The 72,089-nt window shown below is 31.9% G+C and overlaps 1 protein-coding gene and 1 long non-coding RNA gene across 2 annotated transcripts; both read left to right on the top strand.

Annotated features, from left to right (window-relative positions):
• Positions 1-24,886: 24,886 nt before the first annotated feature.
• On the top strand, positions 24,887-42,586 carry LOC106127572 (uncharacterized). Its single transcript, XR_001228412.1, has 3 exons — positions 24,887-25,112; positions 41,870-41,926; positions 42,520-42,586. It is a non-coding gene; the product is annotated as an uncharacterized LOC106127572 (long non-coding RNA).
• A 104-nt stretch (positions 42,587-42,690) lies between these two features.
• LOC106127439 (neuroligin-1) lies at positions 42,691-53,121 on the top strand. The gene is made up of 13 exons (XM_013325517.1): positions 42,691-42,881; positions 43,525-43,742; positions 44,943-45,101; positions 45,755-45,943; positions 46,884-46,969; positions 47,391-47,558; positions 47,812-47,932; positions 48,318-48,514; positions 49,096-49,218; positions 49,398-49,540; positions 50,034-50,161; positions 50,263-50,415; positions 50,491-53,121. The coding sequence occupies exons 1-13, from the start codon at positions 42,691-42,693 to the stop codon at positions 51,396-51,398; spliced, it is 2,784 nt and encodes a 927-aa protein (XP_013180971.1). The 3' UTR covers positions 51,399-53,121.
• The last annotated feature ends 18,968 nt before the right edge of the window (positions 53,122-72,089 follow it).

Here is a 72,089-nt window from a genome sequence, read left to right as displayed (position 1 = left end):
CAATCATTATAGTTATTATTTAAATACATAATATTGTTAACATTTGACGTTGTGTACACTGAATTGATTGCTACCAATAATGCGTAATGTAGCCAAATGTCCTCAATATTTACTCACTTATTGTATATGTAAATATTGGTAGCTTATCATTTCAAACACGCGTTATATTAGTATGACCTATGAACGTAACTCGACGAAACAAATTAACATTTTTATTTTAGAGAAAAAATAAGAAACTTTATTCGATAAATCTTATATATAAAATTCTCGTGTCTCAATTTTCGTTCCCATACTCCTCTGAAACGGCTTGACCAATTCTCATGAAATTTTGTGAGCATATTGAGTAGGTCTGAGAATCGGCCAACATCTATTTTTTATCCCGCGCGGACGGAGTCGCGGGCGACAGCTAGTTAACTATAAAATGCATGATAATTTGTTGTACCTACTAGTAGTAGTAATGTTAATGTTAGCTTCATGTTTTAGTACGATATATTTTTTTAGAATTAATTGATGATAAAATATTATCATGTAGCCTTTCAAAAGATTAATCTTACTTATTTCGGAAGATATTAATGATGGCGAAAAATGTTTATTATGCCTTCATAGTAATCAGGTTTCACAATCGCCCTCAGATCTACATAAAAGATTTCTCACTGTCAACGCTTTGTAACCTTTACACGGAACATTTTTGCCGTCGAGTATTGCTCCCTAGAGCCATTTGTCCATCCTCGTACATTTTGTTCGGGCTTTTTGTATTTCACTCAATAGCACATAGGATTTTTGGTCATTGGTTGACGCATTTTTTATTATTTACTGTATAAATTATTCTGTACCTTCGTAAAGCTTGCTCCAAGTTTTAAGTGACACTCTTTTGATTTGACTGTTATAGTAGTATGCAAAACACACATACTTCCTACGAACATTTTTTTAAATTAAATTTCGTAGCGTTACTTTGTATGATACAACAACTAAGATGATTATTAAAGTGGAGGAATTAATAACACAGATGGAAACAACCGCAACAACCTTGCGCAAATGTTTATTACAATTTCCTGTCAGTTTTGGAGCATTCGAGCCGTTAGCGGTTTCGAATGCCGTTCTGCTACCAAAATTTATTACGATTTTGAACAGAACTTAACTTACAATGTTAGAGATCAAGTCTAAATTTTCGCCTTATTCCCAGTTAACTAATTACAGCGGAAGATTTATATTCATACTATTTTTCTTTTAATATTTGAAATGAAAAATTATTTTCTCAAGCATATTTAGCTAAAATGGTGAATAATGAATTTTTATGAAAAGAACATTTAATAATGAAGCCAGTATTTTCCTCTTACATAATCAATAGCAGCACGAAACAAACACTTAAGTTGTTATTCTGAATTTGTGCTCTTACATCAAAAATACATTGATATTGATAAAAGTAAGTAACTAGTACACAATGTATTATTTTTACACACTGTATAATTACTAATTATGTCATCACCGCTATGCTACTGGTTTTAGTTTTCTTTGATAGAATTGTTTTCTAAGAAGTTCTAATGTTGCTCGATAAATTTCGCCAAAAGCCCTTCGTCAACTAATGTAAATGAACTTCCCAAGTATATTTTCAATTGCCTTAATAGTGCACATGGTTAACAAGGCCCAACTAAAGTTTTTCAAGTGCAAAGTGACTGAGTTTGACGAAATTATACACATAACATTTTGTACGAATTCAATCATAACAAGGAATCTATTTGTTATGTAAATTAAACAACAAAACATAACAGTGGTAGAGCCCGCTTTAACATCTTCGCACGAATTGGCCCGGCTCGCCCGGTGAAATACCACGACCACTCAGAAGATAGGCGTGAAGTGGAAGCAATTCCGCGTTTCGTCTGATGAGTGTGCGTCCCGGAGGCCTAATTTAGTCCTCTTTCCCTTCCCATCCTTTTCTTTATAAGGAAAGGATAGGAAGTGGAAGTGGACTTTACGGATGAGAGGATGCATGGAAAGGGATTAAAGGTAGGCAGCGCACATGCAATTGCGTATGTCTATGGGTAGCAGTCACTTCGCTATTTCAGCGATTTCAGGTGGCTGCTCGCTGGTTTGCCACCTTTTGATATAAAAAAACAACAAAACATGTTAAGTAAGATAAATCAAAAAACTTAAGTTAATAATTATTTCTACCCGTACAATGGAAAGTTCAAATCATTTATCTATACTTCATTACATAGAGATGGATTTAAAGTTGTGTTTACAAGTTGTGGTAGAATCGTGTTAACATTCCTAATGAATGTAATTATCGCCTAGGGTCTTGATTACGAGCCATTAGCCATTGTAATACTACTTTGTATACATGTGAGTTGTAAACAACGAAAAGTTATATTCAGATTTAAGCATAAATTTAAAAGACAAAGGTCAAAGAAGTCATTGTCTAGTCGGAGTTGTGAAACTACTACGTTTGTACTGAATTTCTGTTCATACTAAAATAATGATAATAAGAACAAAGAAACTAGTAGTTACCTTTTTTTTATTTCGCGCGGTCGGAGTCGCGGGCGACAGCTAGGTAACAATAAACGAAAAAGCGTGTTTATAAAAAGTTTTACGTAAATACATTATAATAGAACGTGAGGAGAATTGGAATGTCATGATATGGAACTAAGCTTTCCCTATAATGCGCTTACATGAATTTATATATAAGGTTTCGTATTTTTAAATAACATAATACATTGAAATATTAATGTGAATAGTGAAAACAAATGAAAATATTGTGTTTATAATATTTTATGACGCATGACTCTTTTGATGAAGTTTTTTTTTAATAAATTTATAAGTATAAATGATGCACAATGATTTCTTCACGGAAAAACACACTGAGCAATAAAAGAAGTCTGTTAGTTAGAATGTAAAGAGAAACAACAAATTATAAACATTCTATTTTTTTCCTATTTCATTTGGGTTCGTTACAACAGGGTTTCGATTCCCATCCAGACTGTCTTACATCATATGAGTCATTGCTCTATTCCTTTATAATCATATCATTTTTTCACCAAATAAAACAAGTAGATTTGTATATCTTTATATCTTTTATAAGTACTGATTTATGCAATATACAGCCGAACTGGATAAAAAAAAATTATAACTTTTTAAATGAAAAAATATATATTCAGATCATCCATTTATCAATCGTAAACAGGCGTCATAATTTTCATGGTATTATGGCGGAAGAGGAAAGTGAAGGCGCCGAGAGTTCTGTCATAAATCAGAGTCCATCTGCTCATGAACGTCGCTTGTTAAATTTTATTTAGAAAACGTTTTCATTTTAGGGTTATATCAACCTTTAACAAAGAGTCGTATGAGAGTTTACATTATTTATCAAGTTTAAACAAAACGAATATCGAAAATACTAATACTATTGTACTATCATATTAAGTTCATGATTGTTTGTTGCCCCATTTTAAGTTCAATTTTGCAGTCGAAAGACTCGAAGACAAATAACTGTAGCGTAATTAAAGTGAAAGTAGCTTTGCCCAAATTATATTAAATGACAGTCATATTAAATAACAAAGTCATATAAGTTAACGAGCTTGAAAACCGACAGAGTAAAATATATTATTGCGAGTTCATTAACGAAGCCATTAGAGTTTTGGTAACTTTAGCGGCTTGCCTAACAGGCGGGAGAGCTGTTGAATGCTTCCCACAAATACAACTAACTGCCAGCTATAACTAAATAACCATGAACTGCAAAAAAAAAGCAAGTTCTATTATCGAAATATTTTGTGTATACCTAAAGTTAATGTTTTGTTTTACAAAAAATAACAAAAACATGTATCCAAAATTATGTAACAACTTAAATCTGATATAGTTTTTTCATCTTTAAAGGCACAGAAACCTTTCATCAAACATATCGATTGAAAAGTACTATCTATTATGTTTATTGCGCTGAATATAATCATAAGCTATCTTATAAAGCAGTGTTCAAACTAAATCCCTGTCCAAATGCTTTGGAAAACCACCTAATACAATAACGCTCGATTTGCAATAACATTTCACATTGCGATGGAGTGCAAAGTCGTACTATTGGAATCACGTTATCCAAATAAATAGTTGTATTATATTAAGAAATATTTTAGACGTGCCTTATATAAGTAAAATGTTTTTATGTGCAATTTAACTTGCTAATATATTATGTATTAAAATTTTCTAATATTTTTCATAGTTTTTACAAATAAATCATAGAATTTCAATTGTAAACCCTAAAATTTGCTGTATAATGTAAAATATATTTCTGCATACATAAAACATAAATTATGTTACAGGTATTACTCCGCGACACAACGTAACAGAAAGTTGTAGTTCGTATTAAGTGAAAAATTTGTCGTCTAAAGTGACACAAGGGAAATTAAGGGACGCCGAAATAAGCCCTTGTCTCAAGTTGTGAAAACTATTTGTCATTAAATTAATGTACATATGTCGGACTAAATGAATAATTTAAATGAATGGGGTTTTAGTGAATTGGTTTTCATTAAGAAATAATAAAACACCGGTGTAGCTATTGTCCTGCATTTAGAATTGAAATTATTAATGTTATATTTTTCGCAATAAAATCAAAGACGAGTGTTTCGTCATATTTTGAACGTTAAATTTTTGTTATTCATTTTAGTTGAATTTCTGTGAATTATTATTTGTCGTAAATGATATTACCATTACGTGAAAATCGAATGCTTAAATATACTTGGTTTCCTTTCCCACTGGATCATTAATTTCAATTATTGTAAAATCAACGACTATAAAAAATATTTATGAACTCTATTCCATTTCGAAAATGCAAAAGTACTTTGTAATAGCTACTTTTCCTATTGACTTAATATTCTTTACTGAATAAAGATAATAAAAGTTAAGTGTTATTCGACTACCAAGTCAAGTATTGTTCAACTTTCTGAAAACTCGTACATAAAAGAAAATTTAAGGAAATGTATAAAATGAGTAGGTAAATATTTAGGTTTCAAATGTACTATTATGCTCACTTTAGCACAATTGAGGGTGTGTGGACAGGCGCGGCAGATGCTTAAGGAAGCGTGCGACTTCCGCGTGACTCCACTCACGTATCAACGCCTTGTGTGCTCTCTGACCCGGATTGTGTCCCGAGATCTGCACCACATCTGTCCACTCAAATCTAACAATAGTTTTTTAGTGCCTTCGCTTCTTTACAAATCAAATTTTCTTGTAATGTAGTTTTACAGCTAGCTTTGCAAGAAGACAAAAGGTATCCATTATTCTATTATAATTACACACTGTTAGTTCAGATATAAATTATCTGTTTGATACCAGCGTCACAAAAGATTATCGGTACTTATCATTTAGAAATTGAAGATATCAAGGCTTTTTTTGACATTCAATAAACGTACATTGAATGTTGTTGAATGTGGATTTTTGTATGTAAAACAACATCCTTAAAATTCAAATTGTACCAATTCTACTCAGCACACACATTTTAGGCATGTAATACACAACACTCGATCTCAAAGGTTCCTAGAAGTGTTCAATAGTCAAGTGCTATATTGGCTCTTATGTTTTCTGTATGTACGCTCGATATATGTATTTGTTTTAGGTCGTGTTCAATACTTAAGGAACAATTTACAAAAGGGACAAAAGGTGCTTCAAATAACATTTTTTGTTACAGATATAACTCATTATTCTGTTTACATTATACGTTTGTTTTAACACGATGTTCAAATTGAGATAAATCATTTCAAGAGAATTACATTTAATACGTAAAATTAAATACATTTTTGCGAGTTTATGTTTTACGTCCAAAAGTAATTTAGGTACTATTTAAGAAATAGAAAACATAAATTATTTAGGTTACAAAACAGAGAGCGGCAGTATATCATGATGGTACATGGAACATCGGAAAGCTGCGCAGACAGAATGACAGTTTTCTACTTTTTCTCGATTGATCTATTGTCCTCGCTTCTCTCGACCGAATGACAATGATTTCATGTGCTGCCTCAACCGATTTAAGCTTGCCTCATGTTTGCTTAGTCAAAACATTTCATTCTATGTAAATTTATAGCTATATTAAAACGCCGTTGCGTATAACTTTTTATAATCCTTTGTGATGAACTGACATTCATTTTCATTCATCAACGGTTTAACTAAAAAACAACTACAATATTCAATGTTCAAATATTGTGTTTGTAACCAAACAAGTCAATTCTTATACCAGACTGAACATGTGGTTGTGATGAATTATCGTATAACGGGCTTCACGGTAATTAAGCGAGCTGTGGCAGAGACTGTGATCAATCTTCCCTTGACATGGAGGCATTTGTAGAATAAAATTTAATTAAAGAATCTGCATACTAAAGTTATCTTTTCGGGGCAAGTATAAGCTGTTCTATTGAATGTCGTTTGAAAATTGTTGTTTTGGAGGTCTAATTTCATTCCTTTTGCCCTTTTCACCATTTTATCATGAGGTTAGGATTGGCGGGACAGGGGACGCATTGGAGGAGAAAACATTCTCTTTCTGTGCGTCTTCCACTTCATCGATTAAAGGAAGACAATGCATCTGCAACTGCGGATGTCTATGGGCAGAGGTCGCCTGCTTCTTCAGGTTCTTTAGGTTTATTCAGGTGATCGCTTGCTTTTTTAATTTTTGTTTTGTTTCTTTTTATATATTTACTATATATGTATAAATATAAAATATAATATTATTATTAAAATAATTTACATACCTGTGAAAATGTTTGCTTATCGTAAAAAAATATTGCTTTAAATTACTTTTCTTCTTTACTTGTAAACACGACATCGTAATGTTTCACAAGACACTCTAGCTCATCAAAGCGTTCTCTTTAGATGGGGCGCTACTTTATTCCACGCTTTTTCTTTTACCTGTGTAAATTTAATAAGGTTACGCAAATAAAAGTTTTAATGCGTACTAGCTGTCGACCGCGACTCCGTCCGCGTGGAATGAAAAAAAAACTTAATTAGTTCCCGGCAATTATTCGAATTTTTCTCACCGTTTAAACCTTCCCTAGACCTCCACGAACATTTCAAGACCAAGATAAGATAAATCCGTTCAGCAGTTCTCGGGTTTTAGCGAGACTAACGAACAGCAATTGATTTTTATATAAATATATAGATTATAAAATGTGTATATAGATGCGTATGTAAATATGATTAAGCAACGTTATATAACTTTAAATTTTTACATTAAGCATGCCTTCAATTATAAAGCTGTTTTATTGAGTGTTGTAGGACCAAAAATATATATCTTTTGAGTATATTTTAAAAAAAATAAACTTTTATTCGATAAATTTGAAGATATCATAATCATTACTTGTTTTGTGTTTGATCAATATTGATAGAATGTACGGTTCATTGATTGGGACATGAACGGACGCATGTCGGACAAATCGGTCACAAAGGTAGACATGTTACCTTTTACATATCCACAACTGAACAGCGTACATAAAAGGATAAAAGGACGTTAATCAACCGTTTCGAGGTAGGAAGGTACCTTTTATAATGATTAATGATATTATACAATTCGTGCTTACAGTCATAACAGTGAACACTGTCTTCAGTTGTTTAGTTGTCCTCGAAAAGAGCAGTCTTTTAAGTATACATTACATTTAGGATGTAATTAAATGTACAAATTGCAAAAAAATTTTTTGATTAAGCCCAAGTTGCCGACTGTTATTCGTTACTTATTTTTATGTATGAGTCGATTTAATAGTACAATTTATTTTTGTTGTATGTATTTTTTGGAGCAACGTGACGTCAGTTGTTATTAATCGAGTCAATGTGACAGCGAGACGTATGACCAAGTAACAGTTGTCCTGCGTCATCATTTTCCCATTCGCATACACTGTATACGTTCTGTATACGAGTATTTATTACTTTGTTTTTATTTTATAGCTTATAGCGCTATTTATATCCATTTCTAAAATAACTTTTCGATCCAACAATTTTTTTACTGTATACAAGTTTTGTTTCTGAAAACTAGCAGAAATCATTTTTCGTCAACACATTTTACGAATGTTATAAATGCGAATGTTTAGATGGATGGATGTATGCTTGTTTGTAGGTATCTCCAAAACGTCTCCATGATAGCTCTTCTTGAAGTCTAACATTGTCTGGCTTGTGCTAATTCGGAACCGTTCGCACAAAGCACGAAAATATAACAGTAATTTACATTTCGACTTAAAGCTCACATAACTATTCATTTATTAAAGACAAAGCAATAAAAGTATAATAACGTGCTAACTATGTGGCAAATAAAGGAAGAAGGAATTAATTTTCAAATAAATGTGGCATGAGTATAAAACCGACAAAGACCAACTGCTCGTAACTATTCTAGCGTAGTTATTTCTTATATTCTACCAAATCTGAACAATTTTCATCTAAATGTTATTCGGTAGCACTACTCATTACTCGTGCTATTGTAATATATTAAATTATAAGGACCATTTGTGATATTTCCGTGTAAAACACTTAAAATTCGAATCTTAATAGAATCTAAGAATTTAACAGTGGTAGAGCCCGCTTAACATCGCCCGGTGAAATACCACGACCACACAGAATACAGGCGTGAAGTGGAAGCGATTCCGCGTTTCGTCTGATGAGTGTGCGTCCCGGAGGCCTAATTTAGTCCTTTTCCCTTCCCACTCTTTTTCTTATATGGAAAGAATGGAAAGTGGAAGTGGACTTTCCGGATGAGAGGATGCATGGGAAAGGAAAATATTTTCTTTCTGTGCATCCTCTCCTCCGTCGATTAAAGGTAGGTAACGCATGTGCAATTGCGTATGTCTATGGGCAACGGTCACTTCGCTATTTCAGCGATTTCAGGTGGCCGCTTGCTCGTTTGCCACCTTATGATATAAAAAAAAAGAATCGTGTTCGTAAGTTGATGAGTTTTCATTGATGAGACACATTGTTGTCTCTATTATCTCAAAGAAAAATAACAGGAATGGGAAAGTTTTTAATGCATCGTGAAATTAAGGAAAACAAAGATAAATATTACAGAATTTTATAACAGATCTAGGTTATTTACTATTCTGACAGTAAGAAAGCTAAAATTGTATGAATCAAAAACATAGAAATTGATCTAAATAGAAAAATGTCCTTGTACTGTAATACTTTTTCTGTTATTTGTATGTAAGTCTATTGATTTCTACAATTAATATATTGACATCAGAACAAATTGAAGTTTTGTAATAAGAAAAGGATGACGAAGGAAAATTGTATTTACTGTAATACACAATTTGTCCTCCGTCATCCCATACTTATTACTCACCCATTGAGTACGTCAAGTACATAAAAATAAATTCTTACAGGTATACATAATATGTATTTAACATAATCAAAATTTTCTATGCTTATCACCCCAAAAATTTATATACAAATAAGACCACAACGACTAAATACTAAAGTATTGTAGTAATTAATCTTGATGCAAGGATCTGTTACGTAAATTCAATAGAAAAATTGTACTTAAATTTTAAGGAATTATAGGTTTAAATATATATCTATTATATAAAGCTCCATTTCTCGATGAATTGCACGTTTATTTGGCCTGGCTTGTTATCTAAACTAGGAGCTTAGCATTGAAGTTTTTGAAGATGTTAAAGCTTTTATCATATTAGCGCTTGTTTCTAAAACAGCGGTATCTTTGAAATAAAAAAGAGTTTACTAAGAATAAAATCAATATTAACAAATAACTATATCTTTGGATTATAGCGAACATACTACTAAAGACTACATTAGAAGAAAAAATATATTTATAAAATCATATAATATTGATAAGGAATTAACATGAAATAATAAAAAATGAATTTTTATTTAGAACATTAGATACTACGATTCGAAAATATTTTTGGGAGTCGTGGAATATGAAACTTAAAATTATTATCGAAGTCAATGAAACAAGATAAAACTAATATGAATGTGATCAAATTTTCGGTAGATATTACGCTCGTTGCGCAACAATATAACTTGTTATTAAGCGAGACAGTGTGACAGGAAGACGTATGTTTAAGGAACATTTGTACCCAGTCATTATTTTATCATTCGTTTCGTCTTTCCGTCGGTGTACACTGGGATCTAACTGTAATATATTAAAGCTTTATGAGAACATTTGTTTGAAGTATTACATAAATGTTTATAATCTATTCACCATTTTTAGCAAAGGCATTTGAACAATTTTTCAGAATTGAGCAATTAAAATCACTAATAATCCATTCATCATTTACGTTTCATCATTTACGGTTTCACACGCAATAGTTTTCAAATTTCCTGAATTCAATAAAATGCGGATATTTAAAAATTGTCCCACTGCCATGTCGTTACTGTTAATAATTTTTGAAAAAGATAAATTATATTATCCTGTACTCGAGAATGAACGAATGACCGTAGTGTACTGTATTTTTCATATTTACTTAGTCTGGAGCAAGTTATAAAAGCGGAAGTAAGTTTCAACAATTTTTACGAGTGGCTTATCGCGAGCTTTTTGAAGCTTTGCACTCGAACTTCTCGTTGAAAATGTTTTATTTATTATAGTAAAACGTAATCTAGTTATTGAGCGTCAGTGGCTCAGTGGTCAAGCACTTGACTTGCAATCTGCAGGTCCTGGGTTCGAATCCCGCCATGTACCAATGTGTTTTTCGATTTACATATGTACATTTATCCGACGTTCTTACGGCGAAGGAAAACATCGTGATGCAACCTGCACATATCTGAGAAGAAATTCAAAGATATGCGTGAAGTCAACCAACCCGCACTTAACCAGCGTGGTTGACTATGGCCTAATCACCCTTAATCTAGGGTAGGCTCCGAGCCCCTAGGTGGGGACGTATAGTGAGCTGATGATGATGAATCTAGTTATTCTATATCATTTTACACATAACTGCTTTATCATCATGTTATTCTCTTAATCACTTTACCATAATTTGCAGACATTACCAAATTAATCTTTTGATACAGTTTTACTTATGTTCTATATTTTTAATTATATTTTCTAGTGTTTCCTTGCCGTGGAAAGGAAAGATATACCAGGTTCGTATGTAGGTCGTATAATCTGGCAAATAGCGTTGCGTAATTTATGCAGACAAGATAGATGGATTCTCATGAATAACGCTTGCAATTGATCTCCTCGGACAGACCAATGAGATTAATCAACAAGGAGATAGTAATAGCTCTTTGGTGACATAGGAATATGAAACGGATGATTGCTATTTTGCACATCAAAATAGGGTTTACAAAATCAAATTAAATTATTAAAGTAGATAAAAAAGCGTATTTACAATGTTTGTAGCAGTGTTCACAAGACTAAAACATTTTTTGTTTACCAGTCGCGTAGTATAGAGCCACGTCTTGAAACTTTTCTATTTGTGGTCATGCTATTGATATCTTGTTTCAGACGTGATGGGAATTAGTAATGTATTTTCTCGGGGGAATAGCTACAAATGTAGGACAGTGCTAAAATAGTTCAAAGTTAAAAAAATAAATGCAAGTTTCAGTTCGAATATTTTGGTATTCAATCGGTATATTGCAGATTTATAACTTTTTTATTATTTTTGCTATAAAGGATTCTAGATTGTGCTAAATAAAAGTTTGTGATTTTTCTATTTCTCACCAAATAGGTAGCGTTATATTATTAAATCGGAGTTTAATGTTTTACTGAACACGTGTGCTGATATTTACGTATAAGGTAACATTTTATTGCAACCGTACAAGATTAATCTCGCAAGATATGGAGCTGAGTTGGCCGAGGCCTATTCGAGTGGCTATCAACGGTTTCTTATGTTAACGCGGGCCGTCGATTACCTGAATTTTATGTCCCATTAACTACACCATCATTACTGTCGTTTGTCAAAATGGCACTATAATTTTTACGAGGGTAAGTGAACATAGTATTAAAATATAAGATTTAGATTTTATAAGGTCTCTAACTATGGGTTTCTAAGATCAAAAACTCCGTTTAAAACATATAGTTATGTTTGTTTTGTCAAAGACAAGGAATGAATGAATATGTTTTATACTGAGATTTTGGTCTAAACAAGTAGTAAGTAAACAAGGATTTATTAGTTATTTTTTTATGTACATTTTGATGTTCTTGTTCTTAAGAGTTTATCAGTAAAGAAATAAAAAATTTACAAGATTTAATAAGGTTTTAGTCGAAAAAATCATAGAGTACACCAATAACAGCTTCTGAAGAAGAGTAAAGGAAAGTATATAAAGCATGTAATTAATCTTATTTGTAATTTCTTTGACTAAATCTTTTCAGACATAAATAAGATTTGTACATTAGCTAAAAGGTTTCAATTTGATTCTTATTACTTAGAAGTAACATCTTAAAGACGTTATACGCTACATTAAATGATCATAAAAACGTTTCAAAATACAGTTTATTATTAAATCTAAAAAATGTTTGATCATTTATGTATTTATTCATCATCATCAGCTCATTATACGTCCCCACCGAGGGCTCGGAGCTTCCCTAAGTTAAGGATGATGTATTTATTTATTGTATGGAAATTCATAGTTGATTTTTTTATTAACAATTTAAATATTCAATTGAATACTTTATAACATGTTTACGAAACATGCGCATATCAAAAATGCGTATTATTTTTTTTATACTGAAGTAATTTCAAGACAATATAGAAAAGAACATATGTTTGGTAAATATTAATCTTTCTTTTAGATTTATTTATCGGAAAATTTCAAGTAGTATTTTATTTATTATTCGACCGTATGAGCCACATATAATGTGTACGTGATATTTCATATTTATTGCGTAATAAATATAAAATAAAACATATTACAATATTTCCGGATTGAAATTTAAAAACATTTTGAACTTAAGTTATTTTGAGTTTTATTTTCTTGGATATATAGAACTATAAATATTTTATATCTACGTCATTGAATACCGTTGTCAGATTGAGTGGAGGGTTGATTCTTGGAATTTCCTTTTTGCGAACAAGGTGAAGGTAATGTGAACACTCGACTTGTATTGACAACATGTTGGGAAGTAGTCTTATTGGATATGCTCTCAGAATATGCTCGTACATTTATAATGTTAAATTAAATAACCTGGTATAGTAATATACTTTGTAAATTCATAACATATAGAGTTTGGGACTTTAACTATATAATATTCAGGTCAGAATTAAGAGATAATGTTTTTATGAAAAATCTTTTAATTTTTTTAACGAAGTAACTTTTAATAAAACAGCGTTGATTTGTGTCTCTTAAAATGCGACGGAAAAATCCTATAAGTTATTTCAATTACAGTTGTGCACGTTCGTGAATGTGAAATACGATGGAGAGCAGGCAGAGAGCCAAATTTACTATTATTTTTACCTAGTTTTTATAAAATAAGAATTAACGTTGCGAAGAGTTGAATTTACTTATGTATATATAGAGCAAAGTTCAGTTTAAGCTTTTTAAAGTTTGACTGAATATATCAACACTTCAGCTACGTAGCTATGTAGCTGCAAAAGCACTGGGCAAGGGAAGATCTTAACATGATGTAACCTCTTGTTGTAATTGTGCAATGGATACATTTCCTGAAATGTGCGTAGACACGATACTATTATCTAGCCCTCCTCTAACCATTACAGTTAGGCGCCTATCGAGGCCTCCTATCAGACAATATATGTATTCTTACATGTATACTTCTATATAATATTGTTAGCATTTTGCGAGACAGTTTTAAATATTTTTATTTGTATTTTTATAGAATAATTTTAACCGTATAAATTAAACAAATTCCTTTATTTATGTTTCATTACAATTACAACCGGAGCGTTTCTGTGGAGTTGAGAATAGTTATGCGGTTCAAAGTATAATACGGTCTGCAGAGCAGTTACGATTAACATGATGTCAAAGTAAAATAGCTAGTTACAAATAAATCACAGTAACATTAAGCAAGCACACCTTTTTTTTCTGTAGTCCCAAAAGAGTAATGCCTACCCGCGATAATTTGCTCTAAAGATCACAATATGAACAAATATAACACGTGAACTGGATTTTCATCAACAATACGCGCATCACTATTATTGTCATCATCATCATCATCAACCTGCCCTTATCCATATGGAGGGTCGACACATTGTCATCATCATAACACATAACTGATTCATACATACTCGTACATATATGTTATCACTATTTTTTAATTTTGAACTTGCAGACTTATGTACTTAATAACTTTTACAAAATGAAAGATTTGTAAATTGCCTATTGCCTTTAACAAAGTTTAAAGGATAATAAACAAAGCTATATGTATGTAATGTAACATTTTTGTAACAAAAAGGAAGGCGTAAAAGCCGTCTATAAACTTTAATGTTCATCGTAAAAAAGATACGAACAAGCCTATTTTGTCCTTGTCATTATCATAATTTAAAAATATGGACGCATTTTACTAATTACATTTAGTTAAACAGGGAATATTTAATGATAGCCTTGATATTACTGAATTTTAAAACATCATTAACATTTATATATTGCGTTCGGACTTTTAACATGTTGATGACACAAATATCACAAAAATTTTCTCATCCTTTCGTTATAAGAAAAAGGGTGGGAAGGAAAAAAAGGACAAAATTAGGCCTCCGGGACGCACACTCATCAGACGAAAAGCGTAATTGCTTCAACTTCACACCTGTCTTCTGAGTGGTCGTGGTACTTCTTCAGGAGAGCCGGGCCAATTCATGCGAAGATGTTAAAGCGGGCTCTATCACTGTAGAATATCTTTGTTGTTTTGCATTAAGCCATTATAATTGAATCCTCTATAGGCTCATACCTAATATCTTTTGAGAGGACGTGTCTCTGACTTGTAAATTCCTACTTTAAGTAAGTTAACGTTAAAAAAACGTTACTTCTAACTATATATGTAATATCAATTGGTGTTTAAGCAAAATAATGATTTGTACTAAGTATAATACTACGTGTTTGAATTTGTAATACACTTGGGTGTAAGCATCAAACATGTAAATTAAACATTGTTTAACGTTTTCCATTGGTAACGGTTTATAATGGCGCTTGATGGTGATAATAACATTAATTACCAATGTTAATATGGTTTCGCCGCAAATGAAAATGGAGAGACCATGTCGCAGAATTGTATTATAGAATTATTGATTTATATGTTCCAAACATAACAAGATAGAGAACATTATTTTTATGTAATTAATCTTCATTACGTTTCCAGCTATATGGCTACTAAATTTTCTTCAATTTAGATCTATCTATCTATCTGTAGATTCAACGCAATTTACTATTACAAATCAATCTCAAATAATATTTAGAGAATAAATAAAAACAGTTGAATACTTATATAATTTATTTTCGATGTATTTATATTTTATCCTATTGTTGTCATTTGTTTACACTTCACCTAACTTTAGATGAGCAAGAAAGGGAAGCCATCGGGGAAATGTTCAAATATCCGCATTTTTATGTTGCTTTTTATTTCTTTCGTGGTTACGGATTGATAAGTGTGTCGGAGGATGCATATATCTCAAAATACTTATTTGTGAGTTTTTTTGCTAAACGTCAAGTATAATTTAAGCCAAACAAATTAATATAATAACAAGTTTTTATTTCTAAAGGTTTCATTGGAATTTAATAAAAAAATATACTTTGAGCAGTTATTTATGTACTGAATAAGAAATAATTTAATTTAATTTGTACACTGTCATCAAATGTGGTTTTTAATTTGATCAATATCTTAAATTTAGAGCAGTAATGAACAATGACCATATAATTACATCAACTCTGATTCGTTCTTCCGATCCGTTCCAAAAGTAGGTTTTATCCTGGATATTACAAATTCTATCCAATAGCTTATTCACTGCCGTCAAGAGAGAATTGAATTGGGAGCAAATCTACCGCGTAAAACCTGCCGACAAATATAAACTAAAGCATTTTCTTCCAACGTCTCCGAATCGTTGTAATCAAATACAGACACAACTAGGAGGAAATTTGAAGTCTTTAGGATGTTCTTTAAAACAATGAATAATTTTGTAAATTGTGAATTTAATTCGTTTTGTCAAAATTCCATGTAGCTTAGAACTCGTTGTGTTCTGGTTATAAGTAATGTACGAACATATTAAAAGCAATGTACGAACTCATCTTAAGTTCTCCGAATCTCATCAACGGAGTTGAGAATATATTTGTTATCTTTTATATTTTCCTTTTACAAAAAAAAACATTTCAACTTCATTTTCCATTAGAAATATTTCCGTAATAGTTTAGTTGTTAAAACATTAAATTCAGTTCATAGCAGTATAATTTCATTGCTGCAATAACACACGTCAGTAAATGACCGCAAATGTCCGCATGAATCTACTATTATTTTTGTATCATTTAAAACTCGTGAGTAGAGTTTAAAATTTTGTTAAACATTGTTATTTTATATTAAAAACTAACGTTAAAAAAACACTTGAACATAGTTGATTGTGTCTTTATTTCATAAAGAATTGCAACGAAAATGATTTTAATAATAGTTTCCCTTATTTTTATAGTTTAAATATACGACTGTTTATTTTATAAATGCACGATAAGTATTGATATTTTATTCCTCTCTATTATGAACTAAGATCTCTTTAAATAGAATTGGCACAACTGTGTATTTGAAAACTCCACTTGACCTTTTTTCCATCTGTGCCTACGAGCTATCCGTCCGTATAAACTCAATGCCATCACGTTAAGTCAAGAGCATTAAACGAGATAGTTAAGTAGGCTAGTCGGATTTTTCCTTATTGGTGTATAATTTATAACAAAAGTATATGTCATTTATTAACAAATCTATTCTCTGCTGAAGTTAAAAAATAGAAACAACAGTAAAATGTCCAGTTTAGGTACGAGTGGAGCTTTAAAAATTCAATCCAATTGTTATTAAAACTAATTAAGAAAGTGCATAATTAATAAGTAACTAATTTTGTTACCGTTTCTTTTGCTTCAAATTATGTGTTTTAGATTATATAATTTTGCGGTCTTCCCCAGAAATTAATATTATGTCTTGGTATAATTATTGTTATTCCACCGTACTGATTCGTAATTTTAAGCTTCTACATAAAGAAACAAAGCGGGACAAATTCACTGCGTTATTTGAGACTTCTCGTTTTCTGTTAATTGGACGGGGAGGGTTGCTTTAATGAGAACTTGTCACGGTTAAAAATTGCTTCTTCATTATTAATTTGACTTTTTACACGATAAACTTTCTCAGATTTAATCTGAATTTTCTTAAAAATATTATGTTTTGAAGTTAATAACATATTTCGTTGTTAAGTTAGATTTGTCAGACCCAGTGGTAGTTTTTGTTGAATATAAGACATTTCCAAACGATGTTCGGAATTTAAAATTCTTGGTAGAATATACTGTAAATGTATCGCTATTCGCTATGCAATCAAAGTTGGCTACAGGACGTGGGCAGTAGAAGTGGACGTTTACACAGCAAACATCGCACGGGCTACGAACGGAGCCCTGTCGGTCCTAAGTCACGCGTCATTCACTTTGCAGCTTTCAAAATAACCTAGCGACAGTCCGTTTTATTACTTTTGTAGTCGTTATTTATAAAGTAGTGACTTTCAGAAATGTGGTACTTTAACAGTTATTTGTTGTTTTAAAATAAAATGATTTAGAGATTCATGAATTAAAAAAAATCCTGCATGATTGAATTAATATTTTCAAGGTATAAAACATTTGATCCTACCTAGAAAAATATATCTCTGTTTTTTATAATAAAACAATGTAATAAATTAAAGGAAGATTTAGGGAATTATGTCATTCTGAAAGATTTATTTTGGAAGCTCCGTCGCCTTGCAAACTTTTTCTCTTGCACCTGCTTGCTTGTCAGTTTACAATTGAATACTCGTCGACTTAAAGGCGAAGATAAAACGAATCAAGGCTTTATTATCATCATCATTAACTGCCAAAAGTCCTACAAGGGTAACTAGAAAAATAAGTACAGAATGTTCATTACACTTGTCATTACAATAAAAAATTATTACATTTGGGAACAATTTCTTAAAACATGAAAGAGACACATTTGACTGAATTTTAATCAAATCGAGGTCTTTGGTTTTTACTGCCGAATTTATCTCACCGTACGCCTAAACTCAATCTGATATATGACATTTCTTGATCATCCATCTCAATGAAACATAATACGACAATTCTCAATATATACTCTATGAATATCACTTTACTGAAACGAGATTTTTTTATAGAGTAGTAAGAGGAGTAGAATTAATGTGTAATTTTATGTGATTAATTGTAGGATAAAAGTTAAATTTTTTTTTTTAAATTGTTAAAAGTGAACACGATATCGTAATATTGATCCTCGGATAGCGTCTTTCTCAGTTATTTGGAGCAATTAAAGGAACATTTATATAAAGTAGGGACTGCTTTGAATATAAACTCTCCACTTGACCTTTTTTCCCTTTTGAGTAGCAGCTAGCCAACCGAATATCCGAAATGTGACCACATTACGGTGGAAACATTAAGCGGGAAATTTAAGCAAGCATAGTAGGTAAAATTACTTGTTTTTTATTTGTTTCAGCAATAAACTGCCGGTAATATGGTTTTTTTACGGTATAGTAAAGAGATTTTATTCCTAATTACTAAGTTATATAAATAACTTTTAGTGTTCATTAATTTATAGACGTGTACATTTCATACATTTAGCTATTACCTTAGAACTAAGTAACCCATACCTTCCTTATGAGAATGTAGATAATACGGGTAAGTCAGTAACTGTCAATTTTAATTGTTGATAACCTTTTATCTATTAACCTGTAATATAGTTTAAAGTTTTTAAATATATTCTCTATTTAACCTTATAAGTATCATATACGTTAGGCATGCACGTCGGGCAGATGTTTAATTTTGGTGTGCAGAAGCATCGGAGCGCACACGACGCTGCAAATATTTAATGGCTGAGGAGTCGAGCCTCCGGTTCTAAGCGGGCATTCACTTTTCAGCTTGCAATAAAACCCCGCTGTGCCTCCAGCTTACAGCCACCAGCTTAACCGAACTCGAATAAAAAACAAACGCACCGAAGAGATAACCATTTCACGCTCAACATTCTGTTTTATATTTATACGAACTTTCGTTATTCACGAGTTATGCACCAAACACATTCAAATTAATTCATATTTATTAAATCATATTATATTATATATCATCTCAAAGAAATTAAACACATTCTTTTGTTTATCGCAATAAAAACTTCTATGTTAGCAGATTTTTTTAATCTGAATCAAAATTTCATGCATTAACATGTTAATGCCTCGATTGCCTTAATAATTTTGTTTTCATTTACATTGGCAGCGGTTAACATTTCCAGCAATTGTTCGTTCATTCGTTTCAGGAGCGCGGATGCGCATCGTTTAAACTCAATACGACCTGTCCGCAGTTTCCTACCCTCCAAGTATAAAATGTTTTGAAACAATCGATGTATTCGGTTGTTTTTATTGATTTATTTTATGCATTTGATTAGTTTTTTCACACATTTTAAGAGTTAGAATCATACCAAATTTTGCACATCTTTTTCAGACACTCGCCACTGTAACTTGTCGAGCATACACCTCCGTTCGACTTTTGTTTGCATCTTAAATATCAAAAAGTTTGTAAAATAACAAACCTTTCAGTAAAGTTGTAATCAAGCTTAATGTTTTGATGATTTGAGACCAGATTTTATGTCGCATTTGTGAAATACTAAAGAAGAAAATATGAAGTGTTTTAAATCGTAATATTTACCGAAAGTGCTAGTCAAGGCCGTGAGGTTTCCTAAATGATTAATATTCTTTCATATTTTATAACAATAACAGTTCATGTTATAAAAAGGAAGATAAATCATCAACGATGTAAATGATATGGATTTATCGATATACTTCTAGGTATTCAGAAGCCATTTTATTATTACGCAGTAAGAGCCTGAATAGAGGGATGAGTGCGAATCCCAGTTCATTAATATTCATGGATAAATTATTCCTTTCATTGTCTTTCAGATAAATGAATTGAGATCCAAAAAGGAAAATAAACGCGGATATATTAAAATACCGACAATTTGCGTGTTTTGTTGTATCAGCGTACAATTCAAAAGCGTACTGATGAGCTCAGCGTAAACTTTGTTGGGCTTCGATAAAGAAATATTACGTATTGTTCCGAACCTATCACGTTGCTTTGAAATTCCTACAGAAAAGGAAGACGTTTAAAATCAAACTTAACTTGATATTGAATTGAATAACGAATAAGAAACACAATTTTCTATTTGTTATTACATACTTGTTATTATTGTGAAATAATTATGATCATTGTATACCTAAAAATTAGCAAAAAAATTGCACAGAATATACAAAATACATTTTGATAATAAAACAGAATTTTGCATTAAGTCATTACAGTATAGAGACCAAACTGGGGAATATTTTGAAGTAATGATTGGAACCGTGCCAGCTGCTGAATTTTGATATCGTTCATAGCGACGAAACTCTAAATAGTGTCTTTGCAATATCAGTGGTTGGCATTCCACAAGTGTTCGCTTTTTTGCAACTACCCCTGCGGAAGCAACTGTCGCCAAGTCGTAATGGACAGAAATGCAAATCTTTGACTGTTGAAGACGCTACTTTGAAGGAACCTTCATTGCACTTAGCAACTACGTCATATATTGAAAACGATATCCAAGCGAAAAAAAATGCTATGAACGTAGTTTTTATGAATAATAAACATGCATGAAGGCACTCGTACTGTAATACTTATATGGTGAATTTATTTCAAATAGATTTGCGTACACACGTCGCTTCCAAAATATTCGCGAGAAAGACGCTGTATTCGCGAGTGCGGCAGATGAGTGAGCTCGGTCGGAATTCCGCGGGCCCCCTTTGTGTTCTACTCTTTTGCATTTTTCTACATATTGCTTACAAACATTGCAGGAACGTAAATATTTCTTTGTTCGCGGCCAGGTTTATTATTTGAAATTGTTTATTTTGACGTTATGTCGTGGTTTAAGACAATGTACGAGATCAACTTAGCAGAAGTGCTGAAAGAATTTCTTGCAAACTTTTCATTGTCATGGATTGTTCTGTTGTAACTGACTTTTGAGTAATTTAATTTAAATTTTAATAATCTTCATGGTGAAACAACTTACAAAATATATTACATTTTTTACATACACTAGAATTTGCACGTTCGTAAATTTTGTTTTTAACTTAATGAAGGTTGACTTTAACACGCTACTTTAGAAGAAAAATTAAAAAAAATGGTTACAATAATGAGTGTGTTACCAGAGAGCGGAGGGTGCAAAAGAGCCCAGGATGCCTGTAGACGTAGCGACTAGTGACGTGTATGTCGAGCAAACAGAGCGCTGTGTTCGAGGACGCGGCAAATATCGCTTGAGGAGTACTTGCCTGGATACGATTGCATACACACTCGTCGTGGCCGTTGTAAATATTTTCAGTACTAAATTACGTTTTTATTTCATTCAGTTTTAATACGTTATGTTACAGCATATGTTTATATTTTTAACATAGGTAAGCTATTTAGCTACGGAGTCGCTCATCTATTCAAATATTAATACTAGTAGATAAAACTCTGACTAACCTAACACGTTCCTTAATTCGATAAATTATTAAAACGAAACATAAAAACAAAACTAAAAGATGAAAGTTTTATAAACAAATGCACGCCTGTTTTTTTGGCTAATTTTTAAGTTTGTTTTATTCTCTTAGATGTTAATTTCAAATAGGTCAGATATAAAGGGATCGGAGACGCAGCGAACGTCGAAACAGTTCGCAATCTGATACATCGATTGTGCGCTCGTCCGCCAAATGTGAAGATACAATCAATTATAGAAACCAATTTATCTTCATTCAGGAAACATATGCTCAGTAATGTCCAACGAAAATACCGTTCTTTTCCTAATGTTACTTTTTAAATACTTGATTGATGTGATCGTTAATGTCTAATATGATTATTTATTCTAATTAAATAAATTGTTAATACAAATCACTCGGTAGAAATTCATATTCAACAGTAATGGATTTATAGTTATACTGGATAAAAGTTCTATAGCTATAAAGATTTTTATTAAAGTCTGTGCATTATTGCGAATACAATATAGTAAAAAGCAATATTTTCTTGTCCATGAAAAAGAACGGTGTTAGCTTTCGAGGGCCGTTTCATCTCGTTTTATGTACTCTTTAGACAGATGAATGAAACTTTTTGCTGATTCGCCAGAGGTTTTGCGGAAAAGATGAGAAGGGACGTGTAGCGCAGCCAGTCGGCCTCCATCTCGCGATGAATATTTTGTGATTTCCACTTTTATAGGACAGAGAGGCCTTTTATACTCTTTCATATATTTGTAAAGTTGTTGGTTTTTTATTTTATAGTCATCACACGCTTGTTTTTAACTTGTTAAAGTACTATTTTCATTTCTATGCAGTAATTTTTGCTACAAAGAGAAGATAACATGTATATTGTAGCAATCTCTACATCATAGTACAGCACTATATAAAGAACTTGTTTCGAAGAAAAAATACGATATATTGTATTTATCATTTTTATATAAAGAATGAAATCGTTCAAAACCCTCAGTTCAAATAAATTTAAATTGTAATTCTTTCAATGAGAATACCTATTCAAGCTACATCAGAGAGCATATTAAATTAAGTTTCAATTGGGCGTTGTTGTTCTCAACGAGCTGTGAAAATTGTCCTTTTCAGCTTAATTAATTCATCTTTGTACAACCTCAGTACAATTGAATTGTCGTTATACTGAGTGGACTTTTCCTACTTAATAGTTTGTTCAATGTTGTAAAACATTACACAAATGATAAATTGTGTTGAAATTATACAATTTTTGTTAAGCTTTATGGACTTTGATTCAGGAATAGATAATATACGCTACTGCGATATAGGCTACTTATTGTGTTGTGTGTGAATTATACTTGTTTGTCGTAATATTTGCCTTTCTGTTATTTAATGCCATACTTTCTAATTCAATATTTCTTCTAAATTATTAAAATCTCAAAAAACAAAGAACTACGATAAAACCCTATACATTGAAAAAAATATTTTAAGAAAGAAGATCTATTTCCTTCTACGATTGCATGCCATTAATGGATTTTATAAAGCAGTTTAGTAATCAAGTTTGTTCTTTGTGCCCGTACCTATGTGCGTACAAAGCGGAAGATGTGTGGCGTGGAAAATTGTAAGCTATTTTCATTTTGGAGCAACTATTTTCAGTGCTTACCAGAATGTATTAATTAGTAGGGGTGGGTTGGTTCCTTTATGCGATATTCTGATTAATAAATTACATCATATAAAGAGTCATATGTATGTACTTATTATTGCATAATAATAATTTAAGATTTTAAAAACGTGTGGAGATAAGAATTTTTTGTACATACTCTTCCATTTTTGAAAATGAAAATGTTTCATAGTAGTAAATTTAACACTTAATTAGATCGAGAGATATAAATTATTTGCAATAATTTTATTCACGTATAAGACTGAAATGTGGCATATTTAAATAATAAAAACATAAAATTACTTGACATGTTCGTATGTTAGAGAATAACAGCAGCAGATTTGATTACAAACATCGAATTTTGGAGTTAAAATTAAAATAACGATATCATTTTTATGCGCTCAGATAAAGGCTGGTTTCATGGAAAGTTACATCTAGATCGACTTAGAAATAAACAAAAGGAGATCATTACTTTTTGTATGAGATTCAGGCCCTCCGATTTAGATAACTGTGTCGGTCTTTATTGAAATGCAGTGTAAATTAAGACATCGTCTTTTATTTTAAACTTAATATGATGGCGTCTTCAGTTTTAAAATAAAAGTTTGTGCTATTACATGAAATGATGATATTTTTTTTATAATGTATACTTGATTCGTGGTCATAATAATAATGTGGCCGCGAAAAAAATAATCTCTTTGCGTATGACATTTCAAATTGTCGCAGTTAGGTGTAAAAATGTAAAGCGATGGATTTTTTTTCACGAGAGATTTTCCAGGCGTAAGGAGCTAAAGAGATAGTAGCCCATGGGCATGTGAATTTGGCAACGGTCCAAAGTCTATGGGAAACACTTACACCAAATGTAAAAGGAATTTTACAGATGTGACAACGTCCAGAATTTATTTTCCTGTGACCTATTAAAGCTTATGACCCCGTGACAAAGCAAGTTTATGGGTGCCAAAGAAACATAAAAAAGGTTTATGTGGCTGCAAATACTACTAAGTTATTTTTAAATTGTTAATTTTACAGGATCCTTAGCAATATTTTGGAAGTTGGAAGTAAGCATATTAATATAATGTCAATCAATTAAACATTTTTACAATATAGCAAGTACTATTATGTCTTGGATTTTTTTTATTAAATCATTTGTTTGTGTTTTTTTCAGCGATAATCTGTCCCGACGTGTGAAAAAAAACTGAAGACGAGCAAGCGTGCCTTAAGAGTTGGAGTCGCGACGAATGCGTGTGTGGGCCAATCGCCCCCTTCGGGAGCGTCGGTGGTTTGGGCGGGGTGTATCGATCTCGGAGGGGCGCGTGCGCGGGCGGGGTGGAGCGGGGGCGCTCGGGCACGCGGGGCGCCGGCGGCCTCGCGAGCGCAGCGGCCGCGGCCCGCGCAGTCCGCAGCTGGCCGCCAGCCGAGCGCCTGCTCGCCGCGCGATAACCACACGCTTTCCGATCACCGCATCGTTTGACATTTCAGACGCAGCGCGCGTCAACACCACGACAAACTATAAAGTAACTACTGGAATTGCCTCAGTGCTATGAACTTTTCTTTAATGAATCTAAATGGATTTAAAGACCTTGAAATTATAACGACTTTTAGGTACTTAAATGTTTTTTAATTTTAAATTTTAAATAAAAATAAAAGGATTTTCAAATAATTATGTATAAAAGATGTGGTGTGTTGCGTTGTTTTTGGGAATAAAAACTTAAGTGTTAATATATTGGTAGTGATAAGAGCTGTGACTGAAAACCGAAGCGTTGGAACATTGCTCACGAGTTTACGGCTCGTTAATTCTGCAGATAGTGAAACCGAAAAGAGATCTTTGCTGCGTCCGCTCATCGAAGTGATAAAATTTATGACGTACGGTAAGGGTCGTGCGGAGGCAGGGGATGGATGCGTTATCTTAGAGGTAGCGAGTGTGTAAGCGATGGATGTCTTTATCTTTTGTTGAATATTCGTATTCCTTCTCAGTCACTTTGATTTTGATTTTATTTTCCAATTTTTAGCACACTTCCCAAAATTTATTTTGAATAAACTTTTATTTATTGTTTTATTAGAAGCTCAAAAGTAGAATCATTGTACTTTTGCAACACATCATTATTGCACTTTATTTACTTACAGTTTATTCGAATACATACTTGTTAGAGATTATTGGATTTAATTTGATTACAAAAATGCGATAGAAAACAACTGTAGAGAGCATTGCTGCTGGGTTAAGAACTACGATGCTACAGGGTTACGAGCTACGACGCTACGAGCTACAAAACTACGAGCTTCGACTTGTTATGAAATGAAGTGACATTAATCTTCTTTTTTCAAATGAAAAATAACTACATATATGATTTACTTTAAAATGGATATAACCCCATCAACAGAACTGATTTGATATTTGCATTTGAGAATATTTTTTTTCAAATGAATAAATAAGCAAGAAAGTAATCCTTTGTAAAAATATTACAATTTTGATTAAAGTATCAAAGCCATAAGTATCGTAGTGTTTGTGAAATATGCGAAAATGTCTTACAGATATATAAAAGTCGCACGGTGAGAAGCACATATATAAGGATATGTATAAAATTTATGTTCGTGTCCTATGTCGGAATGAAATGATAGCCTGTGGCGGGCGTCGAATCGCGAAGCCACAGGGGTTGCACATTTTTCACTTTTATTTATGGATTTTGTACGATAATTTATTTTATGACTTTTTGATTTTTTAATCAAAACTTTGACTTCGAGTTCATATATGTTTAACTTTACAAAGTACAAAATTGCAGTTTGAAAATTATGGAGTCAGGTTAAATTATAAAATTATAGATTTTATATTCTTCATATACTAATCGTTGATAAAAATATGAATACATATGCCGACTTCTTTTAGATCTTTAACGTTGTAAGTGGAACTTAAAATGTCTGTGCTTTTAAAGTTCTAAAACTTTTTCGACATAAAGTTTTCCTTTGAAATGTCTAGAAATATATTTTCGCATTTTATTGGTTCAGGTTTTTCGTCTACGTACAATTATAAAGAATATTTTAATTAAAATGTTGTATGCTAGAAGATAAATACATGATAAATTTACACAAATATAAAATACGTATTAGTTAAAAAGTTTATAAGATATTTAGCTTAGAACTTTTATAGGAAGAATAAAAACAAACAGTATACAAAAAGCAAACGTTAGAATATTTTGAGGCTCTTACGGGAAGGCTCTGTACTACAACTGATCTCAGAAAAGCTTGCAAAATTTACTCAGTGATCCTGAGAGTTTATAACATATGTATGTTTTACTACGTTGTGTGTGTTAAATTAGCAGCCATTTCATCAATTATATACTGCATGTTTTTATACGACTTTAAAATTATTTATATCGCATCGTAAATGTTATTGTCATTGAGCTAATTGTTAAATTCTAGGTTTTCAAAAATTCACAATATTGACCATTTGTTTTGTTACATAAACTTTTGTCTTTACTCTGTATGGTTACGGTATCAGTTTGATAAGAATGTTAAACCTAATATAATATAATCTTAGTCAAACTAATAAAATCTATTAAAACGAATAAAATATTGATACTCTTAAAGATAATCTGTGAATCGTAGGGTGATATTTTGCTGAAAATTGATTTTACTGTAAACCCATGTCTTTTATTATCTCCTTGCACGTTGTCAAATCTGAAATTGTGATTTATATATAATCTAAGATAAAAACATGTTAGAAAAACTTATTGTGTATTGGAGAAAGATACCTATATATTTAAATTTGAGCTAAACACACTGATGGAGCTCTCTGTAATATACATAGGCATGTTGAAAGTGTTGTATCGGCGGACTACAGGATATTTTTCCGAATATTAAACTAACAGAATGGGTTATCGTACTGATACGCCTAAGGTTTAAAAGTACGTCTTGGTTTCGCAAAACATCGACACAATAGATACATTTTAATAACAAAGCTTTGACATGTTTTACCTACCATATTTAAATGAAGGAAACGTTAATTTCGCCTAAGAGGTTAAAAATCATCCACAATTTCTTTTCGTGTTCAACAAACGGCCCGGACTTTGATGACGGCAATAAAATTCCACCGTACAATATTCTAATGTAATCGTAGATTGAAATCTTACGATTTCGGAGGGAGACCTACGATTTCTTAAGCAAACTTCGTACAATGGAAAAACCAGCCTCAGAGATAAAATATCTCATTACTTTTTACAACTTTGAGAAATAAAAGAGAGAACGCCCGAGGGAGCTTGAAGTTTTCATCAGTGGAAGCGTCGATGTAGGTATACATATCAAGGCTCTTATCTGCAAACGAAACCCAGAACATTACCCCCAAATAAATCGACTCATGAGGCGGTAAATTTAATTTCGTGTGTAAGTTAGTCGTATATCGCATGCCTTATCTTGAGATTTTACTAGCCTCGTGTAATTTGATATGTTGTTTTATGAAAATTATGCTTTATTAAATTCAGTTCTTATTTTAAAGATTGTAATATCTTAAAGCGAAACATTCAATGCTTTTTTACCTTTTATATCGTAGCTACAAACTTAAAGATGAAATAAAGCGCGTTTTATAAATAATTGTGTGTGTTTTAGGTAAATATGCAACATTTAACGAATCCATTTCCTTTGAATGCTTTGGCAATTTATAAAATGTGAAGGCTAAATGGGATTCGGATAAGCTCGTTATTGGTAATAAAGCTTTATCAGTATTCAGGCCACTTGTTTTAGCATTGAATCTTCGCTCATGGGTTTTCGTTCTGTTATTTTATTCAGGCCGTGTAGCGGACTGTAAGAAGGTGTTAAAGAGTGAATTGCCAAAATAAATGGATGAAAAGAATTCACGAATATGTACATCTGTGTAGTGCAACCCATTCGGTCGCCGTTTGTAGATAAATGATGAATGAGGGTTTGATATCTTTGAACCCCTGAATGTGAATAATGTATTTTAAATATACATAGAAATTGTAACTTTATCCATTTCACATTCTATAATGATTAAAGGTTGAAAAATGTCATGAATTATTTAACGTTAGTCTATTAAATTAATACAATTTAGTCTATTGTAAATCAAAATAATTTTGGCGTTCCAGACTGTTTTTTGTTTTGGATAAAAAAATTACAAGTATATTACTATTACTTTTATATTATAAAGGAAATAGGTTTTGATGTTTCTTTCCCCTAACCTAAAAGTTATTCGTCCAAATATTCTGATCACGTATCTAGTCTGTTTGTTCACATTCGTTGCGACGCCGCCGCACGCAAATAATTGGCTAACTTTTTAAATTATATGAAAAGTACGAGGTAATTCTGCAGTACATTTACTTTTAGTAACTAAAAGTATCTGCTCGTTGTTTTAATATTAATTTTCTCGAACTAATTAGACTTTATTTTGGGTATTGAAGTTAAATTTTGTTTTATAATACAGTATGTTTTATAATACAGTATTGATTTTTTCGTTACAGCAAAATTGTGTAATTTTTGAAATACGAACGCGAGGTATGAATTATAACGCTGAATTAGGCAAGTAGTATTGGCATAGATTCACAAAACGACATTATGCATAATTAATATTCAGTGGTATAAACATGCGTAGGAAATTGCGGAGAACCATAATCGCACGCACCTTACTCGAACCATTTGTCGCCTTTCTATTACATAAATACCAATTACAATTTCAGGCGGTTGTAGCTTGCATTTTCAATTTGTAAAATATAAAATCTAAATGTAAGTCTTACTGTAAAGAACATTCTAAGAGAATCTAAATAATCTTCTTTGAGATGTCCATTTTAAACACCCTGTAAATAGTAACTGAACCACAGTAACTGGACCAAACCAAAAATAATAAAAATGTGTAACATTTTAATTTAATTTGTGTAATGAATAGTTTATAATGGTTTTCGGCTCTTTACAAATTATCATAGTGGACTTTGCCTACGGCTGTGGTTTCATTAAGGGTCCAGTAAAAAGGGACGAATACAAATTGCTTTGATCTATTTAGGTAGATAAGAGAATGTACCTAATCCCTTATGTCTTTTTAACTATTCACGTGAAATTCTTTGTCACGGGAAATTATCTTTTTAGGTATTGAATAGTGCATTGATTTTACAATTTTTAAAACAGTAAAAAAACATTTCGAAAATTTTATTAAGTATGCAAGTAAATCTTTTCATATAATATTATAACCTTCAGTTATGTAATGAGAATTGCCGAAAGTTATATTAAATGCATATGTAGACAGGAATGGTATGCTTTGACAGCTAGGGTAGCAACAGGTGCCTAATGGAATCGCATGAATTATGCACGCCGACAAGGTATTTGGTGATTGTTTCTTGAACTTTACACCTGACCTGTTCACTTCATGTATAGGTAACATCGATTAGCTACGGTTTGTTCGTTTCATTTTGATCTTTCTTGATTAAAATGAATTTATTTATAACATTGTTTGTTATAAAAACTTTAAAGTTATACATTAATTAAATTAAATTGAAAGTTTGAGCTGTTTTTATAATTATTGTAGATAATTGTATTGCACTTTAATAAGGAGAATTATTTAAATTATAATAACAAATTGTTACGATAAATGAAAAATAATTATCAAAAATTATTAGCTAGATGAAATAGTTGGCTTTAAACCATACGATGTTTTATTTTATATAGATGTATGAAAATTATTCAACAATATCCAGATTCCAGTGGCAACGGCTGATCAGTTCTATAAGAATGACTATGCTAGTTTCATATTTATTTCAATGAAACAAATGCTACATTAGATTATTGTAATATTTTTATTCAATAGATTTTATTCTATATTTTTTCACTGGATTCCAAGAGGAGAAAGTACGTAATAAATGTCTGTACGACTTTCCTTTTATAAAAATACAATTCGTATTTTATTACTTTCTGAACAAACATTACTAGTATCCTTCCCTTCCTTTCTTTAGAAAGTCCCTTTTAATATTTTACTGTTCTTGTTTGATTATTATTATTGGTATATTCTTGATTAATGTTGACGTTCATTATATTTAACTAGTTTAGCGTAATACGATGTGCAGCCATCTTGAGATATGCGAGCGGATAATTAATGAACGGTTGGCCTGCGGTATCTAGCGCTTAGTGCTCATTAAGGGTTTGAACATCATAATGGATCTATATACGCCGAGTATTACATATCTTCGCTCTGTAATAGGAATCTTATTGCTGTAATGAACACGGAGTCATGGTTTTGTTCCAGAAAATAATAAGGTTCATATTATAATCCAAAGAGTGACAAAGCTTTTTTTGGTTGGCAAGTAAATATTTTTATATAAAATTTGTATAACGTGAAAAATATTTTTCATGGAAAATAGTTACCACTTTTCAATGTAAATAAGAAGCTTCAGTAAAATCTAAATAATGAAACAATGTAACTTTTTGCACCCGGAAACCATTAGTGATAAATGTAATCAACTTTATTAACTGTAAAAGGTCTATTCAAAGTACTTTACAAATTTACCTTCACAGAAGCCTTTAACTACTTTAAATATTTTGTCATGCAAATTCAACTCTTACACAAAGTCACCGCTTTAAATGGATTCATTTCAATACAATTAGGACCTTATCAAAAATGTACAACTCATTTATCTTTTGAAATAATTTATAATAGGCGTTTGATTACTTTTAACTGTTATTAGGCTTACAAATAATTGCTTCGTCAGGTTATTCAGCCATACTTATTGGGAACTTATTTGTATCATATCTGCATATCATCTGTATGTATTTTATGAAAAAGACGTTTAATTCGTCTTTTTTTCGTTTGTATATACTTTGTGCTACTTTATTTTGAAAGTTGATCTGGAAATTCCTTTTATTTATCTTTAGACGGAATCATAATTAAGTCTGTTAATAAGCCTTGTAATTGTTTAAATATTTTTGTTTTTTTTATTAATTCTAATACATGCGATCGAAGGTACATACTGGCGAACGCTTCCTTATGTTACCATAGTAGAGTAATTTAAGTAAGGTTACTTAGTAGTTCTTGTGATTGCTAAAAAGGTGTTTCCAAAGAAAATGCCTCATATCAGGCAGTATTGAGGGGGATCGTGAGTTAATTACAGGCAACAAACGTACCATGTAATGACTAAGAAACGAGCGCTTCGCGGCGCTGCTGTAGGGGTAACTTAGATAACATCGTTAAGTAGTAAGGTTATATACTTATATATGTTGCTTATATATTTTCCAGATTTAAAAATAAAATTTAAACCCTTAATTCGATGGTGTTTAGTGTGACGAACAACTAATTAAAAAAATGTACAGAACTAGTTTAGAGAAAATTATTTAAGTATGACTCAACTAAAAAAAAACAGTTTTTCGGTTCAAAAAATTTCGTCGAATAACGGGGAGGATTTTTTGAAGACGCCTCAAGAATTTTATATACAAAAAAAAGAACTAAACGAAAAAAATCGTTTTATAATAATTAGTATCATGTTATATTTATTTTGGTATTGCAATGCATACCAGGTTCAGTTTTTATCTTATATATTTATATTAAAAGAAAACGATAAACATATACTAAAATTGTAGGAATGAGGTTACTTATAGACACAAAATGATGACATTGATTTATCGGAATCTCTAACATAAAAATTTATGAGGGTCACTACGGACAATTTTGTACAACTTATGACCGTAATAAAATAATGACTTGCCAATTTATATTAAATCCATTACACGCAAAAAAATGAGCCAGCACATTTTAAATGTTTTGACTTAAAATCCATTATTTGTTATGTATCGTAAACCTCAACTTCCATTTTTTAGATACATAGTTGCATTTATATCCTTTTTAGCAACAAAATTGATAACGGAATTGTGGGTTTTTATTTCTTTAAGTAAATTAGAATACTGTTTTTGTAAATTTAAAACATAATTTTTTTTTGCAGTAGTTTAAATCCGATAATTAAGTGAGTCAAAAGTCTGTTAGGTTAGAAAACAAAATTCAATTGTAATTGAAGTCAATTGCCATCGGAATTTGCTAACTAGAGGCGAATCGGTGTTGAAAGGCGTGTATTTCTAATTGAACGGCTCCAACGGAAACTCTGAAACGGACCTCTCGATACGGACTCGTGAATAATCGATACAATACTAGACCTCTATAATCAGCTTTCAACATAGGAAAAGAAGATTTACTTTACTGAAGTAGCTCCATTCTACTTTACAAAAGACATAAGAAGTTTGATGAGACTTAAAATATTATTACCAATAGTATTTTAAAAATGAACATTATTTTTTTTAATTATTACTATTATTAGTTATATAATCTAATATATTATGTCTGTACATACTGCTATCAGTGGCGAAGCAAATAAGTGGACTTAGAAGTACATACTAAGAAATCCGACAATGCAGTGTAATTTTTAATAAGGAATAATTAATCAGGTCTGTTTAAATATAAATTTCTTTCGTAACGTTTTATTTTTAGTATTAATATACAGTGTTCAAGGGAAATGAATATGACTGTATTAATGAAGTCGTCATTCAATCTTAATTACTTTAAGCGTAACGTGTAAATCGTTTTGTTTTATGTAGTATTTCATTATCCACGATACTTTCACAATGTTAAATAATTAAATCAATTGAAGGCAGCTACTGTATTTGTAATATGTAGTTTACGTGAATTACGTGGATTTTTATTATTCACTAATATGAAATAGATAAATGGCAATTAAATAGGAATTTGATAAACTTTCAAACATAAGATAGTTGTGAGAAATTTTAAATTTATGTTAAGTTGAAGAAATCATATCCCATATTTAATTTAATTTGCACAAAATGTGTCACTTTTTTATAATCAATGTATTTACTATTGCCCCATAGTCACGATTTAAGTTAACTTTTTCTAACTTGACTAATGTAGTTAGTCCTGATCTAAATGTTGGTTAAATGGGTTTTGACTTATATTCAGCTTTTACGGACTTCACTGATTCAGGTTGAGTTACCGTTCTTATGCGAGACCCACTATGTTCCTTTTCTGATCTCAATAGAATATTTTGTGTCAATAAAATAAAGCAGAGTTATAAAACAGGAATCTGCTTTGCTCATCGTCTGGTATCCGAGGATAACGTTTGCGACATATCGACCGATCATTAAAAGTAGATTCTACTGCGGCGTTCTGAATAGCGTTCTTGTATTCACAAAGACGTCGATAAATCGGAAAATTCCGACGAGACGATCTTGACGTCACGGAAATCTCGCGTTTAATATATTTTCAAGTAAAATATTTATAGACATTCGTACACCGTAATCTTTAGTTTTATTAATTTTATTCATGCTTATTTATATACATGAAAATTTAATGAAGAAATGTTTTAAAACATCTATTGGAAGGTGTACATTTAATTAATGCTTATATCATTATCTTTTAGTATGTATTTAAAGGACCATGCCCAAGTAGTTCGTTGGTAAACAACCTCGAAGTTAATAGGTGCAGACAGTGAGATTTTAACAATAGATATTATCACTTTGGTATCGATATCGAATCAAAAACATCGAACTCGAATCGAGCGAACATTAGTGAAGTACCAGCAGCACTTCATAAATTACTTTTGAGATACGTATATCGTAAAAGAATGTGAGATTTATATTTAGGAACATTATATTATACATAATGTAAGGTATATTTTACTATTCATTTCCTCTTAAAGAAGATTTATGTAACGTTCTTGAGATATAAAGATTCTTTTACCTCGAATTTGAAGCCGTGGCCAAACAATTCGAGATATACTGAAAAGGTAACAAGTCGAATAAGTAGGGTAGAAAAACAATGGAATTATAACAATCTTCATATTGTGGTGAGTTGTTAGAAACATGTAGTACACATAGGAAGTTATTGACTCCATGTAATTTAAATTACTCTGAGGGTACATCTTACTAATATCTTATTTCTGACTATTATATCTTAGTGATATTATAAATGCGAAACTTTAGACGGATGTTTTTTGAAGGTATCTCTAGAACGGCTGAACGGATTTCAATGAAATTCATATAGAACATAGTCTCGAAAAACACATAGGCCACTAATAATGTTTTTTTTTTATCCCGCCCGGACGGAGTCTCGTGGGACAGCTTGTTTATTATAAAGCTTAACTTAATTTTTACCCTATGGCTTAATAGTATTTTACATTTAGTGACTATGTTATTTTTACAAGGTTACTTACTTATACTTAATACTATGTTATTTAATGTTTTTTTATTATTTAATACCTAAAAAAATATAACGCGCCATTGCGACAACTCGTAGAAAGATATTCTGCAAAATGAGGACTGTTCATTTTAATAATATCTCGTGCTCCTTAACTTTAAATGGAAAATACTTGTAGTTTTTATAACCAGCTAAATTTAATGAAAATTAAAGAAGTGATTTGTAACTTTACACAAACTTTGTTGGTGATGTCAGAGACAATTTAAAATTTTATTTTAAAAAGGATATCTAAAAAAGATACCAATGAAGCAAAAAGTACGCAGAGAATGCTGATTTAAATTTTAGATTTATGAAATGTAAGATTTTCACAAACTACTTTTAGATTTAAGAAATTTATAATTTTTTACTGAAATTTTAATCTGTAAAAGGGTATAAATTGTAATGTTTCTTTAATTTTCACCGTCTTAAATTTTTATTATTTGTTGACGTAACCTTTTAAGTTGAGCTAAGTAAGTTTTCTAATCTTAAAAGACAAAGGAGTGTTATAAATCGCAAACTTCAAAGTACTTTTTGGGTTTTTATTTACTAAAACATTATTGTAATTCTTAGTATTAGCTATAACGATTCTGTTACCGTTGGATATATTAAATTTTAACAAAGATTTTAGCAGGATATTAAGTTTAACAAAAGATATATGAACAAACATAACTCCAACAATTTAAAGATGTATGTAGCACGGAAATGGCTCTCGAAATATGATTGTCGACATATAATATTGATGGTATATAACATGTAGAGCGATATGTTAAGTACCGCACTGGAATACAAAAAAGAAATATACGTCTTATGTTATAAGTTGTGAAATGAAATTAAAAAATATCACGGTTACTAACTTCCAAGTCTTGGCGGTTGCAAGAACTGTGACAAGAAGTCGAAAAGGACTAATCGATATAAATTCAGACCTCCGTTTAAACTTATTCAACAAACGAAAATAATCATCTCATGTGATTTCAGTAAAGTTGCGTTTGTACATTAAATTCCATTAAAGTTTAAAAGTTAAAGTTACTCGCGTAACTTAATTGCCTTAATTCTAATGTGAATCAGTCGCTTATTACAAAATTAGTTACTTTTTAAGAAGATTCTTTAGTCTTCTAATCTTTATCAGTATTATCACTTTATCCTCGTTTATTTGTACTCGTAACATCCGAAGTATAATAAATACTGTAAATCTATATCCACCTATTCGCGGAAAACTCCCATAAGCGCGTCTATAGTCGATTTTTCCACCCTTTTTGTACGATTGGTGGTTTAAAAATAAAATTCCATTTATATACGAATCAAAAGGATTTTTTGGATGTTACAATAATAAATTGTGCTCGTTCAGCGCAGTCCTCTCGTTCGATTTCGCACGATTCTGGCTCGTTCACCACCATCACGCGTGACCATTGCGATGTTGGTAATGGTCTCGGTTAATTAGGCACAGGAACTTTATTATTCACACACAATTGGACTGTTTGAAAGTACTTTTATAAACGTATATAGTCCAATTTTATATACTCAACTCCACCACGGACCTCCATTTGGCGTGGCCGATCGAACCTCAGCAATCCACTTTTCGCCCTTGCGAGAAAAATGACGCGTAGAGAATAGTTGTTGTTTATATTTTTTAATTATTTTATTCAGGAAGGGCTAAATATAAAAAGTTTTGTTAATTGGAAGAATTACAAAATATGCAAAAGAATAATCTGTAACTTCTGCTTACCCCACTAATAAAATAGGAAGGTTATGGGCGTTAAAGTGGAGTTTAATAATGTTTACCAATTTCAAATGTAATTAATGAAACTAATTACTTTTATAATGCGTGGACTAAAATAAACTAATTATCGTCTAGAAATGTGAACGTGGCGCAAAATTTTACCTTTATTAAAATAATGCTTTTCGCCTATGTCGAGACAGATGGATAACATTTTCCTAATGATTAGGAAAAAAGTGACACTGAAAAACGATACGCCGAGGCTGGCTAACATCTGTTACTTGGGAGAATAAGATAAATAGATTTTTCTGTATGTGTTTAAATGTAATATATGTTTTAATGTATCAAACGGTATAAGCTAATGTAAATAAACTCAAATATATTTATGTATATAAAAAAGAAAACGCATAAAATCAGAACGTAAAATGTATAGGTATGGAAAAAGTCACAAGTAAATAAACTTGCAAAGAGCTAATGAGTTCGTTCGTTAGTTCAAAGACAATGTTGTATTTAAGAACTAACAAAACTTAAAAGATTTTATATATGTACAGAAATTAATAAAAAAATTGTTTCAATTATGTTACTCTGACAGAGCTGCTTACATAACATAAGGTTTTAAATGAAAAGTTTATCAACTTTTTTCTTTCGAAGATCACTGAAAATGAAATATCTACATAATTTTACAAAACTATAAAATATCTTCGATTCTTAATCAGTCTTAGATATATTATATTATATAATGAAATTACAATACGTCTAATCAAATCTAAAATCATATAGACGACTTTCTAATAAAATAATTACATTGAATTTTACGAAAAGATGTGATAAAGCCTAATTCAATATCAAACAATAACAAAATTAAGCTTATTTCCGTTTGCGAAATTTCCTTGTATTTCTTATTTTGTTAAACATTTTTGTTTGCCGTTCCGAAACAAGCTTCCACTTGGTATAATCAGGCAATTAATTACGTATTAAGCGAAATTAGAAATTCTAAGAAGACATAAATTTCCCTACACGAATAACAACTGTTCCATAGTATTAATGAAATAATATCCCACTCCTTCGTTATTACAATACAATTAGATTTTGCCGGAAATATCTCTCTCTCTCTCAAGTTATATACCATTTTCAAGAATTAAAGAGTTTGGGTAGTGGATTTTGTGTTCAAATTAATGATTTTATTTTCTTATAAAAGTTTAATTTGTGTCAAGGACATATCGTTGAAAGAAAGACCTAGAAGCATTCATTGTAGAATGTTTTACAAGTGTTTATTTGTATTGTTATTGAGAAAGAATTCCGACGGTACAACGAGATAGTCTTAAAATAAGGATGTCTGTTATACACAAGAATATCATGGAATCAAGGTTATATTAGTTTGTGTGTTCACGCGTAAACTTCCAAGGGTCAGTTCGGCTCAAAGTGGCTTTACCAAATTAGTTTTATGTGTATTGTGAGCTTACTCTTTCATCTCCTATTTTATTGCGTTGCGCGTCTTGGGATTTTCTCTGGTTTCGTTGTAAAATGTTTGATTAAATAATATATTGTAATCGGCTATTCTCACATTTATTTCTCTTACTTATCTAGATATCTGTGTAGAGACCTTCATAGACAATGGGTAGAAATAAATTCGAATACTAAAAGTAGACCATAAATTACAACATAAATTGGTTAGGAATAATGGATAGTTTTTCTACTTTGGTTCAGATTTTTGTTGTATCTGGTAATAAGTGTTATTTTTAGCATCTATATCAGTCACAAAATTATGCTTGCGTTATAGAGGATTTATCATACATAATATTGTATTCCTGTTGATTGAATATTGTCGATCCATTAAATTTTTCTAACGCTGAATAAAAATAACCTATATTAAATTTGGTTACTTCCTGTGTTGTAAGTTTGTCTTGTCACATGAAGGTTTGACAGGTGTATCTATAAAGTTTATCACAAGCGCAAACTTGTTTACAGCCTAAGGAAGTACCGTAGTTTGGATATTCTAATTAAAAGCACTCAACATGTAGATTTTAAGTGTGGTATGTTATTTAATTTGACTTTGTAGTACTTAGTAATATTATACGATCTGGATATCTATCGTTTTATTGATCACTAATCTTTCGAGTATTTGAAAGTTTCTTTATCAAGTTTATCAGCATATTCATATTACAAAAAGTTTTTTTTTGATAATAAAATGAATATAACTTGGAAGTGGGCTCATTACTTAGGACGAGTAAACTTGAGTCGCCACTCAGTGAACCATTTGGAGGGCCACGAAATTCGTAAAATATCCGCGCGCATTTTTAAGTTTCATCGTCGAGATTAAATTTATATACTTTTAAAAGTAAATAAAATGGAGAACTTATATTACCAAATATATTTAACCTTAATTCATTATTATATACAACTTTCGTGACATTTGTAGCAGATAATAATTTTGCATGTTTTCACTTTTACTTAAAACTCTCCGCTTTTTATACTGTTTTTAATGTTTCTGTTAATCAAATATTAATAAAATTTGGCTTTTGAAGTTTCTACGGCAATAGTTTTGATTCCCTATGAATGCTAATCACCACTTATTACAACTCCGTGATCCCAATAAGTCTAATCAAAATTCGTTCCGAAAACAATCAAACTATATTCAAGTAAAGTGTGCACATTAGGTAAGGAGATAAGCTAACGACAAGGAGTAACCAATTTGGGTGTTGTGGGCCCGCTAAAGCCGCTGAGATTTAGCGCGGCGGTGGCCATTAAGACAACAACGACAGTTAAACTGAAACCGGGATGGGCTCTGAATTTTAACGAAATTTACTGCTATGCAAATGCGACCCAGCCGAAATCGTAGCCTCGGCTTAATTATTCTTGTTCCTCAACGTCATTTCTTTGTTTTGTTTGTATAAATTTGATAGAATATATAAAATTATGAATAATATTTAATTTTAATATAATAACTTTCTATCTCTCTTTTAAATTTTGGAGCAATGTAACAATAAACTTCCTTAACCATTTCTGAAAAACTTTTATCTACAGGTTAAACTGTTATATCCTATCAAAAACTACAAGAACATCTTTTGTAAGCATTAAATGCAACTCAAAGACGTTGAAATAGGATATCGATTTCTAGGAAATCATCCGTCTATAGAATATTGTGAAGCAAAAGCACAATGAAAATGGAAGATTAACGCTTGCCCATTAAAGCCCTGCTGCGGACGGCCCTGTCGTGATTGATGGAACCAATTCAACGCTTGTCCGTAACCACCGCGCGCCGCCCGACCTACAAGCTGGCCCTTTACTCGTTAAGGAACACAGTGAGGTGATTTAAAATTAGCATTATGAAATCCTTGACAAAGTGGAAATATGGAGGCCTATATATCCGTTAGAAGTTTTATTTCTTTTCATTTTAATTTCGAAGAGTTCAAAAACAAACAAGAAAAGTATTTTTAACTTATTAAATTACTTACTCAATGTTTTTTCCTTAATCCCTTAAATATTGAATTTAGATAATTGTAGGGTACTAATTAACTGTACTAACGATTTCAAGGCAATATACTTTACATCAGAGAAAATTATGTGATGTATCTTGTCAACAGACAATGTATTAGACACCCTGCAAATAACAGTTGAGTGTCTGATGCAATTAGAACAATATTCGTCTAGAGAGTTGACCGCGATAATTGAATGAGTCTAAAAGCGTTAACGTGAGCAATGTATTTACTTAGAGAACTTGTATGAATATTATAGTTGTCTTCTCGCAAGTAATATTATATGTTCTTTGGGATACTTTCCAAAAGCTATATTTTTACACAAGTTTATACCAAGTTATTCAAAATTATTGTAAAAGGTATTTAACTTTCAAATCAGTTAACAGTCGTGTATAAATTAATGTATTTTGTTACTTAAAATATCAAAGCTAATACAAGTTATGAGTCGACAGTAAATTTTTGTAAAATAAAATGTAAAACACTGCATAAATTTTCATGCTGTAAGGCAGCAAATGGTATAATTGATCGGACAGGAGATCGATCAAAGGGGCGAGCTGTGCACGGTGGAGATTTACTTAATCGGTGGGTTACTGCAAGAGCGGAAAATTGCGGAGAACTTGGCAGCTTTAAAAAGATAACTGGTAAATTGCTGTTGACACGCTGCTAGCAAATTGCTGTCGTTAAGGTTCAGGTTAATTCATTTTAACTGAAACATCTTAATTACCGAGTCTACTTCAAACTCATCTTTTAATCAACAAGTGTAGAGTGTGTGTGATGGTGACATCTCGCTTACGTTACATAGCAGAACTAATGTTATTTAAACTGTTCTCGGATTAGACTGATTTACGTTAAATTATGTTTTAAAATCAAATCAAACCAAAACTAAACGATATAAGAAACAAACGGAATATTATATTGTTAAGTTAAATCTAGAAAACATTATAACACAAAAAATAGGTTATGTCGTACAAAATATAATAATTATTTTTTGCTACTCGTCCAAATAGCGGAGGTCGTAACCTCTTTATTATTTTGGTGTTAGTATTTTATAATTGATGTCGATGGCTCCATTGATATTTCGTTTTCGACAGCGTTCAGGGAATTTAAAGAGAGGCCGGCGTTTGGCCATCAATCATAACCATGAATTGTAGGAGTTTTATAAGTCTCCCATTTTTCTGGTGAGTCCTTGATATCGTCATATCAGTCGATGTTTCGTGAATACAAAGAAATAAACAAATGTTTGTAAGCGTTTAACCTTTGCTGCGGTCCAGATATCTATATATAATCCTAATTGGTGTATCTCATACACAAAATTGGTACAACAGTAAGAAACTATTATGGAACTTGCATTCACAATATATCAGTAGAAAAAATAATCATTATAAAAACAATACATTATTTATGTATGTTTATTCTTTATTCGTCATAAACGATTGAATTGTAGAAATGAGGAAGTCAAGTATAGAAAAGCCCGAGAATGTTTATGGCCCAAAAATTCTTAAAACCATTTAGGTCCTAATAAAATGCTGCTTGCGCTGTCACATTATTATGATAAATTATTTATAAACAAAGATACAATTTACTGAAATAACTTAAAAATGCAAGGTACGTATTAAGCTACGCTTAACACGCCACGTTCTACGGAGTTGAATATAAAATGACGGAGGAAGTATCTTCAAGTTGACGACTTAAACAAATTTCTCGAGAAAATACAGTGGATTTTCCCTAAATTAGGCGAGTTGATTAGTCTTTTACTCGTGACGGTTGTAATTTATTTACATTTTGAAACGGATTAGTTTTGATATTGCATGGAAAAATAAACTTAGCTGAATTGGTAATAAAATAACATAAAACTTATAACTTAATAACGTATTTTCATAACTGTTTATCCAGCCTAAGCTATTTTAAGTTGACGTTATTACATAAACGGCCTTTACAATACAGCTAAAGTGACCTTTGCGGTTTATCTAAAAATTAACAAGGCTTTTGCTAAAATTGGGACGGCGTTATTGTATTTGTGTTCTATTAAATTATATGAAAGCTCGGATTATTTAGGTAAACATTTTCTGCCGGTCCATTGTCCGAAGCCACACTCTTCTCGTTGAATATTGAATTACAAATTAATTTAGAGTTCTAAATTATTTTTTTAGAAATAATACTCATACTTAATATTTCTCCTACCAAAATGAGGACTAATATAAAAATATCTTGTTTCAGAGTTATGGTTACTACGGCAACAGAAACAATAAGTGCCACAATGAGAACATGATTCGGGTAAGTATTTATTATATTATCAAAAACTTGCTCTATAAATGACAGAGATACATGAATTTACACTATGGAGGCAACATAACATAAAGCATTGTTTCGTTGAGTGTAAAGTTTACAGTACTATTATGGTTAGCTGGGGAATTGTACTATTGGTCTCTCTGGCCTGTAATGGAGGAGTGAATCTTTTAAAAGTGGTAGCGAACTATACATTTTAAACCTAGCCATGTTTGAAATTGAACTAGAGTAAAATAAAAAATAAAATTAAGCATATAAAATAAAATCCAACGTTTCTTTTACAAATAAGCCTTGTCTCCTATATTTTTGCGCGGAGAATTTTATTTAAAATGGGATCGTGATCTCACAAAATGGGCTATTCTATGGGGTTTTCAATCTCTAAGCGAATTGCAGATGCCTCTCGTGCTTCTTTCTGTCCTTTTTCTCGTCAGTTCCATGACTCTTTCTTTCAAAGTAACGCCTCGTAACTTTTGCCCCCGTAAACTCATAGATGTAAATGGTAGCCAGGTTATATATAGATCATCGTGAGCTGCTGGATCTCGTTACAAATTCGTTGTATAAGCAATATGACGTAATGGCAGTGGCGAGCACGAGCGAAGCATTTATCGGGATGAGCGGGCAGCGCGTGGGGCAGAGCGTGGGGCGGTGCGCGAGTGCGAGTGTGCCGCGGGGAGCGTGATGCGCTGCGGCTGGTGGGCGCCGGCCGCGCCCGCGCCCCCGCCCGCTTCCGCCCCGAGCGCACGGCGCGCGTGATGCGCGCGGACCGCGCCGCGCTACTCGCGTGGCTCGTGTGCTGCGCCGCCACCCTGCCTGCGCACAAGTACAGCACGCGCCTCGTGCGCACCAAGTACGGCCCTCTGCGCGGCATCGTCGTGCACTCTCACCCCCAAGTCGAGGCCTACCTCGGCGTGCCCTACGCCACGCCGCCTCTCGGAAGCCTCAGGTATAGCGTCTTTATATTCGAAGCTAGGACTAGTAAACGATGCTAACATTCCCAAAACGCGTTTTACGTGGTTCTGTAAAGAGGACGGATAAGTCAAGCAATATTAAAATCCACCGGCGTAAATACTAGCTAATCTTTACTTCCCACCCACATATATTTCTAACACACTGCTTTTATATAAATATAAAAACATTACCCTCTTGACAGACAAGTTGGGTGAAAATCCACGCGGAACAAAAGAATTGTTACGCACACATTAGAAAGTGATGTAATAAAAAAATTGCATGACGCGCCGCGAAGATAACTAAATGTATTTCAATAAAAAGTAAGATACAAGAAATATACAAATTCATTTATGTGATCGTTATTTTATACCGTACCGCAGTTAAGTTCTTTTGTTTCGAACAAACAAATAATCAGTAAAGTAGAAGTAGCGCTCGGTAGATAGATGAGCGCTTTAACAACATTTACTTTGTCTACATTTGAATAAAACTAGAACAAAAGTCCGAAGAAATCTTTGTTAAAACGCACAAAAGATAAATTATTACACTGCTACTTTGAAAATAATATTAAATGAGTGTAAGGCGTTTTATTGTGGATTGGTGGTGTTGTGCGGAGGGATAAAGCGTGGAATGTACAACAGATACATGCCGCCGGTGACGCCGTCGCAGTGGCGCACGACTCGGCTGGCGGACGCGGCGGGGCCGGCGTGCCCCCAAGCGCCACCCGCCGCCGCACCGCACGAGGACGCGCTGCTGCTGCACCCGCGCGCGCGCATCCGACACCTCGAGGCGCTCCTGCCCCTGCTCGCTAACCAAAGCGAAGACTGCCTCTATGTTAATCTTTATGTTCCTACTAACGGTAAGCTAATACTCGAACATTCATTTATCATGTTTTAAGCTTTAGCTTACTTACTACTATAAGATATCGCAAAATGTCGCTATACGCATTGTAAACCTTCTGTATGTTGTCTATACTCAACACTATTTGTTAAGTAATTTCAAGGAGTTTTTATGTTTCTATTTTGTTAGTTTTTATATTTGTTTAAAGTAAAGATATTTCTATTTCTAGTAAAAAATTAATGATATGTTATTGTAGTTATTCATCTACTGTATCTGTACCAAAATTTTGCTTCGTGAGAAATGTATGAAAACTAGAAACGACAACGCACGGTTTACTGTGTACAAAAATCTAAATATAAATTGAATCGAATCGACACTGTCGTCGTTCATGTATTTTTTTAAAAGTGTTTTGATCGAAAAGGTAGAATTTGTTTGCAGCACCATTTTATTTGCAAAACGACAAAGAGTTATTGCATATTTTGCGTTTTTCCTTTGGTTTCCCATCACGCTCACATCTCATGCGACTCGCTCTTTTATATTGTTTCTGATACCAAACCAGGGTGATTTAATTCCAGTATTAGGCTTCTGCGCTTTTAGTTCAATAAATTGTCATTTTTAACGTATGCTTTAGTTATGTGAGTTTTATTAATACTTTGATCTGCTATGTTGTGGTGAAGCTTATAATTTTATTTGCTTTGTAATTTAGCAGCTTTACTTTGCGCTGTGTGCGGTGGCGTGTAAGGCAAAAGGGCGCTCGAGACGGAAATTGGGAGGCACATTTGCAACAGCGGGAATGAAAACAGAAAACATCGGGTGTGAAGGGTGTTGAGGCCTCAATTCCGTAGTGCATTGCAGTGCTTCATGCCCCCTGCAAGCAGTGCGGAAGTGAGGCTGAGACAGTCTATAGCTACGAGTGCGCATCTACAGCCGAAGACTCCGTGCTGCAATTGTCTATAAATAGTAGTACTTCACCCGTTATTCAGAATAAATTACCTTTTTTCTCTGTATTTGCTTAATATTCTATATTGCTTACTATTATTCACCTTGAATCTATTAATTAATTGGCATTATTGTATAATACATTTTATCGTAGTTTTTTTTGTAAAAAAATCGCCATAATGACCAGGATCTCTACAGTTTTCAAATCAATTGTTTATGTATTTCTTTAGTACATACATTGTCTTTACTATAGTATAAGTTAATTATGATGTTACCGCAGGAGCAGACGAGAGCGTTGAGGGCGAGGGGCTGCCGTGCGTGGTGTTCGTGCACGGAGAGTCTTACGAGTGGGGAGCCGGCAACGCGTACGACGGCACCACGCTCGCCGCGCACGGCAATATCATCGTCGCCACCATCAACTTTAGACTAGGGGTGTTAGGTAAATGTGTGTCATTTAATTATAAACAAATCATAGTGGGAAGCATGTGTATTATTTAAATGTAACATTTATATAGTTTATTTTTCATAACAATTTAACTCATTGTTAGGTTATGATTGCCATTTATACATCAATTAAGAAATTTAAAGGGACGTATATAATCGTATACATACAAATGCTTTTACAAAGTTAATATTAACTTTGTTATTGTTGTTATTTAATGATTGCAATATAATAATGTAATGTAATAGTTGCAAGTTCTGCCTTTTGCTGTTGCCTAGCACGTTTAACTTTAAAACTTGTAATTTATTTAACAGCAGTCGTAACTTTGATTCCGGGCTCAAAGTTCGTAAGCGCCTAACCAAGTTTGAGCATCGGTGTCGACCAATAAAATTGTTAATTTTACTTTAAGTGTTGCTTTAGTAGATTTACTTAATTGGATTTGGAATTTGTAAAAATTATACTACTTTTAAATGTAACTGAATCGAAATGTAATTACAACTTTACCAAATTAGTCACTTTTGTTAAAATAATACGTAATTTTTTTATGATATTTTAAAATGTGATGAGTTTTATTTCGCGTCAATTAAAATATTATATTAGATTTAACGCAATTACTCATTGAAGGTGCGTTCTATTATTTTGCGTTGTAGGTTTTTTAAAGACTGGTGCTAGAGGGTCGGCGCAGGGTAACTTCGGGCTTATGGACCTGGTAGCAGGGCTGCATTGGCTTCGGGAAAACCTTCCCGCGTTTGGCGGCGACCCCCAACGCGTGACGCTCATGGGACACGGCACCGGAGCTGCTCTTGCTAACTTTCTTGCGGTATCACCGGTCGGAAGAGGTTCGTTTTTGTTTCTTACTACAATCTTGACTGTAAACTTTAATGAATTAGCGTATTTCCTCACAATAAATCGATATCAGTTTCTTTCGCATATCCACATATCACATAATCCATCTAAACTTTTTTTGGTTTTCTTCTAACTTTGTACTCATCAATATTCAATGTCATTACCATCTACTAATTTGTACCTAAAAAGTCTGTTTGATATGTAAATTAAAAAAAGCTTTGTTATGCTTGGCTGGTTAACCCAAATAACTGTATAAATAATAAAATAAAATGATTTTACAGTAAAGAAGGAACAAACTTCAGTTTTACGCTTCAATATCTTTTGAATAACGGAATGTTTAGTGAAAAAACAAAATTGAATTATTTTATTAATGTAAACTAAAATTAAGCATCTTTGAGTACATTGCGACGCTAAATTTCTGTAGAAGCAATGACAATAATCATTATACTAAACAAACTAGGGTCCTGACATTAACTGTTACTACGACGATAAACAAGCAAATAACATTTACAGTTTACTCGATACCAAAAATCACCTGTATTTCATTTTATAAAATGTAAATATGTATATATAAATATCACAGTCATGTTAGAAATAGCCACTTATTTATTTATTTTATAGTTATTTATTACTTAGATAATTAAGAACGCCATACTTTCACATTTATTTTCACAAATTATCAATTCAGTTGCGAGTCGTGCATAAATTACGCTTTGTATAGTAGTACTCGTATGTCTTCTAAAGCGTGCGAAAAAATGTTTCTGAAAAAGTAAAAGGAGCACATTTAAAAATACGGTGCGAGTAAAATAGCGTTAGTAATAAACGTTAACTGAATCACAATAAAGAAGGCGGACTCAATACATTCATTAGTGAAGATAATATTACTTCAGTAAATCTCGAAATGATGGAATTAAATTAGGTTTTCTGTTTCAGAGCTACTGAAGCGCGTCATCTTGTTAAGCGGGTCGGGTTTGAGCTCTTGGGCGCTGCAGAGAGAACCGCTCACGATAAAAAGAAAGGTAAACAGAGCGCCGTTTAAAAGCATATTTAGTGTAAGCTTTCAACTGTTAGCACTACTTGTTCAAATAAATTAAAGTTTCTCGACCTTTTCAAAGTTGTTTTCAGCTCAGTTTATAGAAATAAAATATGCTTAGATTCATATAACTTTATAGAGATTTATGTACACCAATGTCGCTTTATGTTTTTTCTTTAGCGATTTTACATTTACATGTCAAGTTGTATTACAAGTGTGACTTTTTAATAGCTGTAATTAAGTAAATGCCTTTTCTTAATAATTCTAGATAACTATGTTGACGGAGAGCGAAAGATTTTTCTCTATATAGACATACTATCTATAAACTTATCAGAAGATATATTTAATGATAAGTTGAAATATACATACATACATTGTGTGTATTGATTTTATACACATTTGTATAGGTAGCGGAGCAAACAGGCTGTCACGGTGACTTGTTGGAAGATGACCTAGCTCCCTGCCTTCGAAAGCTTCCCCTCTCCGCACTCCTGGCGGTGCGACTCGATCCCCCAAGATTTCTGCCAGGTTTCGCGCCCTTCGTTGACGGAACTGTTATCGTAAATCCATCGTCAGTAAGTTAACAATGAATTCTTTTATAATAATTTCAACTTCGAACTGTAACGTTTGTTTTTTCAATTAGTTTTACATTCTCTATTTACGTAATAAGAGAAATTCTTGAAAGGAATGACCTTACTTTGTTGTTTTTACTATTTTGATGACCTTAAATCTCCTTGCATATAATTTTACCTTAAATTTAATGCCAAATGTAAGTAATTTTACATATATAAATAAAAAAAATGATAATATTTTGATTTATTTATGTAGGCTGCACCTCCTACGGATAACTCAAGATTGGGCGCGGGCGCGGCGGCGGTGGCCAATGCCGCAGGACATGAATTGGCAGACTTTTCTCATAGAGAACTGCTTTTTGGGCTCACGACAACAGGCAAGCGATTCTAATCAATGAAGATTTTTTTCTGTTTTGTCTTTTTGTACAGTATATTAGTCTGCATCAGTTTCTAAAGTACTTTTTTAATTACGACAACGCCTTTAAGTCAAATGAGTAGGTATACCAAAAAAGTACTAAGATTGTTTTGTTTTGTACTGAAGTTTATGTGTGGAATAACATATTAACTGTAAAAATTAAGTTATATTCAAGTTAAACCTATTTTTATGCTTACCTAACATTATCTAGTAAATTTATTATCGTTTTAATTTGTGAAGCAGTGAATTCTTTAAGGTGCGGCTTCCATTAAATTTGTCTCATTTAAATTTGTTGGTGAAGTGTTTCCCAAAATTTATGCAAATAACTGAAATTCTCCAACTTGCAGAATCTTACTTGGAATTCAATGCTCAAGACTTGGAGTTCGGTTTTAACGAAAGTCGACGGGACCGTATTCTGCGTACATTTGTCCGTAACGCCTACTATTATCATCTTAATGAAATTTATTCTACTTTAAAAAACGAATACACGGATTGGGATAAACCTGTACAGAACCCTTTAAGTGTACGCGATGCGACCCTCGAGGTGAGTTGATTTATTAAACACCCAAGGAGTATTAAAAATTACAATTTCTTCTATATTTTTTTTAATTTTCCTTTCGGTTCTTGCCAAACGCTCATTAAGAAAGCATTTCCAATTATTTTTCTCTCTATCAACATTGATATCTCATTTGGTCATAATTTAAGCCTCAATCGGTTTTTGCAACTCATTCAATGACTTCGTAACGCACAAAAGAAGTTAATAACACTCTCGCGCGCTGAATACAAAATAGACGCTTTATAACTGAAGATGACTGGCGAGCACATGATTCTTTATGGTTTCAATTTAAACATAAAAGTTCATAAAAGCTTTGCGCTATGCTTAGGTATTCCTATAAAATTTCGTATTGCACATTAATATACTTAATTATGTATGTATATTTAAAATGAATATAATTTAAGTACTAACTAATCTAATATAATTATATTTCATCACATACATGTATATACACACAAACATATTGATAAATACATATATACAAGGGTAGAACGTTACCCTTTTGTCAGTCGAGTAAACATCAAAGAAGTATCATGAATATTACTGTTTCATATATTTAATTATTCTAGATTCTCAGTGATGGGCGTACCGCAGCGCCTTTGATACGACTAGGCTATTTACATGCCCTGCGAGGTGGAACAACTTACTTTACACATTTTCATCACCTTTCTCAAGATAAAGATTATCCACAGGTAAGTTATGTACCTTGTATAAGGGTACTCTCAAACAATGACAGGGAGATGATCATGTGTTGATTAAAGGTGTTATTAGCAACAATTTAAACTTGGCAGTGCCACAAAATAATAGATTAGAATTTTTTTGTTTAGTTTAAAAGGAGCTTAGTATTATAAATAATTATTGTAATTCGTAGCGACCGGGTTCCGTGCACGGCGAAGAATTACCATATTACTTGGGAGTTCCGTTCTCTCAGACTCATCACCAGAACTTCTCGCAACAGGAACAGCGCGTCTCTAAGATTTGCATGCATTACATTTCTAACTTCGTAAGATACGGGTAAGTAACTAAATATAATATTAGAAATCTTTTTTCTACGTTCTTAGTTCAGATAAGTCTATATGCAAATGTCATTCGTGCCTTGGCAACTAATAAACGTAGTTTATATTTCTATAACTTCCTATTAAATAAAAAACTTCTGTCATTTAAAAATATATTTGAAGTTCGCATAAGTGTACTCGACTTCTGAAAGATTGTGTCTTCTCCAGTGTTATTCTAAGGTGTATCGTTAGTGAATGCAGCCGGACATCCGATGCTAATTGTTAGTAGATACGCATTCCATCTTTGCTTTGAAGACAAATTTTTTCTCGTTACTTATATGCTACGGTTGTTGTTTTATGTATATTATTCACTACAAACTCTTACTAAATAAGTAATTTCCAATGAATGTGTTCACACGATTTAATTTAAGAGTATTCGATCGTTTTGAAAATAAATTTGTTTTATGTTTCTCACTAAGATTTAAATTAATTAAATAACTCTGCTACACTAGTAATCCCAACGACCCATCGGCTACGCCCCCTCCGAGTTCGTTATTAGGGGAGACACCTCGCCTCGGGCCCGATCAAATGCTATATTGGGACACATATGACACAATTAATCAGCTCTATATGGAAATTGGTACGTAATATTTCAAATGCTTATAAAAGCAAAATGCGAAATTGAATTCTAAAGAGTGTGTATATAGTTCACGGAAATTAAAATAAAAACATTGCATCTAGGTAACAAACCGGAGATGCGAAATCACTATCGAGGTCACAAGATGTCGCTGTGGCTGTCGCTCATACCGCAACTTCATCGGCCTGGTAACGACTTACCGGATGCCGCTATGCGCCACCATCACTTCCAAGATGACAATGCTAATTACTACGAAGGTAATATACAAAATTTAATAACTTCGTTGTGAATGTATGAGTAGAGCATCTAAGTCGTTCCTTCATCTATTATAGGTGCAGTGAGACCACAATCAATATCAAGGGCACACATTCCACATGTTGTGAATGTAGACAGCCCTGGACGCGGTGGAGAAAGCCGCAGCACGCCTTCATCTCGCTCAGCTCAGCCGAAACCTTCCCCCGCCCCGCCGGTCATATCTACTGAGTGCCCGCCAAATGCAACGGTCGCGCCGGTGCACCCGGACGATGCTCTGCTCCGCCGACTGGCATCTTCTCATTACCAGTCTTACACGGCCGCGCTCACTGTCACCATCGCAGTTGGATGTTTTCTTCTATTGCTAAATGTGCTGATATTTGCCGGCATTTATCACCAACGAGGATCACGGCCGAGACGTTCGAAAGATGACCTGGGCGAGGCGGGCAGTTCGTCTTCCTCGGACAATTATGATGGGAAATTAGATTATGAAATTCGTGCGTACGACGGAAAAGGGTTCGGTTTCGATTGTAAGTCGGCTCACGTGTCACGCAGTTCAAGTTCTAAATATGATTTACGGACGTTATCGGATTGTGGAGAACCCACGTTTGGGGAGTACAGTTGTTACGACGAAAAACATCGAGCCGCTTGTAATTCTTTACCGGACGTCAGTGTCGGCAGTGCGATAGAAGCGGGAAGTGTAGTGTGTATCGATACACAAAAACCGGATATACAAAAAGTGGAAGGGCGAATGCAGCCAGATCCAATAGGCAGAACTAGTACATTCGAACCACGCGTCGTAGATAGTTCAACACAAGTCAAATTCGGGCCTGTGCCAGATTCCGAGGTCACATCAGATTCTAATGGAGACTCTGAAACTGGAGCGGCAGGAGGTTCGGGAATCTTGAGAGCACCGCCAACAAATTCGACTCCGGTGCCACCAGGAATTATGAAGAAGAGAGTACAAATACAAGAAATATCTGTATGAGATTTTCTCACTACCCCTGAGGTGGTAATTAATAAAAGGACAAAATTGTGATTTTATCAGCCTAAATAATATTGTATATACTACGACTATTATTACGAAAGTGTAAAGTTATATGTAAATATTGTAAACAAGTTATATATAGTGCGAACGTGCAGCGAAATGTTGAATGATGTTGAACCTTACCAGTGAACGTGTTGTAAATATATAGATAGTTGTGGAGGTTAACAATATTCTAGTCGTATATGAGGTAGGATCGAAGATAATGAAATATATGTAAACAACAGATTTTTGTTGTTCGAAATTTATTCAGCCATGTTACTTACGTGAACGTTAGTTACATATACCTACATAAAATAATCACACGTTTATTCTATTTGTTACTCGATTCCTATCTTTGATAAAGGGAGATTATTATATGATAATTATAAACATTCATAACAGTATTATGAATGTGGATATTACAATAAATTAGTAAACAAAGACTTATTGAAAAATGCATTATGTGTATATAATGTTTTATTAAATACGATGTGTTTCAAGTGAACGGTGTAAAATAACCTAAATTGCATAATATGTTGTGATTTTGTAAAGTTAATTTAAGTGGGATGTGGTTAGTTGACGTAGTTTTTGATAAGTAAATTCATATTTAAACCAACAAATTGAAATTTGGACGAGTACATATAATATAGAATGGATTATTTGTATTACTTTAATGGAACTTCAATATGCTTTAAGTTCTTATATAGTATATGGTAAACAGGGTAATAGACCACAAACGAAACAGTTTAAGGAATTGTTCAACTATATTACATTGAAACCCATCTCGTAACACATTTTCACTATAATTTGCTTGCTAAAACGTAACTTTAAAATAAATAATATAATGTTACGTTTATGTTCCAAACCCAACATACCATATCTAAATCTTTTGCTAGCCCATCCGTATATGTTATAAATATTTATTACAGTATATATACCTATATACATATTTAATATTATGTATTTGAAACTGCTTGCCGCGTACTCGTCCAAAATTAACAGGAATTGATACTTTATTATCACATTATGGTGATCAACTATTTCGTTTTAATATACGTTTTAACAAAATTGTGACAAAATGTGACTCGTTCTAAAAATTGTAACAATATAGAAATTACATAGGTAATATGGAATTGATATAATAGGAACTTCAAATCGTTGTATAGTGTTTTAAAGTGAAATCTTTATTTATCAAACAAATTTAAATATTCAACTTGATTATTTATAAATAATAATTGATTATTTAGTTTTTAGGGTGCGGAATTATAAATATGCAACTATGAATATTTTCCTGGAAGGAATTGTGAATTTGATCTTTAACCAATAATTTAGCCTAGCTTTAATTTATTTCAAAAATTTTGATACACAACATTAGCGCATCTATTTTAATTTAAGTAATTTCATTAGATGAAAACATCAATGTTAGATGTATTGATATTAGGTTCATCAACTATTGCATTTGTGATACCTAAAGTCATGGTAGCAATTTCTGCCACAAATAGATTAAATGGTATAGGGACTAATTTTAAAATAATAAGTCTGTGTTATAACTTTTCAAGTGTTACTTTATTAATAACCATAACAACGTAATTTCCTAGATTTTTAATAAGAAGTAAACAATACACTGAACATCAAACTGGATACTTGAGTACTATGACGAATGCTTATATTATTTAAATTAAAGAAGTGGCAAGCATAAAAGAAAGAATTAACATTTTGTTACAATTTGGTGTATTTGAAAAGTACATAAAATATGGTGTCAAATAAATTTTTGTGAAATTTGACTTTTCGTTTTATTGTTCTTTTACAGAAAGTGCCAACTTCTGTGCATGAAAATTGGTATCTATTTTATCCTGCTTTTATATCTAACGTGTAACAAAATGTTATGATAGAAAAATTGCAGTTGTTTATCTGCAGGATTAAAAAAAACTAAACAACATACTTCAATTGAATGACACAAACTGTTACCGAAACGGTTCTTGTAAAACAATTTTCTGTTAAACACGTAAAAATTCTGTTTCCAGTAGAGCGGGTCTCATTTAACAAACAAGTTTCCTGTTTGGTAACGAAAACAATTTACACATTTCCACTTAGTGCAAAATAATTGCATTTCCATCGGAATATGTGAGAGAGTTCGAGGCTTGTAACGAACGAGCCGACCGAATGAAGCGGACCGCGAAACCTTCAAATTGAATTTTAAGCATCCAATTTGTTTGCGCGGTGCTGCCCGTGCCGGGTTACATCAACGCAGGCGTAGCCCACACCGATTGTTCCCACACTCGTAAAGCGATTTTTGCCAGCCCATATGTCGAGGTCAGACGGGTTTTTTATGAATTATTTATACTCCTGCATGTACCGTTTCTCGATATACCTATTTTTTCCGCGATGTTTTCAAATTTAATTTCTTTGCCATAAGTTTTAATCTATTTTCTTATATAAAATATAGTCTTGATTTCTTTTTAAGTTAATTAAAAAAGTTTTATTTTACGTGTAGTTAAAAACATCTTAAGTTTTGAAGTAAATATCAATAATTTGTATTATTATTTAATAACTACAAGATAAATATTGTAATTCAGTTCGAGTAGTTTCTCTGTTGGCGTTGCACAGGATAAGATTTGTTGGTGAAGTTTCTTGGTAATTTATTTGCGGAATGTTAAAATTCAATAAAGCAACAACGTATGTGTTAGGTGTCCAGGAGAACAGCAATAGGGCACGTAGAGTGGTTGGCGCTCGTCTTAATTGTCAATAAACATTAGTCCCCGGCAGCGCGGGCCTTGCTCCCACCGAATAATTAACGAACTTCCGCGATTTTCGAGTTTGTAAATTGCCTCATGGTCTCGTCGACCCGCGTTCTGGTTTGTCGGAATAAATTATGTCCGCTATAAATTAATCTCAGTGTTTTAAAAACTCTGTTTTATCTACAAGCTGCAGGACGGTGTAAAATGTTTAAGTTATTTTGAGTTAAATAAAATTTAGTGAAATATAGTGCAGAGCTAACAATAGTCTATTTAAATATTTTTAAAAGGATTAAATAATATCTTCTTTGCTTTAGAACTTTAACAATATAGTAGGAAGATAATTTAAGCATTTAAACCAACCGAATGGAAGGTCTTTAATGTGAGCAGACAAGCCACGGCTGTAAAGTATCAATTTTAATTGAAAACGAACGTGGCGAAAGCAATTTGCTTGTGGATTTTATACCGAAAACAAAGACTTTTTGTAGTGAAGTTTTCCTTTCTTTTGTGATAATATCAAAAAGTTAAAAGTGACTTGTCCCAAGACCTACTTTTATTTATTTTTCTTCAGAAATCAGACTACTTTATAACTTGTACCTTACTGTTTTAATTAGTCAGTTTATTTGATTAGTCAGTTTTGCTATAAGATCTTTGATAAGTCAGTTCAGCGAGCAAGATATTTTGTCGGATTCCGAAACACAAAAATGTAGTCTCAATATGTACAATATACATACATACAGTTTCTTAAATTAAAATAGAAAATTCCTATGTTGCCAGAAATTAAATACTTTTATTCTGGGAACATAGAATGTTTGTTATTTTTCTAAAAAGATTGAAAATGTAAGCTTCAAAAAATGACAGTATTTTTTTACCAACTCTGTACTTTTTATACGCCGTGGACATACACGACCACGGCGTAGCTTTTACCTGTTATAATATTTTTATCCAATAAATTGAAGTTTGCCTATTTTGCACTTTTAAAATCAAGCATATTTATTAATATTAACCAATGAAATGATAATAAAGCATGATGAGGTGTTTTTATTCAAATGTTTTGGTTGGTTTCAAACCTGTAAACGAGTTCAATCAAGTAAAGATCTCTTGTGTTCTTAGAATTTTTAAAAGAACAATTTCACTAACATTATTTAAGTGTACTTGGATAGTGCTTTACTATTTAAGTAGTAATAAGTATAACACTTTCTTTGTTAGCGTAATAAGCGTCGGAAATAGATGTATAAAAAAAAATTCAGAAAAAAATCATAAAATGTTTTCAATTGGAAATATTGATATGTCAAGTCTCTTATAACGATACAACTCAGCATCAGCAGGAATTATCAATTATTACACGAGATATCGTATCGTATAAATCCGTTTTAATGTCAATTACCATCGTGAATGGATTGCGTAGCTATTATTGGAAAATTGTCATCTACATAAATGAGGATTACATGATTATGTTTCTGTTATATTTTATCCTTAAAACAAAAGCATGTGAAAGTTAATATGTATTACTATTAAAGAATTAATATTTACATTTAGAGTCATTCAGTATTTCTATATAAATTTTATGTAAAAATAATAATAATAAAAATAAAACCATGAAAAAAATTTCTTTTGATATCGTCGAGAGTACATGCTACTTAGGAAGTACTAGTGACTTTAACTCTCGTAAATAAAGGGCCAGCCGTCAAAACGAGCGACCGTGTCGGGGGACGTAATGGGAGTGACAAGGGTTTCTCAAAATGATAGAAGGAATTTCAAAGGTTTCCGTACATACTCGCATTTTACGACTCTCCTAAAGATATCAGTCTCATCGATTTATTATTTCTGAAATTGTCTTTTGACTACGTTTCTATGTTGATTTGTGAATATTTTTCTAAAGCTAAAACTGTTTTTGATACTACTAAAAAAATGTTTATTATATAAAAGTTATGAAGCAGTAGTATTTCGACATTCCAATGGATTACACCAAAATGAAAGTATTAGAGGAATTAAGTTAACTCTAAAATAAATTATCATAACCGGAAGACAATACTCCAGATAGATTTTTATTTTATTATATGTTTAATATTTATGAATTGCACTAACGTAGTACATACGGGAATTGGAATTCCAACGTAGCGCTTAACGCTACGATACAGTCGTAGACATCTGGCTACGTAGCTACGATAGTATTTTTAGATTGTTTTTTTTTTATAATATTACCTATTATAATTAAATATTATAACATGGTTTTCTTTACCTTTTCGGTTAGAGTATTAAAAGCATTAACATGTTTTTTCAATCGAGAATAGTCAAGTTACCTTTTTGTGATCTTAATTAACGACTAAATTACAAATTGTAATTATTTGAGAAGAAATGTCTTTATTTTTTGCTAAACCGTGTTAAGTTGGCAAAAAATAAACATGCCTGACAAGGGATAAGCTGGTCGACGGAAATTGAAGTTAACAAGTGTATTTGATTTTTTTCTAAGTAACTAAAGACCAGATTATCCTGAATATCCGGAACACGAAATAGTTAAATAATTTGCGAGTATCAGCGAAATATTTATCAAAAATCAATGTCATTTTAAAAATATAATATCTAAACAAACATTAATACGTTTGTTTAATTCATAAAAAATAAAAAGGTACCGACCGGACACTTAAAATAAAAATAATAAACCGCACTATTAATATACGATTTACACGGATTTTGTCCTAATCGAATTGATTACATGCATTAGAACTGATCAAAGTGTAAACCCTTACATCCCTTTGCAAATAAAAAAGGGCCAGCTAAATAATTTGAATAATACAAGGAATAGAATTTTTTCCCTTATTAAACCTCATTGAAAAATTAGATTTTCAACTCAATAAACTCTATTACAATAGGCATTGTCTGACGTTAAATGGATGAAGCAGGAGTTTGGCATAATGGACTTGATGAACGCTTCGCTTAAACGAAGACAAATCACGTAAAAGATTATCAACGTTTTCTTTAATTTTATAACTTTACTGATCGTGTTAGAAAAATTAAAATATTTACATAAAAATACATTGTTATTTTTATTTACAATATTTAATACCAGTTCATATCTTATATCTTTAAATGAGCAATTCTTGTATACGAGTATATATATATACATATAATTGGAATCTCGGAATCGGCTCCAACGATTTTCATAAAATTTAGTATATGGTGGGTTTCGGGGGCGATAAATCGATCTAGCTAGGAATCATTTTTAGAAAATGTCATTTTATTCGTGTTTTATCGATAATCAACTTAAACATAAACTTAACTCTTTCTATCGGTAAGATCGAAAAAATATTATTCATATTTTATCATTTTATTAGTAATTCGTACTTAAATATAATTTCCAAAAAACACAATTTAAATAAAAATATTGGTCATCCAGATTTTATATTTTTTAAAAGAGTAAGAGTCCTGTTAATATTATAGAAAACATAATGAATTACTAAAAATTTAATTTTGGATATCTAGAAGTCATTAACATGGTTGTAATGATTAAAATTGAGTCTATTAGTTTTAAATTTTGTGTAGCATATTAGAAGTAAGTTTCTTTAACGAGGGTATATGTTAACTGAACCAGCCTATGTAGACTTGAGACATAAATACAGGAAAGCTGAACAGTAACATATATACCGTTTGTTCAATTGTAACAAATGAAACCGCTCCTTTGTCTCCGTTACAAATTAAATCGACTTGGGTAGCTAGAGTTATAGATATATGCGCTCCACCTGTGCGATATTTCCCGACGAGACTAGCCAGAATGCACAATAATTTTCTAAAGTGTAATAAACATTGGGTTTATATTCTTCACCAAATGTTACATGTGGACTTATCTAATAAAACAGTCCTTGGATTTTAAGAAAATTTTAGTAGAAATATAATTCAATCCTGGAGAAAAAATAAAATTTATTCTGCACATAAAGATTATAAAAATTTGATACCAGACGCCAGCACAGAAGCACCTCAATTATTTCACTCACAAATTGATGACCGATATTATGTTGCCTTTATTTTTTGTGTTCTCTTTATCACTCTTTTAGGTTGTAATAAAGTGTAAAGGGAAACTTTTATTTTTCTTTTTATACTTACAAAAGAAATAGATTCGAGCGATCAAAGTATCTGATACAATCTTCTTTACTTTATAGCGTCATAAGGATGACCCATTGCGGATATAACGATGACACGTCCCGAGGTGCTAAAACGTTTTTATGGTTTCTATACATGAATACTGTTTTTTTTCGCAATGTTGTTATATTTTTGTTGTTTATTAAGTAACCAAATCCGAGCGGTTAGAGCACTTGAAATTCTACATGCACTATCATACACGGTTTTTTACGTTAGACAGTTAAATACATAATGAATCTTAGTCGATTGTAGGTTTAAGTTAATAATCATACACGGTTTTTTACGTTAGACAGTTAAATACATAATGAATCTTAGTCGATTGTAGGTTTAAGTTAATAATAATAATAATAAATCTTTTTATTCAGACACATGGTCCATACAAAGCAAAAAATACAAATTTAAAATAATATGTTTTAAAATGCCAAATAAATTAGCTTTTATTTATTTTCGACTGTACCGATGTTTGTCATTAAATGTTGCAAATTTAATTTGATCCACAGATATTTTGCATAGGTTTGTAAATCACGTGACAACGCAATATTATGATGATGTGGTGCTGATCTCATGATGGAACTGGAGGTTGGACATAGGAACTTCGCAATGAAATGACACAACCTCATCATAGTTTTTGCTTGTTTGAATCGTCTTGACAAATTGTTTGTCTGTTTTAAAATTTTCAGTTCCTTGAAAAAACAAGAACATTACAACAGCTTGCTTTAAAAACATGATTTTCTTTTATATTTATTGAAATAAATTTAGGTAATTTTAATCAAATATGCAAGGAAAAACTATATACTTTGTACGTCATTAGGTCGAAATGTTTACGGAGAACAGAATATTAATTTAATAAATAACACAATTATTTACTAACGATGCCTACTTTTTAAAGAGTCCCTCCAGTTATCATTTGAGCGTATCCAAATTAATTCGCCTTCTTTTAAACGTCTACTTAAACCGTCACAAAATTGGTTGCGCTTAAAACTTTTGTGAGATATTAATTTTGAAAAGTTTTGATAACAAAGCTTATAACTGTCAGTTGAAGGGCTTAAGGTAAGTGCGCATCCGAAATACGATGTTTGTTCTTGTTTGTCAAATTTTATACGTAAAGCCAGGTACACACTTTCAGTTTAAACTGTACAGTCGGATTATATAGTTAAAACTGAAGGTTAATAGCGGGCTGTAAGGATATTTGTTTTAATGTGCTGCGATTTTAATATTATCTGAAGGCTACGAACATCTTCGTTACTAATATTGTATATTTGTGATGTGAATATGGCGTAGTGCGCAGTTAATACTTACAACATTTAAGCGTCGATGCGAGACGTCTACTCGGTCACAGAGGCAAACAAAATCGAGCGACTGGCAATAGAAAGGACAAAATGTTGGCGACTCGTGTCTGCGTACAAACGTCTAGGTCTAGGACATTGTATTGCGTAAGTGTGTTGCTTAGATAAGTAATATCGTCGGGTATTAAAGATATGTATGTATATTCGAAGTCACGGCGGAATGGTGCGAGGTTAATGTATGAAATACAACTATTAAACGTTATCCTGGCTGTCAAATTACCATGTATTGTTTTCACCACCGATATTTTCTTTACTTTATAGAAAAAGGATGTTAAAATTTCGTATCTGGTTTACGCTTAGTTTTATTGTAAGTTTTAGTAGACTTGTTGCATTGTTTCGTAGTAGAAAAGCGTTAGTTCTTTTTAAACGTAATGATATATCTAGAAAAATATTAGTGATATAAAAAACGTTCTAGAGTTATCAAATTTGAAATTTGATTAAGGTTGCTCGAAGAACCTCAAATTCTGACGGCTCTTTGTTTTATCAAATAAATTTCAAGGTCGATAAGAATCGATAGCAGAGGACAGCGGTCTAAAGGCACTTCAGACCCAAAGTGCTTGTTCTAACTTTGTTACTTACGCAGTTACAAGCAGCCGATATTAATCGACGGTCAGTAATTAGATTAGGTTTATAAGGTTCATGTAATTTTAGTTAAATTGGTATTGTTACTTTAATTGTGCGTTAAATTATGTTTTTAATCATGGGAACATAATGTGTATAAATTAACAGCAGAGCTAAGGTGCCGATATTGCAATCAAAGACGTTTAATACAAGTCTTAGACTGGACGGCCAGACGAACTGAAGAGTTTAAGAATGCTACTACGTATAGGATAACTTCTCATGACTTCTAACAATCTCAACGAATTTCCTTAACTTGGTATCACAATTGCCGAACGGGTTTTTCTTAAAAGTTTATTTCAGGAAAATTAGCATATGTTGTTTGAATCAACGGATAATAAACACGAATGTTTGAATGCAGAACATAGTCTGGAAGAACACATATGCTACTAATTAAGTATTGTTTAATACCGCGCGGACGGAGTCGCAGGCGACAGCTAATTTCACATAAATCTATTTTAAAGTATATCTAGACAGTATCAATGATCCAAAATAAAAAATATAGTATGGTTAAAGGACAAAATTTGAATATTAATTACAATGCAAGCAACAAAGTAGTAATGTAGCCGGGTTAAAGGCAACTTGTTCGTGTGTACCTCTTGTTAAACATTTTACAAGCTTTACCCTAGTTTCCTGATATTACCAGCTATAATGTAAATTACTGACAACAATTAAAATATATGAAGGTTTAACTGCATATAAGGGGATCCTTTACCCTTATATTAAACATTGATAAAGACATAGATTAAGTGATAATGGCTCCGAGGTTCTTAGTCAACCAGTTGCTTATGGTAGGTGTTTGGAATCCTAACCAGGATGAAAAATTCTTCTTTGATTGTTGGCTATTACAGGATCTTCCATTCTATTCTATTGTATCTAATCCAATCCAAATAAAATATAAATAAACGTAAGTCAAAATATGTGGGAATAAAACAGTCTCTAACACAATCCCAGTCTTATTGATGCTATTTCATCTATTGCACATTTTTGCAATAAAAGAATAAGAATCAGATTACAAAATATACATTTAATTTGCAAAACGGCTAGGAATTATAGATGTAATAAGAAATCCACAGAAATTCAAACATATAGTTTCAATACGCTTACACTGTTACAGTACAGTTAAATAATTAAAGGAAAAATAAATATATAAAACACATGTACACATGTATGTATTAAAAAGGAAATGTCTACTTCTATTTAGTCTGTGGTCTTGATAATGGATAAAGTTCTAAAAACAAAACAAGTAGGGCAACAAGGTAAACCTCGCTAAATCTAGACTAAGATTAGTTAGCAAGAGGCGGAAACTTGCAAACGAAAAGTCAATCTAAGTTGCAAGAGCGTTATACAAATAGTACTAGCATTAATTTTGATAAATTTAAACTTTACAAAAATAGTAGCTTGAGTCTCGCTGCAGAATACGAACCAAAAATTATTATTCATATATGTATCTTTAAGACAGATGCTTCGCGACTTTAAAACTCAAAAAGAAACCGACAGCTGATGACTCGCAGCGCGGACAAGCAGGCTTTAATGGTGCATCGACTAGAAAAGACGGAGACGTCGACGCACGTCACGTCGCCTACAACCGCTTGCCGGACTCTGTCGTCGTCTCGATTAAAAATAAATTATAATTATGGCATATCTAGGAAACGAAAAAAGGAAAAAAAGGTTTGTAGAATTTTTTATTTGATGTAATCTGTCTGTTTATCCTTACAGTACAAAGTTTTCCTTCAAATCAATCTGTACAAAATCCTATTCGTTGTAATATACAAGCAGACAATTTTTAAAAATGCGATCGTGCAACATTGCCTTCAAGAGTTGTAATTGATATTACTAATAAATTTGTATATGTAGGTATTTGTAGGAATTTCTTTCATCTATGAATCGTAAAGGAAACGAAACAAATTTCAAATAAGTAGTGTACTTGTTGTGTGTACATGTTTATTTAAAAGAGATTGAAAGTAGCTAGACAAATTGTCGGTTGAGTCTTTGAGAGGCATTCTGATTTAAATAAACGACACATCGTTCAGACTTCCACTACGCTTCCAATTTGAATATCAAATCTAGCTATTCATCACTTCCCTTTCATATTTAGGAAGAAAATTGGTTAAAAATCTAAATGTAAAATCACCACAACGCAACATTTACTCTTTCACACTGTCATTCCATACTTTTTTTGGTCTTCCTCTAGCCTTGTAGCCATCCACATTCAAAAAAATAAAATAAAGATAAAATTATAAAAACATTAATTAGCCATGAAAACGATCCGCGCTCTAAAGTACAAGTTTCACAAAGCTTTGTTACGAATAATTTTACACATAAAACTTCCATCTATTATATAACTAGTTTTTGTTACAAACGTTCAAAGAGTTATTCATGTTAAAAGAGTAACGAAGATATTCAGAATAAATATATACGTAAATACTAACAGAACCCAAAGCAGCTTATCGTATTTTTACATTTTTATAACACAAATTTTCTCTGGAATTATCTTTCGTACCTTTGGATATTTTGTCTTAAATAAAAAATAACATAAAAATAGAATTTAAAAGCACTTAATATAATACACTGAAATGGAATCAGCTTAAGAATGCTAAGCCAGTATAAAATATGTTTGCAGCACTTCTGAATAACGTCCATTTTAAAGATAGGAAGCAAGGATGAAAGATTTACTGTGTGAACATTTCGTTGAGAGCAATTTTATTATTAAAAATGTTATACGATAATGTTTTATGTTAAAAAAAATTTAAAATTAAAAGTAACTCGTAACGTAGCCATTTATTAATTTAAATACTTAATAACCACCTATAGTTTTGTGTATCTTCGTTCGATTCCCTTTATATATTTCTACAGAGAATTATATCCTTAGATATTGTTATTGCAAAAACACTTTAGTAGAACCCTCATTACAGAAATTTCCCATATAGCGGAAGTAACGAGACTAGTAGAGAAAAAAAATATATATCTTTTGTCTTTCATATAAATTGTAGAAATTGATGAAAGAAAATATAATGTATTTTGATAAACTCTAAGGTAAATAATCTTAGTTTGAGTTAAAATATTAACAACTTACTTATAAAAGCGAATGTATAGATGGATGCTTGGGTGGTCGTTTGTTACTAAGTATGTCTAGAACGGCAGAATGAATCTCGATAAAATTAGGTGTAGATGTAGAACAAAATCTGAAAAAACGGATAGGCTACCTATGATGCCGGAAATGTATACTGCTTCCGTGGGATATGTTTGATTGACAATACAACGGTTAGACGTATCTTATTGAAATTTGGCACTAGTATAGAAGATATTCACAAATAGCACATGGTACTGTACATTCATCCAGATTTTTTTACAATTCAGCGCGGACGAAGTCAATAGTAGAATATTTTTAAAATATTTTGCAACAATAAAAAATGCATTGTTCTTCAGTATGGTGCACAATTTTCAATAACTTTAAAGTGTCAGCTTCAAAAGTGTTTTTTGTTATTTTGTCAGTACTATGACGTTCAATTCGTGAAATGTCACATACAATAAACACTACCGTCTACCTCTTTTTCAAAGTACACTTACTGCATTTAATAAAACTAAACAAGAGAATAGTGCAAGACTGGATATACAAAAAACAGAATATTTTTGTGTCATGCGGCCCCTTTGATTCGCCAAAATAGCGAAGCGACCTCAGCCATTGGCACACCATTCCTTTCTGATAAGAAATGGATGGGAAGGAGGAGAGTACATTAGGCCTCTGCCACGCAGATTCCTCAGATGAAACGTTAAATTCTTTACACTTCACGCCTGTGTCAATGTTCTGTGTAGTAAGAACCTTATTAGATCCTTTGAAATATTCAAGTACTGTCAGAGTTTTACATTATATTATGTTATAAATTGATTATTTCGTTCGTCGCGTATTTAATTAATAGCATGTTGAAATTATCGAAATATGACATAATAACAAGGTCCATGATTTTACATGCAGTGCAGTGCACCAATGAAATTACATATAAATTATGGTAAATATCGACAAACGTGGTTCGACTTCAGTAAATTCTCATACAAGTCGATATTGTAATATCGTCTGAATACGCTTATCGCTGATAATCGTTTGATGTATGCTTTCAACCGCTTTCATCATATCACGGTGACATGTTTGATAAGCCTGCGGTACAAGCTTTACATTTAACGATATAAGACATGATGGTTTTCTTGTTCTAAACTTAATAAAGATAAGCAACATGGTTTCATACGTCGTGTCAAGGGCTTCACACAAAATCAAAAAGATCCTGTCATAGAAGTTATAGGATGAAACTATGAAGCGAGACTCTAGTAGTAGAGTTTTTTTAGATTGGTTTACGTCAGATTTACATTTGCTGTTAAGGTATCTTCATATATGTTGTGGGTACATTTTCAATAGGAATCAAATTATTTTCCAACGCCAACATTTTACGCAAATGCATCTTAAATCAGCTTTCAAAGCTAAGCACTACGTCCTAACCTTTTTATGTTGTGTAGTGCTTTGAGAAGCACTCAGAGTAATTCGGTTATCTGTTCAACTAGCTCAGGTGTGTACAGTCTTCTAACATATTATGTATAAGATTTTCACAATTGAAATTAATATTTCCACATTCACTTTTTAATTTCGTCTTTTAAAAATCAACATTTATATATTTGAACTCAATCCATACAGTATTTACAAAAATGCAGACGAATAAATGAAAAATATAATGTTTTCTTAATAAAACTTGTAAATTAATACCTTGTGTTTTAATTTTATTAATAACAAAAAATCGAAAAAGTGTAAAACGACGTGTTGACACTAACGACCTCGTAATTTTACCACGTAAGGGTTTAACATTTTTTGACACGAAAAAATCCGTTCATAGGGGAATTAAAATTTTCACTTCCGTGTACTCGTGCGGAAGGGTTGTTATTTTTAAATCCTTTATTATTTTGCAATCTTGGGCTTACCTCATTAATTTTTATTTGAATTTACGCCAGCACTTAGAAAGTCTGTTGGCTTAGAAAATGCTTTAAAAACAATCCACACAAATCCGAGTCACGGAGTGGAACGTGAATATAAAATATTGCTAATAACTACGAAAACATACTTATTTGCTATAAGTTTATTTGTATTTTAATGAATCTACTTTTGTTATAATAACGTATCATGAAAATTTATCGACGTTTAGAGTACTTCTTCTATACTTTATAAGACAATTAGGTAGGAAATTTCTCAAAATGCCGTATTTAACTCTCTAATGCATTGAAACCAACTTTAATTCGATTCATACTAAACTAATTTAGTTACTAAACTTTGAAAATTAGTCCAGAGTGCAGAGAAACTAGCTTATGAAATTATATTAACAATTGCAGCGCCTAAATAACATTAATGACCTCATATTCGTAGCAATTAGTCTCAAAGTGATATTTAATGTAAAATAGTATTTTCTTAATCTCTCACGACTTTCACCCAGAAATAGTTTATGGCAACAATCATTCTATATAATTATTTATTTTTTATTTAATATATAAGTTAAGTATATAAGAAGAAGTACAATAAAGAAATGCAATATCGTAGAGAAACACATTATATCGAAATTACATAAGTTCAATATGTTTGAGCAAATGAATGCCTGGAGCCAACTCATCGAACCCAAATCCGATGCGATTTAGTTAGAAATTATGCCTATATCGAACTGCCGTTTTCATCTGTTAAGTTTGGTTCCATGCATTTAACTTAAGTTTATTAACAATCCATGTATTATGAAATATGCATATTATATACATAACGAAAGTACTTAAAGTGACTTAGATGCAATACAATATACCAACGAAAGTCTTTGTGTAGATAACTGTCAAAGCTTACAACACAGATTTTTTTTTCATATCATTTACATTGCAACGAGCACAGAGATATCTCGGATAATTGCTTCTTTAGTTAAAGTAAGTTGCGCAAACATTTAGATTACTGCGCATTTACAGAAAAAAATGCTGAATTTATGCAAATTTTCCAATCTTTTAAAGTAACCTGGGAAATTAAATTAATTAAAGCATAACCTTAATGAAACAGAAGATTTGGTGATAATGTGTAATGAGTAATAAAGTGATTTTTTTTGGTGAAACACTTATACAGAAACACAGTAGTATATCCTCCATTATCTTAAAAAAAGGATATCGCAATATATTTTTCCATAATTGTTATGATAATGGAAAGTCTCTGCAATAAAGTTGAAAAACGTTGTCGTTTCATTGTTGTAAGAGGACTGTATACATTCATATGTGAACGTTTTCACTAGTTTTTCCACACTTGGAAGTAAATTACCCTTAAAAATGTAAACAAATAAAGAATAAATGCACCTCAGGTAAAAACCCTTTTGTTTCTGCACTATGTAAAGTTGTGCTACAAAAACAAACGAAATGCACAACACACAACACACACCACAACAAATATCAATTGTTTAATTAAACATTCGCCATTAAAATAAAAGCATTTTTAGTATATTTGGGAATAAAGCCTTATTGTAAATACATTATTATATTTCTTAGGAAAATTATACAATCATTTTTAAGAAAGGAAAACAGTGTTCTAATAGTTGCGTGGGATACAATTTAATGATTAATCCCAGGCCTATATTTGTCGACCCAACAGCTTAGATGAAAGTTTTAAATCTAGTTATAATTTATACATATGGAAGGGATTGTCCAAACACATTACGACATTAAGTAATCATGAAGTTCAGCTTATTTTAGTGACGTGAGAAATTTATTAGTTTTAATAATAGTTTCTAATACTTTGAAAAAATGAACATTACGAAAGGAAAAAAGAGTTTCTACGGTAGGATTATTATTCTACTACTTCTCTGAGTATTTTTAAGACATTTATCTTATCTAATTTGTGACATGAGAAATTCTTTTATGAAATTACATAACAAATCACAAAACATGTTCGCCTTCTCTCGACATTATGAACTGAGAGGATTTGTTTTCGTGGAAATATTACTTCATTTTTTGAGCATCACCCATATTTATGTGGAATATTTATTTTTCTTTATTACTTCGTTGATATGTTATGCTAAATACGAAAAGCTAAGATGATATTGAAATACAATTTTAAAACCTTATATAGAGAAGTTAATTTGCTTCTAGTGATGTAATATGGCCTAGTGAAAATGACAGCATTTCGCTATAAACGAAAGGTTAAGGAGCGGATACACTAGAAGTCATCGTGAAAGGGCGTTAGTCAATAGTGGACACATACAGTTTGTTGTTTGCGGTAAAAGAAAGGATTTTCAATAATTAAAATCCACGAAATAATGATACACGCATTACATTAATGTTATATGCTATTGCGATATCTCATAATATGAACAGTAAAAGCAAATATTACTCTGCCCGAATGAACTTAGTTTAACAGTATAGATATTTGTAGCTTAATCAAATTTAGATGGCAGACGTGCCTCGATGTTATATTTCGCAGGAATTTCCAGCAAAGCGATTGTAGTGAAATGCGAAATAGTCGAATATAATCGTTGTCTACCTGTCACCGCGGAGCACGAACATCGATTTAAACGCTCCAAATGAGCACGATACTGTATCATCAAATCTTCATTTAAATATAGTTCTAAATAGTGTCTATTTTGTACAAAGTTACATATTGACATATGACATACATAGTTTGTTAGTGCTGATGCCAATAATCTATTGTTATAGTATTCTATTGTGCCAAGGAATTTAATAATATATATCTCACATATTTAAATTTCTTGGTGCCTAGACAAATACCAAAACATAGAGCACATCATTGTTTGAATAAAAGTTAATGGGTTTTATAAAATTTATAATTAAAACAGCGAGGATAGAGAACAGTCGTATCTAAAAGTTTCAGTGAGTTTCTTTTCTTTATAAAGCTTTATACAATTTACTAAATTATGTAAATTTTAATTGTATCGTACAACGTACTTTCTCGCTGCACTGTAAATTGAGCTTGAATAAATATCCAAATTAAAATTATTTTATTTTATATACTATAGAATGATTTTAAATATGTCTTTAGGCGTATTTTATTCATAATGAATTGTTATTTTACTCTGCATATATGGCTTCGTATATGTCATCGGAAGATTTGTAAAACAAAATTTTTAAATAAGATGCAACGAGTAAGAGAAGAATGGAATGGAGTAATAGATGAACTTTGAAGTTGTTTAGTTGCTATCTACGCTTGAAAATAGTTGTTATAAATCTCTTTACAACACGAGTGAGTGCGACTGAATATCAGCAAATAAATCAGGTAGTGTACATCCGGGTAGTTACCCGCAGCGTAGATTTTGTGCAAGAGATATGTATCAGCTGGGCGACAGCCAACGGCGAATAAGTGTATGTCCATCCCGTATGTTTACCTTAAATTACTAACTAAATAAATTACTCGTAGTCAATTAGAATTTAATTATTGCGTACATTTAAATTGAAAAGCAACTATTTTTCTCTTTGAAGCGATTAATTACGTAATTAAAACTAAAAAAAAAATCTCACGCCAGAATTAAAACATTTTTTAAAACAGTGATCGTGGGTTTCTGAGACGGAAATTCTCCTTTTAAAACATATTTATTATATATTATTTCTGTTTTGTCTAAGATAGTGTCAGAGATATGTTAATATAGAGTTTTTGGTCTCAGAAACCCGCGGTCAAGTTACAAAAAAGTCTTGATCACTTTTATTGACCTGATTCAAATTCAATGCGTACCTTTAACTGTATAATATGACATTTTCTTAAACCTCCTACTCGAAAAATATATTTTAACATGAAAGAAAGTGGCATAAAAAAGGCGTCACTAAATGTTATTTAGTTTAGCTAAAAGTACAACGGTGCTCACTCCGAGTGTAGATGACATTGAAGTCAATGTGCCTGCTACTTGGCAGCCGACATTTGAAGGAGATTAAATTTCTCTGAAACAATAACGCGAAGCGTAACTTTGTGTTGAAAATGATTCGAACTTTGTACTGCTTATTCGATTCAAGTTGACATTGATTACATTCTAACATAAATTATTTCAAGCCAGTTGTCTTTTGTGTCCTTAAATCAGAAGGGTTATACGTAAATGAACTTTTTATGTTTTATTTATATAACGCAAACTTATAGAAATCAAATTAAACTTTCCAATTATAAACGCAGAGTAGTCGTTGGCACTAGACAAAATCTAAAGTACTTGTCAAATATAGCAAATGAAGTATCATTTTACTTTAAATAATTGATTTATTCAAGCAATAGTTTATTTTAAGGATATGCCGATACCTGACGATAACATATGTATCATACTAGCGTTTTATTTACACCGAAAAATTACAAGTTTAAAGTTCATTCTTGTAGATACTTGAAGGCCATTAATGTCATATAACAGCAAGTTTACGATTGCTACTAAGGCAAACGGAATCTTCAAATGTAATAAAAATAAACGGCTTCATACTTGTGGCCCACATTTACAGCTGACACAATTCCGTTTACGGGCACTGTCTATATGTATAGCGCACTGCGATCATGTTATATTCTGCGTTATTTTCACTAAAACTGTTCAAGGATGTGATAAAAACATAACTACTACAGAAACACTGTTTTAGGTGCTACAAAATTTTTATTTATCGCTTGACATTATTTGGTCTTTATGTATATACTGAATAGGCTTTCAAAAAGTAAACCCCTAAACTGTTTTTTATTTTTTTAATTTATACTTAACATTAAAGCCAATTCCAAGATCTAGTTTTCACATTTATGTCTAGTTTCTAAAGACCAAAATTAACTAACCGCACCTTTGAAGGGTTTACAATATGTTGATGTGAAATTGTGCTATAAATAAAAATAATTATCCAGTCTAATATTGGCTTTGGTGGTACGCTGGATTAATATTAACATTTATGAATATTTACTGTTCCGCAATACCTCTAAAATTTTATGAGAAATTGGTTTATACCGCAATTTAGACACAACGCGTGCCCTATCGTGGCAATGACGGATAAATAACTTGATGTTGAGTGATTGTTCCCACACGGCCAAATGGGTTTTCAGCCCACGTGAAGCCCACACGAAAATGTTTGAGAAAAATTATTCCTGCCTATATAAGCTTAGTCATAATATATTTTATGAAGTTGAATACATTATAAAATACCTACGGAAAGCTATATAGTGACATTGTTCAGAATTCTGTTGATTGCGTGTGGCTGCAATCTGCAATTATTGATGTGGGACGCAAATATTATTAACCACTTATCACTTCATTGTCTTAGTATTTCAAGAATAGAAGATAATTTATTTACCAAGGGATTTCAAAATTGATAGCTTAATAAAATAAAGAAGTTACTCGGTGATTGAATAACTTCTTAATGCCGGAAGACCTTTTTAAAATGGTGGAGTAGTTTTTGTTTTCAATGTGGAAGAACCAAAATGATTAAATTATCTCTTAACAATATTACAGATTGTCTTATATTTGAGAATTACTATTACTTTTAAGCAGAATATTTGTTATATTCATTTAAATAATTAAATAAAGCAAGTGTTGTCATTTCTTGAAATACGTATATGGTTTCAAAGAGAATGGGATTACCGCAGTTGTCTGCGCGGTCACGTAGTCGTGTGGAGTGTCGCTAAGAGACGCGGCTATAAGATATGTACGACCATACAGCAAGGTGTGCGACTTGTATGCACTGACACGAACAATGGATGTAATTTTGTATTTTTTCTTTTCTAATATGCTAGCATTTACCCGCGAACTCGTCTGCGCGCAACTAAAAAAGTCCTGGACGAAAAGTACCATGTATTCTTCCATTTAATATTCTACATCTATATATAATTTCATCCACATCTAAAGACGTTCTGGGATACCTTATAACAAACATTCATCCAGACATTCGCATTCATAATATATGTAAGATTGTGATCTACTCATCTACCGTCTACAAGTTTTGACTTAAAATATATTACCTTTAAAATGAAACTCAATATTCATGTACCTTAATCATCTGATCACAATATAATGTAGTCAAACACTTGCATTTGTAATTTTTCTTTTATCAAATGATATGTTAGCTTTATTGAACTCCAAAATAAATGCCATTGAAAATTATTACTGCCATCAGGTTCCAAACAATTTCAACACCGACCTAAAAGTAGTATCTGATATACATATAATATATTGTATTTTAAAATACTTATTCCTTTTGCACACAGTTAGTATTGTTTATTTAAAATTTCTATAATCACGTTCCATACAATTACATTTTTACGATTTTTTGGCAGCATAAATTCAGAGATAAAATTTAAAATATTTCGACCAATCAAAACAGTACGTGCAACGAATGCAACACAGCTGATGAAGTTCGCTCGTAGACTTGTAAGTGGCCTCCATTCTGTGCTCACTGAAAACATATTTTATTTGAACGTGCGATATTTGATACACGTTTTTGTGTAAAAGTAAAACAAATCTTTCTATGATAAGGACGATATTTGAAATCTGGTTTGAGATATTTATAAAAAGACAAAAAGAACATTATTTTGTCGTTTATTCTTATTCAATTAAACATGAAAACTTTACACATTTATGCTATCCTAAATTGTAATATGTTTTAAAAATGAGATGGACGCTAAAGTTCTTTGGTTAAAGATTCCAAACATTCATGAATACATAAGAAGCAAGTATAAAAGGAAGTGATTGAGAAGAATGTATGTCATGCTCCAAATAAAGCACAGGAGCAACAATGGGGCCGGCGCAGGCGGTGCAGTTGGTACAGCGATGCAGGCGGCAGCGGCGCTGCATTTAGTATTGTGACGTAGA

This window comes from Papilio xuthus, unplaced genomic scaffold (assembly GCF_000836235.2).
Source record: "Papilio xuthus unplaced genomic scaffold, Pxut_1.1 DF824655.1, whole genome shotgun sequence".
Taxonomy (NCBI): Eukaryota; Metazoa; Arthropoda; class Insecta; order Lepidoptera; family Papilionidae; genus Papilio; species Papilio xuthus.
Note: the sequence above shows the minus strand (reverse complement) of the source record. Positions and strands in the feature narration are given on the sequence as shown.

Excerpts from the sequence above, each read along its gene's own strand:
- LOC106127439 (XM_013325517.1), top strand. The coding sequence starts at position 42,691 with ATGCGCGCGGACCGCGCCGCGCTACTCGCGTGGCTCGTGTGCTGCGCC. Across the intron at positions 48,515-49,095 it reads TACGCGATGCGACCCTCGAG|ATTCTCAGTGATGGGCGTAC; the intron begins GTGAGTTGATTT and ends TAATTATTCTAG. Across the intron at positions 49,541-50,033 it reads TCTAACTTCGTAAGATACGG|TAATCCCAACGACCCATCGG; the intron begins GTAAGTAACTAA and ends CTGCTACACTAG.